This window comes from Oxyura jamaicensis, chromosome 6 (assembly GCF_011077185.1).
Source record: "Oxyura jamaicensis isolate SHBP4307 breed ruddy duck chromosome 6, BPBGC_Ojam_1.0, whole genome shotgun sequence".
NCBI lineage: Eukaryota > Metazoa > Chordata > Aves > Anseriformes > Anatidae > Oxyura > Oxyura jamaicensis.
The window spans coordinates 14392663-14464751 of NC_048898.1; the positions used below are offsets into that span (position 1 = coordinate 14392663).

The 72089-nt window shown below is 40.1% G+C and overlaps 3 long non-coding RNA genes across 4 annotated transcripts in view; all 3 read right to left on the reverse strand.

The window, feature by feature from the left end:
• Nucleotides 1–27276: 27276 nt before the first annotated feature.
• LOC118169444 lies at nt 27277–31386 on the reverse strand. Its single transcript, XR_004752105.1, has 3 exons — nt 29899–31386; nt 28570–28626; nt 27277–28492 (listed from the first exon to the last, which is right to left on the reverse strand). It is a non-coding gene; the product is annotated as an uncharacterized LOC118169444 (long non-coding RNA).
• A 6131-nt stretch (nt 31387–37517) lies between these two features.
• On the reverse strand, nt 37518–58457 carry LOC118169446. Of its 2 annotated transcripts, XR_004752107.1 has the most exons (6): nt 57834–58457; nt 57226–57315; nt 43040–43158; nt 42700–42926; nt 42261–42465; nt 37518–40531 (listed from the first exon to the last, which is right to left on the reverse strand). It is a non-coding gene; the product is annotated as an uncharacterized LOC118169446 (long non-coding RNA). The 2 variants fall into 2 exon arrangements; XR_004752106.1 differs by lacking the exons at nt 57226–57315; nt 57834–58457 and adding exons at nt 49907–50052; nt 51213–51444 and having other exon boundaries at nt 42261–42926.
• An 8180-nt stretch (nt 58458–66637) lies between these two features.
• The window catches only part of LOC118169447, an 8125-nt gene continuing 2673 nt past the window's right edge, over nt 66638–72089 (reverse strand). Inside the window, exons 2-3 of the long non-coding RNA XR_004752108.1 lie at nt 69204–69331; nt 66638–66777 (exon numbers count right to left, since the gene is read on the reverse strand). This is a non-coding gene — a long non-coding RNA (uncharacterized LOC118169447). The remainder of the gene's footprint in view (nt 66778–69203; nt 69332–72089) is intronic.

Genomic DNA, 72089 nt, shown 5'->3' on the forward strand with positions numbered 1-72089 from the left:
ACAGTTAGAGGAGGTACCTTAATGTGAAGGAGGCCCAGACTACTGACGACTAAAACGAATTCAATTTCAATGAAAAAAAAAAAAAATCAGATGTAAGGAAATTAGATATTAAGAAGAAATTCTTCACAGTTTCACAAGGGCGGTGAGGCACTGGCACAGGCTGCCCGGAGAAGCTGTGGATGCCCCATCCCTGGAAGTGTTCAAGGCCAGGCTGTATGAAGCTGCATGGGGCTTTGAGCAACCTGGTCTTACTGGAAGGGGAATTGGAAATATGTAATTTTTAAGGCCCCTTTCAACCCAAACCATAGAATATGATTCTATGAAAATCTCTGCCCCATTCACTTTCCTTATTCACTCACAGACTCCAAGGCAGGATGACTAGAGTGACCACTTTAGATAGGCATGTCGCCCTAGACATCTCTTTGTGATGCTAATGGTGAAGCATCTCAAAGGGACAAGGCAACAGGCCTATATATCCTCAGGCTGTGGTGTTTTGGGAAGCATCTGAGTGGAGGGATAATCTTGTGCACAACTGCAATGCTGTTCAACAGCTCTGTACGCATATACTCAATCTGCAGAACTCTCTAACTGATGCTGCATCCACAATACTTGCATGCATTCATATATTTGTAAGTGTGGGAGAAATATTTGATTTTACAATGGAAAGAGGATGCAATTTTTAGCTGTTGAAGGGAACTCTTCCTTTGTGAAGTGGGCTGAGGGGAAAAACCATAGAGCCATTTTCCAAGCACTGCTCAAGGAACTAGCGTGCAGTGACATTATAACATGCAGTGACATTAGCCCAGCTCCAGCTACAAGCATCAGGCGTAAATCGCTACGCTCATGTGCAATTCTGCTGAGAGGGCACTCTTTTGAGCATGACACAATAGTCTGCTAAAAGCATTTATCTTCAGACTTGCACATTTTTAAGTGTTGTCATTTTTTAATTAGAGTTCGGGGTTCTTGTTTTGATAGGCAACAGAAGATATGCATACCTTCAATAAATACACATCACAGAGGTCTACATGAAATATGCAAGCTCAGGCATGCCAAAGTGGAAGCTCATGAAGGCATCGGATATAAAACCTCAGTCTCAATTACAGTATGTGAAAGATTGGTATCAAAATTCAGACAGCTGTGTCATTTACTAACATGATCTTACTAAGGGCTTGTTGACTCAGATCTGTTTTATTATCTGCAGTTCTTTATTTTCGGTTAACATACATTCTGTAGAACTCATGAGCATGTTTCCAATAAGAGTGATACTTTTCTGTGAGCTCTCAAGGACTGCTAAAGCACTCACAGCCAGAGTGAGAAATCAAATTGATTCCTCCAGACTCCACTCTGTTGTAAGACATTTCATTTGTGTACTGCCATCTTAGTCTTGGAGACATCCTATTCAGAATTGTTGCTCAGACCTCCCAGGACCTCCTCAAATATGTTCAAATTGTCATTAACCTCACTGGCAGGCATTCTAACTTCTCTCAGCTGTATCCTGTAGGTAGTATGAGTCATGTGAGCTTATTTAAAAAGTGAAAGGTCTGTGGGAACTTCCCCAGGAATGTAGATAGATCCACCATGAACACTACAACACTATCAAATATGCTTGGATATTTTTTGAAAGGGAAAGTAAAAATGAATATTTCTTTAAACAAACATGGTTTCTTACAGCAATGCTATCTGTCCAACACTCCATATACTTTTATATGTACGCTCAGCATAATGTTACCATTTTTCCTTTCATTTCTTTCCCAGACTGACCCCATAGTGACAAAGCAGCGGAATAAGAGGAAGGCCACTTGGGAAACCATAAGTAAACTCAAAAATATCTTAACTCAGGCTTTATGAAAGTAGTAAATATAATAGTAGAAAAAATGTTTTGCTACAGTTGTTGGCAAAACTGATTCTTCTGCCCACAGATAAAGAAGAGTATTTTTTATTTTGACCTTGTTGCTGGGAGTAACAACATTCTGTGCTGCAGCAAAGGAAGAATGGGTGGCAGGGAAACATGGGTGGCAGGGAAACTCTGACCAAAGTGCAAGTGGAAAATTAGGATACAGGAAGATTTGGGGAACCTAGCAGAAAAAAAAAAAAAAAAAAAAAAGATACCCTTCCTTCTCTTGCCCTTCCACCACTGACCTAACTAGTCTTTTACCCACAATACCCGATTTAACTTGCCCTGACCTGATTTTGTAGCACTCCATACTATACTATAAGTAAACATACTGTTAACCTGGGCCCTGATCTGGCTGGTGAGGGGTATTTACTCTGCTCCTCCAGCCTACTGTCCTCAACCCCAACACTCCACAAAGACTTCCCTTCATTCTAGCATGCTAGCCCCTTGGTTCCAAAGCTGCACAGCAGTAATGAAGTACTATTAATATAAAGGTGAGACAGACTAAATTTATCACATCAGTGATTTTGGTTTGACTCAGGTGCCACTTTCAAAGGGAGGACTCAAAACACATGAAAACCTGGGCTGTCTCTGCCTTCTAATGTATTGCTTCTGTTCCATGGCTTGATTTTTGCTATCTGCTTTTCAAGTTTAAGTAAATTTTTCAGATTCAGACTTTAATTTTTATTTTTTTGGAGTTCATTAAGGTCCCTACACTTTGCAGTTTATTGTTCACCAAGACCTACTTTTCTTTCAGGAGGAGAGTTAATACAACATTTTGTCCTTCAGAGACAGCTTGAAGGAATAATGGAAAGATCAAGATGGCAGACAGGAGATTTTTTTATTATTACTTTTATTAGGGACATGTGGCTGTCATAGAATATGTAGCCTGGTTTCTAGTTTGCATCTACAGTTAAATTAATACATACCATCTCAATCTGTTAGACTATTTCATTTATCATTTTTAACTTTTTTTTCCCCTCATTAAAATCACCTCCAAAGTGATGGATCTAAATTCTCCCAAGCTTACTTGAACTTTTTTCAAGTGTTTTATGAATAAATTAAACTCCCCGCACATGAAGCCCTATTGCTTAAGAAATCTCAGTGTACTGCTAGATGGGAGGATGAAACTGATTATTTAACAGAAGTTTTCCAACTCTCCCAGTTCTTTACTCTGTGGGCACAATGCTTTGAACTGGACAACTTCAGAAGTTCAATGGAATTTCTCCTACTTACATCACAGATAGATCTAGCTCTGTGAGAAGAAAGTAGTTTGTTGTTCATGAGCAATGCCTTTCACCTTTAAGGGCTAGTCAAGATGTCACAAAGTCTTTCAAACAGGGCTTCAAGAGGCATTGGAAGTTATATGAAAAAGGGTGCAGTGCCAGGAGTAAATGAAAGAATAGCAATGTTCCAAAAGTTACTCTAATAAAATCAGAGCCAAAAGATATATTTTTCTAAGTTCTTAAAAAAGCAAAATTAACTTCAATATAAATGCAAGTTTTGCCTGCTTAGAAACAAACTGACTATGGTCTATGTATGGAGTTGAACAATCAACAGTTTCAATACTTAATGGTGTTTTTCACCACAAAAAACACAACTTAAAAAGACAGGTTTATCATTTGAGACATAAAACGGAAGGTTTTATAGGCAATTCTGTAAGAACAAACACTCATTATTGCATTAGTTAGTAAATAATAACGATAACAGCATCAGACTGGTGATTGCTGTCAATGAGTAATGAGCTGATGCTCTTTGTGTATTTATTATTAGATTCTCTGTGCTCATCAGAAATTGAGTGTAGTTTTGTTCACTGCATATATCTTCATATTGCAATCAATATAATGGTACACTTTTCATAGACAGACTTTAATATTAATTTGTTTTTATTTCTACACCATGGAAAGACAGAGAACATCTTCACTTCTATGATAAAGCCTTCATTCAAAATAAAGTATGGTTATATCATCACTAGGGTTAAGAAGATTTTATGTTTACTACTCAAAAGATTAATGGGTCACTCAAGCATTTACATTCTCATACATTTTTATGTCAGTGCTATGAAGTAAATTTGATGTATATTCAGAAGAGAATGATAGGTTTAAATGTCTAACAGCTGCTCTTTTGAATTTCAGCAATGTTTTAAGTGTTGCTACCATTTAGCACTTCCACTGCTCAGTTCAATTTACTGTTCTCCTGCATTAGTTATTTGTATTTGCACAGGAAGACAAAAGGGAAAGAATTAGGTGCAGAGTAGAAACAGTTTTACTTCCTTCAAGTCACCTGAATCTAATCAATCTTATGGTAGGCAGTGCTGGGAGAAAAAAAAAGTGTTTCAGAATGTGTATTGAAAGATTTCATTGGAAAAGTATTGTAGGTACAGAAACCATGTGCACAAATACACACCCTTTGCTGGACCTGGTTTGAAGATTATTTCACATTTTGAAATGCATTAGATGTCCTCTATATCACAAAAGCAGTTCTGATAAGCAAACAACCCAGAGGGGGGCTGATTTCAGCAAAACAAGCCATTGAAATGGCTTGGGGATGGGAGTGGCAGTAGCAGCAGGAAGTTCTGGTCTTTTAGCTCCAATCAACTGAAACAGCTTCAAATGCTGCTGCAGTCTTTTCCTGTGCGAAGTACACAACACTGGATGTTATGCACTTGGTACACGTCACTTAAGACAAGACTGTTTAACACAGCAGGGGAACGTGGTTCTCTAATCACCCCCTACTATGAGCCAGAGCCAACACAGAGGCAATTAAATGAGAAAGATCAGGATGTCACTATAGGCAAGCAAAGCTTGTTAGTGTTAGGGGACAGGGTAGTCACTAGCGACCACACAGACCTGCTTTTACATGTCACTGCAGCTCCTTATTCCATACATAGCACCAGTTGTTACAAGAGCACCTGTGGGCTTCAGCAGTCCTCACACTGTATGTAGCCAGGAGCTCGGGCTGCTGCCTGTAGCCCTTCTCCAGCACAGCCTGTGCAGCATACAGAGCCTCAGTTCTAGGATGAAGGAGCATGTGTGTGACCACACATTCCCATTTGTCCCCATTTTGGAGAGGGCTTAGTTCGCCCCTGAGTCAGGGTTTCACAACTGTCTCATTATGTGAATGAGCAAAAAGACGGCTACACTGAATTCCAAAAGCAGTCAATAAATCTTTCAGAAGCCTAATTTTATTTCAGGAATGGTGCCTCAGGCAAGACTTGTGTGGCTTAGAAAGGAAAATGTTTAAAACATTTGCAAAAGTTCTGTAAACCTGGTTTGCCCCGTTTCTGCTCTCTGTGTTATGCGACAATGAAGAGACGCAAAGTTTAACGGCTCCACTAAACTGGAGAATAGAAAGCACGCCCTGCCACTTATAGGAGGCAAGGCTGTTGTTAGTCTAGGGTTGTCATTGCAATACATATATTTCATGGCCAACTTTGTGACTGCCTGGAGAAATACAGTCAAACTTAATCAAAGAGGCACTCTGTTAGAGTTCTAGAGTTACGAGCCAGAGCTTTAACACCATTCTACTATCACTTGCTGGCCATGCAGAACAGACAACACAATCCCGGTAAACATCAACTATGTATCTTACTGGGTTGGTCTTATCCTTCAAAAATATATATATATATTTTCACTATTCCTAGAAGCATTACTCTGTGACATCCTCCAGTCTTAGAAAAGCTTGCAGAAATGTAAATGTAACAATTAGCCTTGGTCCCCAGCACCACTTGGCCCCTCTAGTCCTTCACCTTGCCCACCCTTAGGCACCTTCAAACCAAGAATCCGGTGCCTTCTGCAGAGGCAGTCTGTGACCACATACCATGTCCCTGTCTGAGGCACTGTGCCATATGGGAAGTGGGGTTGCTAGCTCCTCAGCAAGTCTTGCTACCTGAGAGAGACTAGAGTTAAAGAGGAGGAAGGGTACAATCAGTGACTATTTTTCATAATATGGAAACGAAAGGGGGGGGGGGGGGGGGACACATTATATTTATTGTTCTCTGAATGATGTGTATCTAAGACACTCAACCCTCCTACATTAGCAGCCATCCAAAATCTATAAAATTTGAAGGAAAGAACAAAAGAAGAACATCTTGTGAACTTTTCAATGCCTCAGAGAAGTGAGGCCAGCTGACTCAGGCATGCAGAGGGAAGTAACTCTGACTACAAAACAGAAGTAACACAATAGAGCCGCCCATCCCTAATCTGCATGCTGGCTAAGCAATGCTTTGAAATGATCCACAGACTGCAGAAAGACAAAAGAAACAGTTTATACATTTCCAGTACTGATAAGCTACTTCTTCAGACACTTCAAGTAAAGCATACAAAAATATGATCATTCAAATTATTGATCACTTTATCTAAACCCATTGTACCTTGTTTTTTCCAATGCCTGAGTTTTCTGCTGTATACAATGAGGCTCATAATAGTTTTCCACTTCTCTCATACGTTGATGAATGATTTTAAGTCACTTGGACCGAAGGAGATGTGTCAGCAGAAATACAAATTCTTAAATTATTTAGTGTGTGGCAATACATCTAAGAAATAACTCATTCCATTAGAAAACTGCAGAATTTGAACTTCCTAAGTTGGTAAAAATGCTTGAATCAAACTTTTTCTCCAAAAATATTTCCAGAAGAGATAAATTTCCATAATGAAGTATTATATAATTGTAAATTAAGTTGGCATTAATTTCCATAATGGGCAACTTTGGAACAAAAAAAACAAAACAATCAAGATCATTTCTGAACAGCTTCCAATGTCAGTCTTTTTTTTTCCCGTTTTAATATAAATTTGGACAGCTTTTCCTCAAATTAATATTTCAATATTTTAAGAACCCTAATCACAAATTTATGATATTTTTATTCCCATTCGGTAAACCAGAAAGTCTTATTCTTATAATGATATTGCCTAGCATTATTTTCCACTATACATAGATTAGTTGCCTGATCTCTCCAAACATACTTAATTATGACTAATAAAAAACAGATAAATAAGTGCAGATACACAAATTAGGACAAATATAATGTTATTAATGTTGCTTTAATTTATACTCACAGGAAAACTTAGAGCAAGGTATAAATTTACTAGCTGAAGAAAATAAATGAAAAGGTAATTAAACTCTAATTAAAATTACACTCTGATGTACAGCTGCAACGATGAGCAATTCTGGCTAGAGCATCATTAGCCATGCATTTGTTTGTACTTAGAGCTAGGCATGAATTTATTTGGAAAAAAAAAAAATCTATTTCAGCATCCAAGCACATCCTTAGTTCCCCTAAAGATGGTGTATTTAAGTCGCTCAAATGCAGTGCATTATCCATGTGCTTAAGATTAAGCCTGAATGAGCGCTTTGCTGCATTCAAGTCAAAATGACGCTTAGTCACAGGCTTCGTTTGTGCATCTGTGCTAACTGCTAGCAGGGTAAGAGGAAAGATGGTGTGGTTTGGTTGCACATCATGACTCTGTGTTAGGGATGTGTATTGGGTCTGTCCAAGCCCCAAAGAAGAACTGTGAGGATTCCATTCTGGAGAGCAGGCAGACACAGCCTGACCAAGATCCTGACCAGCAGAGCTGGCTAATCGGTGTGTGGTTAAGAGCAGAGGCTGGCTCCAGGTGCAAAGCGTAGCACCAAGTGAGATCAGTCTCAGTACTCTGCATGCAGACTTATAGGTAGTGCCTGCAACTGACAGCATATCATGCACAGCTGCAGCAATTCTGTGTGCATTTCTCTGGGAGAGCATACAACAGCCAAAATACCATGCCAATTGCCAAGGCAAGACAGATATGCAAGAATGAACGCATCTTTGCATATATGCGAGATGAAAGACATGGTGTCATACAGCTTTTTGAGCCACATAATGAGTCACTAAAGAACCATAAGTAGAAAGGGGTCCTCTGAAAGCGCACCTAGATACGCACATACCCTAATCTGTCTCATCTACTTGATACACAGCTGAATAGCATTAAACATCTACATTACACGTTGATGTCCTCAGACACCATAGGCAGTCCTTATATCCTACAGCATCCTGGCAAACTAGACTAGACCAAATAGTTTGGTTGTAGGTTTTTTTCCCTTCATTGCCCTTGTGCAAGCATATTTTTGTGCCATCATGTTTCATAGCACCCTCATTTTTGCAAAGACAAGTGATAGATCAGTTAAGAAATAACCTCTGTAAGCACGGAGAATGAGGAGTGAATGAGTAAACATACCCTTTGAAATCCAGAAGACGGGAAAAAGTATACTTCCAAACTTAGAAAACAATTCACTAATTTCCGTAACCAGAGCAATCTCCTGCTGGCTCCTAGCAGCTTGCCTGAATAATCTTGGCTGTAAGAAAGCTGTAGCTACATTCTGACTTGCTCCAAAGATTGTGCCACTTTTTGCAATTGCAAAGCAAACTGGATTTAAACTCCAGCAAGTCAAATTGATTTGGTTTTACACTCACTTTGCCTAGGCTGAGAGGAGGCAAAGATACTGAGCAATCAATAATTACTCACTAATTTCTATAGTCATCTGAATGGTCTTTTATAGAATTAGAAATGAAAGCAATTTAATCTAGTTGCAATGAATTCTTTGGTGTCAACAGCTGTTTATACACTTATGTTTTCCCCACTAACTACATAAAACATTTCCAGTCAAAATAAGAAAAGACAGCATTAATTTGGGCCTTTGGCTTTATTCTCCTTGTACCTTACTGACTATTCTGACCTGCCTTTAGGCTAGCAGGACCACACTTCTAGTTTTTCACCTTGGGAAAGGCCTCTCCTTTGTAGTTCAGGAAATAAACATCATGGGACAAAATACAAAGCACTCCAGACTTGAGCTCTCACACTGTGGTCAGCATTAAAGCCTGGATTATACAGCTAGAAAAATTACAAAGACAGAGGCATCTCTAACCGTCTTGAATTAATTTTTATGAAAGAAGAAAAATCTATGTTACAGTCCTTTCTTTAAAGGCCTCACAGGAAAGGAATAATTATGGATGTCTGTAGACAAAGCGTTTTAAAAATCCTATTGTACTTGCATTTAAGTTAATGGTAAAAACTCTGCTGACCTCAGGAGCATAACACTTTACATTTGTAACCAACACAACTGTAGGAAGTTATATAACATAATTGATGCCATTTTCCCTTTTAAATTATTCTCGTTGAATTAAATCTGTCCACACTGTGTTTTCAGGAAAGATTTTCTGCAGTAAGTTCTTCCTGCTGTACTATATAATTTCTATTCCATTTAGCATCCAGAAAGGTCTAGGCTCCTCCCAAACATTTAATTGTTTCAGGCAGGGAAGAATTCAGCATCCACAAACTCTGCTTTATACTCTTCTCCCTGTTGTTAAGGGTATCCTGATTTGCAAAGCTAGAGCATCAAGATTATAGCTTAAGAAAGCTGTTCTGAGCACTCACGCTGTGAAACACTCATAAAATGAGGCACAAGCAGAGCTAATGCACAGAACAGGGAGCAGATGCATCAAGTGCATGATGAGATGCCCCTGGTGAGAAGGGGCTATTTGAGAGGTGCCACTGCTCTCTGGCCCATGCCCTTTACATCTTACACTATTATGTTGCTGAGCTCACTCCAGCAGTATATCTGGCCATAGAAGAAGCAGACTTGATCAGACCCAGCACAGGCCCTTGTGCAAGGAGAGCAAAAGGCCAAGGCGTGCAGCACTTGGCAATGCTGTACTTTCCCAGGGAGGGCTGGGGGCAACACCGGTGCCTGTGAAGGCTTCTTGCACAACCCTACATCTGGAAGAGGGGACAGTGGCTCAAAGTACTTCGCAAGCCATGCCTTTCCTAACCTGTCTCTCTCTGTAAGCAGAGGGAGTTGGGCCCTGATATTTTGGTTTTAAGTTTTATAATTCTCATTCCTGACAGGCAAAAGCCTTTTCTGCTAGTTGCCTTAAAGTAAAATAAAAAGAAAGGAAAGAAGAGGCAAACATTTCTAGAATTATTTGTTAATATTTTTTGGCAGCTGTACACGTACTACTCTCTTGCTGTGACCATAATCGAAGCCTAATGTTGCTCCCAAGGAATTCTGTGGCAGTATTCCCACCAACTGTAGTGCAGGCAGATCTGTGGCCTTTGTTTGGTCAAAGCTGTTCCAGATGGAGGCCAAAGGATTCCCACCCGGCATTCCAGTTGTAAAGAATGATTCTGCCCTTCTCTTCCAGAAGCAATTTTCTGGCTCCAGCTACAGCTGACCTGTTGGGACCAACAGTGGAAATGTTCCACTGCCATGATGCAGCATGACCCACCCCATGGGAGAAAAGGGTAATGCTAGGTTTTATTAACTGCACAGCTGCCTCAGCAATGCTAAGATAGTTACAGTCGGTGCAATTCAGTTTAGAGTTGCATATAGCGAAAGGGTTTCAGATAGTCACAGAAATGTAGCTACAGCTGGGACAGAAATGCAATTATAGCACACCAATGAGACAGATTTTGAAGGATATCGACTGTCTAGTTAGCTTCACATGGAACAGTGAAATCCCAGTACCAGTATACCTACCCACATAGAACCACACTAGAAACATAATTCAGGAAAAACGTAAACTGTACTAAAAGGGAATCTGACAAAAGCCAAAATTCTTTAGTTTACCAGTGAGATTCCCCTGGGATCTTAGTGGCTAATAAATGGACAGAAAATTAAATTTGCATATTCATAACATACAAGCAGCTTAGCAGTAGCTCTGTACCGATGGAAGTGGGCCTTGTCCTCAGGAACACTAAACTCTTCAGTACTTTCAACGGAGCATCAAAATTGAAAGCTTTGAAAGCTCAGTCACATTTGAAAGCTTAGCCTGCTATCATCATTCATTGTGGATCATCTTCTGAGCAAGACGTTTCCTCCCTTGACTTTGTTAGTAACTCAATACTGATGTACAGCTCTGTAAGCAAACTGATTCTTGTTCATACAAGTAGGACTTCTGAGCAATGACCACAACTTTAGGCTGGTAGAAATGTAAAGTGATATCTCCCACGTTACCACAGTACCCAGCATGGTTTTTTTGCCCTAATATGCTCGATTTAATGGTACCATAAGAGGCTGACAAGCTCGCTGTTCAGATGGGAAGATGTGCCAAATCACACATCAAGTCTCTGCACATCTCCCAACATGCCTGCAACCAGTTATCAAGTTAAGCAAGTTATCAAATCCATACTTACTCAGAAAATCCAAGTATAGGAAATGAAACTTCTTCCCATATACTATGTGGCCGAGCTGAGCCCATGCAGGCTAAAAGCCTTGCACCTGGTTAGCATTCTAGCATGAAACCCTGCAACACCAATGAAGAACATGTGGGTTTAAGGCACCCGCATGCTTACATGGAAGACTTCCGTATTCCCAAGTGGGATGGGTGCTGTTACAGCACAGCAATACGCGTGTAATCACCAGCTTAAGAATTTGTTTCATAAATCAATGTTGCCTTGTCTTTCTGGTCAATTTAACCATAGAAACCAGACAGATCTCAAACACAAAAGGACATACAAACATTCTGTTAACATTTTCCAAGAACTAGTATGCTAAAATGTAACCCTTTTGTCAAGTTTCATTAAGGGATGGATTGAGAAACAAGGGAGCATACGAAGCAAGTTATTTAGGCACTCCTGTAACATATCTAACATTCCTGTATGTTGAATCAACAGAAAAACAGGAGTTCTGACCAATTGTTTTGCTTTTCTGCACAACTACTATATGGGCTTGACTTTTTTTAAACAATTGTAGATTGTACCTGCTTGCTAGAGGCACTTCATTGGCTCAGTTACGTTACAAGACAAGAGAATAAATACAAGTTTACAGAAGTTGACAGAAAGCAGAAACAGGAGGGTAGGGAACATGCTTATATATAAACTACTATTCACTGAAAAAATGCTTGTTTCTTACTGTCTTGGGAGGTGCTGATTTAAAAAAAAAAAAAAAACAAAAAAAACACACGACTCAACTCTATTTTTCCATAAGCAAATAGCTTTCCTTGACTTTACCAGACACCAAACCCAGCTTCGAGTCTGTATTAACATGAGTAAAGTTGGTGACTGTCTCCAGGATGACATACTAATGAAACAGACTTTGTAACTAAGAGGCAGAAATAACTGTAATGCTTTATAGGCTTCTGAAACCTGTCCAAAAGTTTTCCCTTTGCTACGTTTCAATCTGATGAAAGAAAGTCAAGGAGCAGGAAAAGCACACATGATAAGGTATGTGATGCTTTGTGTTCAGCAGGCAAATTTGTATGACATTTTCTCCCTTCTGTTTTCTCAGTGAGTGAAAGCTTATGCATGTTTGTCAGACTGGCCCTCCATTAAGTGTCTCTTCATGGAAATAAGGGGATATTTATGCACAGTGACTAATGAATGGATGCATTCCAGCATCTGCTATTGTGTATTTCCTGTAAAGTCATTTATTATTCTATCTAACAAACACAGTGTTCTTGGGTTGATGCTTAAGATTAATGAGGCATTTACTCCTATTCAAGAAACAAGTTCAGAAGACATTTTCTCCCATTCAGCTGGGCTGATAGTTTAATTAATGCCATTAATACATATAAGTTACCAAAAAACTGTTTTATGGTAACACTGAGGAAAGTTGGCAAAGCAGGGAGATTTCAGAGATAAAGCTACAGCATAACACTTCCCTTTGTTTCCAGGTAGTACAGGATTCTCCAGACAGAAGGGTGATCTTAGGGACTGTAAAAGTAACAAACAAACAAGATGTAATGAGCTGAGGTAATGACAGAATATCAGGCTTAACTTCGCTTGTGTGGGCTTAGCCAAACCCTTAATGTCACTTAATTGCATTTTTTTGTGTGTATGTGGATGCATGTCATATCTTCCCCAGTAATACAAAGAGAGGAAAAGAAAGAACGCGCCTTCTCACTGAAGTGTATGAATTAATACAATAAGCTATAACCAGTGCCATAGCCTATGGCTTAAAGCCATGTTAGGGGAACTTTTCAAAAAGTGTACTACTGCACTGATACGACAGGAGGAATGCAATGGCTCTTTCAGTGCTCCTAGAGTCATTGCTGAAGTTTCTGTATGGGGCCTTTTCTGTTAGGGATGCATGAACGCGTTTTACCTAATTGCCAGGCCCACTCAGGCCAGCACAGAAAGCTGGAGCAGGACTGTTGCTGGGTGCACATTCCAAAAGCTGAGAACTGCAAAGCAAGGAGTGAGCATGCAAGTGTGTATGAGGTGGGGACACACCAAAGAGCAGTGAAAGGGGGCATGTAGCTGGGCTTCTTAGCCCTTTTCTCAGGAGTAAACAATGCACCAAAACAAACATATACCATACTTCTATGATGAGGGTAACCTCCCTGCAGCAACCCATAGTGATCATCTGATGATCCCCACTCTCTTCTGAATGCTAGAATAAACAGAACATGTTAAACAGCTTGGAGACAGCATTCTTACTGAATTACGACAGTAGTCCAAGGACAACATCCATTGGTGATACAGACAAATAAATACAACATACACCCACATTACAAGTATAGATGTCTGCCTGCTGAGCTTCTGGAGGCAGAACACTGACTTCATTTGTTTTAGCCTCCTGATTATAATTTTTCTTTTCTCACTTTCACTGTCTTTATCTCAAAGACTGATTACAGGAAGGAAAAAAAAAAAAAAGAAGGCCAACAACCCCCCAGAAGCAAAGAGACTTTCAACATTAATTGTCTCTCCAAACAAGAGAAATAAGAAAAGTACAACTGGAACTGCTTATAGAGGAGCAGTAGATCACCGTATGCCTCAGTTGCTGGTAGTGCTGCACCGTGCTCTGTCACCACACAGCTTTGCTACCCCAGCTAACACCTGCTGAAAGCAATCCTCCTCATGCAGGGGATGACTCCAGGCACAGGGATGGATGTGGAGTTTGGTATAGTGCCTGCTGAAACAAGGAACTCCTGGACAACTGAATAGAGAAAGGCCATTAGCTTCTGTGTTACTCTAATTCCTGAAGTAAAATAACAAAGCCAACGCAGGCTAATATGATAGACATTCAAGACATTTAAAACCTGTCTTACAAAGAAACAGTTTTGCTTATAATGGAAAATCTTCAGTTAAAGGACTCTGTGAACATCTTGCTTGTTAGATCACCTTCTCTCCCTGACAGTCCCAGCCAGAAGCTCTAAATGGCTTTAAGACAGTGAGAATTTTCTTAGCCTGAAACAACTAATACTATCAACAGGTAAAGGGACATACTATGAACAACAGACCAAGACCTGCTAGAAATGCACAAACATACAGATTTTAGCCACACTACCCAGAAAAGGAAAATTAGAGTAAGGAAGACCCAGGAAGCAGTATTTCCTTCACAAAAAACATTTCAAAGAACATCTAGCTATTTTAGATGCTTATTCCTCTATTGTGGGAATAACATAGATATTTGAGGATAGGCAAAATAGAATGGAATATGATGTACAACCTAATTCTCAGTTCTATTTAAGAGATCAAACTTGATATTTAAATGTACTACTTCAAATTGTTTTGAAGAAGTTTGACCAATAGCCTCAAGAAACTATTTTTTTCCCCTTCCAAAGGTTTCCCAGTGCTTAGCCTGTGGCTGTTAGCATTAAGTTTCAAGACACACTGTACTAAAAACTGTATTAGGCATGTGAAAGGACTTTCATTCCTCATTAGCTGTGCATAAGAAAGGATTGTAACTTTTAAAAAGAACTAAGCAGCTTTGTAAAAAATTCAAACTTCCCTTTAACAAAAATCATACTTGTTAAAACTTTTTTTTACTCTGATCTGAACTATGCTTCAACTCAAAGCAAATAAAGTCATCAGTTGACTCCATTCTGTTAGAAGACAGCATTTAAAAAAGCAAGTCCAACAGGTCCTTGAACAGTGGTCCCTTGTCTGTCACATCAAGACATGGCTTATACTTCACACACTATTGACCATGAAAAGCAATCTTGCGACTTTTGAAGCCCTATCACAAAAAAAAAAAAAAGGCAAGAGAAAACTTCTTGAAATGTCGAGGATTGGGGGCTGACTGCTCTCATCTCCTGTGATTAATGACTTGTGGCCTTATTGTGTAGAGGCTGCTAATTAGCTTCAGACTGATTAAAACTGTAGAATGCAAAATTCAACTTGATAAACCTGGATGGCCCCACTTCCCACCCCAAGTAAGTCTGATGCAGAAACTGGCATCTACTTTCTTGAGAAAAACACTATACACATTCTCACGAGGAACTAATGTAATCCCAAGTGGCTCTGGAGTTCAGCTTCACCTAACCAGAAACTCAACCTGTAGCATTTTTATGCACAATGTGATGATTATTTGTCAGACCTATCCAGGTTTCCTGTTTTTTGTCTAAAAACAAGCTTACCACATTTCGTAAACAGATATCACATACTAGCAAGTCTTTGTCAAGACCCTTCTAAAATTCAGTTCAACGAGAGCCAGTAAATATTAATGTCATAAGCAGTTACACACAGCCTTACTGCCTAGCATTTTGACCACGTTCTTTACTGAAACTTTAGTTTGGTAAAAATGGCTTGCCATAGCTGTGGAGGTGGAGGTCTAGCACACCAAGTATCAATCCCTTCTACCCCCCTTCCTGACCTTCCCCCCACTCCCACGTCAGATTAGATCTGCTTGTTAAGTTGATCTTCTCATGGAAAGCAGTACATTCTGCTAACACAGGAAGGTCACAAATACTTATGCCAGATTTTTAACGCTATCCTCAAACTGATGCGCTACAGCATAAGGCTGATTAGCTTAATAACTGATTACTCGTCCTCTGGGCACCAGCAACCAACCTGAAAAACTTTAGCAGCTCATATAACAAAGTAATATGAGTCTGCTTTTACAGAGACCTACATTTCCAACAAGGAGGAAAACAACGTACATTTGCAGAACACCTCTGAAGAGGGAAAGTTTCTTGGTTTTGGAGGGATGGATTTAAATGCTGATAATTTTCCCCTACTGAGTAATACCTAGATAAAGAGACCACGTAAATATTTGTGCACAAAGGATAAATTAACCAGATTACCTTACTGGCATTATTTTTAATTTTAATTACATATACACTTCTGAATAACTTCAGCATGTAAACAGAATTCAAGAGGCTTCCTTTCATGCCCTGCATTTAGAATTAGAGTCACAGAATATCCTGAGTTGGAAGGGACCCATAAAGATCATAGAGTCCAACTCCTGGCTCCATACAGGACCACCCCAAAGTTTCCCAAGATATCATCCACTTGTGTCTCCCTCGCCCTCCAACCAGCAGTCGGACCGATTGCTTTAAAGCCACAGGGCACCTGTTATACCAGATGCTGTGTGTTGTGTAGTAAAAAGACAGTCATACTCCAAAGAAACAAGGTCCAGTGCTGCAAAAATAATTCCATATAGGTTATTACTACAAGTAACTGTAGCAGGCCTCCCCAGGGGGCAAGTTTCCAGGGGTGGTGCTAAGTTTGTGATGAAAGGCAACAGATGGTCATTGGAAATAGTAACCTCAGGTAATGTGAGATGACTATGATAGGCAATGCAAATAGAAGGGCATCACTCACAGCCTCTTTCACGCCCTCAACAAGAAGCCTAAGCATATGCCTATCCTGAAACATTTCAGCAATCCCTTTAAAGTCAGTAGTAATCAGTTTTAAGTACTTCTGCACTTACAAGCTTATTTTTACTTTAAAGTGTATACACTGCACAGTATAAACATTCATAGACCAAGTTCAGCACTGCTATAAGGTGGCACAGTTCCTCTGACAGCAATGTCTCACTCAAGATCTGGGATTTAACTTTATAAGCATTTTCTAGACCTTACCCTGTTTCTCTTTCACCTTATTTTGCTTTCAGCAAAGCTCCTTGTAACATAACTACTCGCCATCTTTCTAGTCTGACTTTGTTTATAAAACCTTTATTCTTCAGGAACAATATGGTTGTGACCTGTTAGAAGGACGGACTGCAATTGGGGCCCTCTCCATACTTTCTCAGGGCACACTTTGGGATGGAGTGAATGGAACACACAGCCCTATTGATGTCAGCCAGAAGAGGCAAAATAGACTCCCCCAATAAATCTAAACATAAATCTTTTTGCTCTATCTCACCATCTGTATGACTGCACCTAAAGCACAAAATTACTAAGTAGAGCAAGTATCCCCAAGCCTACAAAGCTGAAATGCTGCTTGCAGACCATAATGAATTTGGTTTATATTTAGGAAGTTTTGGAGGACTTTATAGCCATAAAAAGCAACAGGTGGAAACATAGCTTGGGCCAAGACAAAGTGAATGAGACTGACTCTAACGTCATGACTTTTGCTTCAGTTCCCTCTGACCCCTTACAAATTTATTTAGGGACGATATTTGGGACTTCTTATTGTTTCTTAATTTCAGGGCTTTTAGGGCAAACATTGCAGTGAACTTGAATGGGGAAGCAATTGATTTTTGACACCACAACTTTCTTCTGCACTATGAGTGCAGATTCAACTTAAACGATCCAAGGCCAAATCAAATACATTGTCCTAATACCTGAGTGGCATCTGGGGCCTTAGCTGGTAGCAAGCAACTCAATTTCATTGAAACCAATGAGCCACGCTGGCTTACACCAGCTGTTCAACTGCCCCTTCTGCCTTCGTTTGGTCCTTTGGCATCACACAACCCATTATAGTACTTATTGCTGTTTTTTCAAGCAAGTGTAAATCAAAGTCATCACTTCCTTTTTCCTAGTCTGTAGGCACCCTCAAGCCTCATCTGCTAATTTTCAGCTCAGTATTTATCAATGCTGCTCTCACAGACACATATGTAATTAAGAGAGGAGCGGATCATAAAGCAACAGCAGTAAGTAGCATTAACTCCTTTTCCTTCCCCTATTGTCATCTTTGTAGTGCAAGTTCCTCAGGGCAGAGCACATACTGTTTTGCCTCTATGACTCCATGCACAGATGTGATACTTACTGTATCAGATATTCAACCAACTGGAACCAACTACACTACAACTGTAATACAATCAACAAGACTAATATTAATTTTCCTCATTCATCTTCTGATTCATTAAATTTTTTCATCCTCCCCACTCCAAGCTCCCACCCTGATGCTTCATTTTCTGTGCCTTCTTTGCATGCTTAGGGCCACTACAGCTACTTACAAGATACTAAACCCCAACCATTTTAATTACAAAAGACTGAGGGGCTAGCAGAGGCCTTTATGACTATCTAGACGTGTCCTGGTGGCTAACAGGGTAGGTAAAAGCTTTACTATATTCATGGGGGGGAGTGGGAACAATCAAGTAGAAGTGAGTGCAAAATACTATTAGGAGATTGAAAAAAGTATCTAGACCTGGGTAATTTTCAGTTCATAAAGGAAATACAGCATCACCAATGAAATGTATACCTTTGGCCAATAGAGATTGGTTCAGTGGAATTCATTTTCTGAAATCACTGATCTACAACACAGAATAATTAGTGCTAAATATGTACTTAAAGAAATTTACTCAATTACTTTGGCAGCATTTAAAACTATAATGAGATAAGTTCAAGTGTACATCTTAGACACCTTTGCTATTTAGATTCTGAAAAAGAGAAAAAAGTTCAGAAGTCTTAAATTGTTTAGATTTTATCTCATTCATTACATAAGATATACCTGCAAACAAGTGTTTCTCTCATTTATGCATTATGGAAAAATCCTGGGGGATTTACATTAACATCTATACACTGATCAAATTAATTGCAGCTATACTCAAAGTTACAATTTAAGCTTCACTACTACATGCATGCACATACCACACATGTATGTGTAGACGCACTCATACACTTCCTTTTCTGAATCCCACAGGCCTTGACTAAATCAGTGTTGCTACACATAAAAACACATTAAAGTGTTTTAAGTTTATTAGTCAGCTACAGAGTTTAAATATAATTCATACCAAGTATTTGGACAAGGAACGCAGTCCTCCTTCTGGGCAAAGGAAGGTCTTAAATCATTTAAAACCCAATTCTACCCCAAGGTGAATAAAAAAAAACAACTATCAGCTCCAGACCTTAAATGACCTTCAGATCATGACAAGCAGATGAGTGCTGGGAACACAGTGTATTTGTGAGGCTGAACGGTACCAGTACAATAGGCTCAGTCACTTGTGGAATACCACCAATGACTTGGGTTTTCTAATTTTGCCTCCAATGCCACAGAGCAACTGTGCCACAGGCTAAGTTTGTGGCTGTTTCATTGCAGCCACAACTTCGTATGTTATTTGAGAAGCCTACATTTTGTCATTCCAGTTTTCGAGGTCAGGCTATGTCCGTTCAAAAGTATAGTTCCTCTAGTTGCTGGCCAATAGCACTTGCCATCATTCCGATTAACAGTGTCTTTTGAAGATGTTTAAGAACACAAAGGAAGACAGCCAAAGAATAGAGAGCTTGCTTCAAAACAGAGCAGAGAAGTAAAGGGAAGAGTTTTCTGCAACTTCAGTGGATGAGGCCTTCCGATAATAACATCTAAGTATGTACTAAGTGATTAATACATGTGCATTCAACATACATTTTCATTATCATTCAAAAAAAAAAAAAAAAGAAAATAAAAGAAGCCAGAGCAAGCATCAAAACAAGCAAACAAATTGAACCTCCAACTTGACTGGTTAAAGGTTTGTGGAAAAACTGAACATACTTCAGTGCAGTGGCTACCTTTTTGTCCAGTGCCACTGCAGCTTCAAGCACAGTAGGGTTCCAGTTTGTTAGACTTTCAAACACACTGCATTGAACAACAACAATACAAATCCTGATTCAGTGAAATTGTTTCTATATTTGCATTATTACTTATGTTTTTCTAGCTTTCATTCAATTCTGACAACAACAGAATTTTTCTATTACATCTTCCATCTGAGCAGAGCATATGAAAGTGCTTTGCAACAAGTAATTACTGCTCGAGATATGAAAAAAAAAAAAAAACACACACAAAATAAATATTTAATTATTGCAATGAAAGGCAAAGGATCCCATCTTAATCAAGCTATGCTAGAGGGAAACATTAGTGTAAATGCATCAAAACTAAAAACATGACAGTAACTGATTTTGTAAAATAACAGCTCCGCTGAATCAATGCATATTCATCACATAACCTTATATAGCAAACTCTAGGCAACTTAGTTTAAATTCCTGCTTAGAAAATACTTTGATGCAATATAATTATTCAGATGGCTTAAGTAAGTTGCATACCTATTGCTAATACAAGTTACTCATATTTGATCAACATTCTCTGCTTTGTATCAACCAACCTGGATGTAGCTATTCAAAGGCTAACTGCTAATGACAGGAAAAAAGGAGGAAAAAAAGCCCTGTAGGGAAAAAAAAAAAAAAAAAAAAACACTCTTACCTTACACAGTCTCAAAAAGAAGTAGGAGGGTATGAATCAAACAGAGCTGCTCCTTACTCGTGAGACAAACAAAAGGAACCATACTACGATGTGAAGCAAGAGAGGGAATCCCCTGCGGTTCCTCCAGGAATTGCAAAGTTGTTGTCCATCCAGCAATTTTCACAAAGAATTCATTCTGTTCTCTGTTTTGAAAATTCAGAAAAAAAAAAAAAAAGTTAAAAAATAACTCTGCTATAATACTCCTTTCCCACTTCCAAATGGACAGACCAATTCACAACAGCCACAGCCTATCCCTTCAGTAGTACTAAAGGCATTTAGCAACATGCAGAAGAATGTTTAAAAGTTTAATTGCATATATATATATATATATATATATATTTTAAACCCTACTTCTAACAAGGGTAGAATATCTATGTTTTGTTCCAGCATAAAGCACTTTATGAGGAATCATACAGCCACCCTACCCTCCACAGGCAGTACCCTTGCTCTTCAGTGTTGAGCAAAATATCTTGCTAATCTGCCTCACCGCTTTTATAGTCTAGTGATTGATTCAACAGCTGAAAAATCACCACTCACCCAGTTCAGATGTCCTCATTAGTGCCTGCTAATGCTCATATCTGCAACCCCTGCTGTCAGCAGGGACCTGTGGGAGACGGTAATGACAACCAGAGTTCAGGGGATGCTGTGGTACCACAGGAGAGGGTGGGGTGGTTAGAAGTACAGTTTGGCCAGGCACTCCTTATTCTATCAAGGTACTGGGTGCAAAGTTAGTCATGGTAATGCAGAAGTGAAAATGCTCATTTCTGCTTGAGAGCCAGTGTGTCTCAAGCACAGCAGTCAGGTAGACAAGACACGAGAAGCAAGAACCTGAGAGATATTAGAGTGCTGAGGTGCACTAGGAGGGCACAAGGGAAGACAAGCAGAGCACAGATTTGGGACGTGAAGTCTTGTGGCAACAACCCACAAACATGCAGGTTATGCATCTGCTTAATAAATGAAGTTGTCTAAAAACCAGATTGTCTGCATATTGTGTACTAGGTCTCATGATTGGAGGTCTACAAGATAGTAGTAGGGGCACACTGGTTAACACCAGGAATAACAGTGAGACCATCTTAATTTGCAGACATCTTTGAGGCAATATGCGTATTTAGGCCAATTTAACACAAGAGGTGTAAGGAGAGAGAAGGACGGGAGGCTTTTGAGCATGCACATACTTTTTTTTGATGGCAGAAAGGACATAAAATCAGTAGAAGGGGAAAACCTGCTTTCTTGGCTTTTTGGTTGCGATGCAGAAAACTGTGGAGAAATAAAATTTTTATTGCTCAATATAAACCAGCTCTCCCAAGCCAGGTCATAACAGATTAAGGGGCAGCCAGAGTGTCTATTTCCACTTAGCAACTAGGAAATTAACTTTATTTTCAATTGTTTATTTTGTACTACAAAGCTACCCAGAACAAAAACACTTAGCATACTTTAGATGCCTTATAAAAAATGTGCCTTGTGATGTGGGGGGGAAATCACCAGTACTTAAAGTTGGTAATTAAAATTATTAATTATAATGAAAATAATACATCCATTCTCCAAGCAAGCCATCATAATGCTTAATAATTAATTGTAATTTCCTGTAATAAATACTAATGAATTCATTTACAAAGTAATGTAGCTTTATATGTTTATTCACTTTTCTATGAAATATTTGTATTTGTGTTATGTCAACAATTTAATATGCTAAAGCCATTTATAAATATTTATGTTAGTTTCAACACTTCTTAATAAAAAGCAGTTGTTTCACATAAATACCGAACCAATCTTCAGAGCACATCTGTGTCCACAGCAAGCACTCAGGCCTGGCTTGTGAGTCCTTTTACCATCTGTGAGCCTGCATGTTGACAGTGCACCAGCCAGATTAATGTCCCAAAGAGCAGACTGAGCAAGCCTGCGGGGACCTTGCCCTAACCTGGGCTTTACCAGCATCCAGCCTGCCTCTCTCCAGAGCCCAGCCTTTCTGTGGGGAAGAGATTCAGTCACTCCTGGGAGAGAAGAGCCCCAAACCACTGAGTTTAGCAGCTCTGAGTAACTTCTCCCACCCCTGTACAATTTCCCATCTTCCTTGAAGTCTTTGTCCATGCTTCTACCACATCATCTTCTAAGCATTCCTCTTCCCACACACAGTCTGCTAGGACAGCAAATATTTATGACAGCTTTTTCTACTCAGCTGTTTGATTCATCTGTGAATGTTATTAGGCGCTGTGTTAACCTCTGCTGCGCCACGTGGGATGTGTACCTCCTGCTGCACTTGTGCTCCTGCCTCAGAGGGCCTCAGCAAGCACAGCAGCAGCACGCGCGGCACTGCCCTCCACAGAGCTCAAGGGACGTGATCGTGGGCGGCTCCTGCAGGGCGAGGAGGTGCGAGCCTCCTGCCAAGGTGGGCCCACACTAATGCTGAGACCGCCTGCCACCTGTGTCACTTAGCTGGCTGTGAGGGCAACCGCCCCACGTGTTAACATGAATCTGCAACCCCTGACTGCTTATGTGATCATCACCACTCTGCCTTGTGCTTGGGACTGAAGCCGGATCGAACCCGGTGTTGTACTTGTGGTCATGGAAGATCACGTCTTTTAGAGCAATGGCACAGCAGTGGTGGTGAGGCGTGAGGTAAAACAGGACACATCAAAACCTTCTCCTTATATACCTGTCACACCTGGGCCCCAACTTGTGTCCCTTGGGTACAGCACTTATGGCCAGCTGACTCTGCCTTTCTGGTGCTATTTCACCTGATTCATCTCCCACATGCTCATCCTCCTCATCTATGCCATCAGCACCAAAGTCTTAAAGCAAACAGGACTGAAGAAAGGGGATTCACACTGCCCTTCTAAAGTTTATGAGTGTCAGCACACCCTTCTCATTCCTCTGAACATGAAATCCTAGCACGTCCAGTACCTGCCCGCTTTCTCAGGCACTGCCATGGATTTTGCTTATAGCTAGCTGTCCTCTGATGTAGGAGGGAGTTACTGATCTGACTCAGAAGCAAAGGAACCAGCAGATGCAATACAGGTTGCTGTGAGTCAAGGGGTAGATCTTACTGCCGCCCAAATTATAAATGTGAAATGAGAACTTAAAAGGGCACCGATAGCTAACCTATTCTAGTCCCCAGCAAAAGAGAAAACAAAAATAACAACAACAAAAAACCCACCTCCCTTGCAGGCCACAAGCAAAGAACAGGTTCTCACAACCAGTTTCTTGTTCCTTTGCCACCATTAGAAGCAGTAAATGACACCGGACAAGGAGGAACTCCATCTTTTGTTCTGTTTGGGAATCCTCTGAAACAGAATGCTTCCTGAGGAGTCATGCTTCCATGATGAAAACTCCACAAAAAAACATGAAAAACAAACAAACAGAATAAGCCTGTCTAGTCACAGTCCTTCACAGAAACTTCTGGAATTAATTATACTCCTTCGTCCGTGTTTGGCCTTAGGCAGTCAAGAACCACACTAAAGGCGGTCTTGCTCTGATCTTCTGAGCTTGTCTCCAGATAGAGGCAGGAACTCGGGACTCAGGTATCTCACTGGGACAGAACATCACAAGGCAACCTTCCTCCAAAAGAGGAAAAAAACAAAAACCGAGCATCAAAACCAACCCTCCTTCACACCCTTGCGTGATCTCTTCTCTTGCTCCGCGGTCCCTCTCTTAGCCATAGGTCTGTGCATTCCAACCCCATCAATGCAGCAGGTTCCAGGCAGAAAAGCAGCAGCCATCAACTCTTAGCAGGACCCACGACACCCTCTTATTCCTTGGAGCCACCACCTCACAAAGCCAGGACTCTGATATGCTCATAATAACGATCCTTCCAAGTGAAAAGCCCATTTGGGATTCTGTCGTGGTGCAGAGGTGGGTCCTTCCTTGCAGGTGGGTTGCGGTGTCCCTGCTGTGGCAGGGGGCTAGCTCCACAGGTGAGGAAGCCTTTGGGCAGGCTTGCTGTGAGTGAGGCTACTGCAGTACAGCACTGCTCCCCTGCCCCGGGGACACCCGCTGAGGTGGCAGCAGCTGCACCTCTTCCTCCCAAAGGCCGCATGACAAGAGGTGGGCGCTACCCTTGTGCTTTGGCCTCTGTTCAAAGGCAGGTCTCGATACCCCCACCCAGACTGCGTGAGCAGCTGCAAAATCCAGCCTCCCCCTGGGCCTCCTGTAATGCAGCTGTTACCACAGGGAGGGAGCTGCTCCCAGGGAGCTCAGACCTGGGGCAAATTTTGGGAAATGTGAGGCTGCCATTCTGCTCGCACCTTTGCTGTCAATGTGAACCTCTGCAGTACAATGCTAAGACCTGGACTCTGTCAGAGTCATCCAGCAGACAGAGCTCCTGTGGTCTGCGCTCAGAGAGCAACACATAAGGAGTAAGGGAATTAGATTGTATTGTAGCTTGAGAGCCAGGTTTGGTAGAGTGTTAATCTCCAAGAGTATCATTGCCAAAGTCACTTCTTAATCTGGCAGTTCAAGAGAGACAGCTTCTGCCTTAGGACCTGGGGCTAACTTATTTGATGTCACACTATAAGCAGAGCAGGTGCTGGGTTTGCAATGTATATTTGATGTCTAGTGTTGAAAAGTGAATTGATTGAAATGCTGTCAGGCTGCATTTTGAATGATTGCACTACTAATGTCACCTACAGGCATCTTGATGGACATTCTGCCTTACATAGAATACAGTAGGCTGGAAATCATCATTTGCAAATCATCACCTTTGAAAGTACAACTACCAATTCAGCTGAAAAACAGAATTGGAAACATGTTGAAGAAACATTAACCTGAGGAAGTGAGCAAATCAGAAACACCAAATATTTAGGCTCATGGATTTGTCATTATGGGAATTTTCAACCTACTGTATTTCTTCTGTGGTGTTGCATTTCAAAAACTGTATTTTGTTTGATAAAATATTTCTACCACAGGAAATCTAATCAGGTTGTCCTTTTTTTTTTTTTTTTTTTTAACTGGCATTCATCAGTATGGCACTTCTGGGTCTGTTCATTTATGAAAGTAGTTTTACAAAATCTGTCACTATGTATGAACGTGACAAAATTAGTGGGAGAACACTGGCATATTTTTGAAAGGATATGAGGATTTAACTAAATAATTGTCATCGAGATTAACGGGAAGTTGGTGTTTAAATCCAATAGCTGATCATATAAATCACTATATTTCCTTACCCTTGACACCAACCTGGGTTAGAGTTAGTCTTTTATTAACATTCATGACAAAGGAGAGAGGCAAGCAAGGTTTCCTTATTTCCAATGGCTATTATTTTCTAAAGGTAGAATTCTGTGATTCATTTTACATCAATCTGGAGATTAATTTTAACACCGTAGCAAAACCAATGGCTAATAAGTTGGCTCTCAGAACCAACACTCCAGAAAGAGGAAGAGGCAGGACTAAGACAATGGCAGTATTTCACCAGTCATCTGCTATCGTCAGCCTAAGTTAGCTAGTTACCAGTAACAGTGAAGCCTTTAAGTCTCTCTGTCAAATTTTCTGAGATTTTATTTACTGCGAATGTATGCTTCTGAAAAACAATAAACAACAGCAGAAAGTGGGATACAGGCTATATGCTCAACTATCTCACTTAGAAGTAGTGTTTTCTCAGATGCCAGGGTATTTATATGTATCTATATCCCCAAAGACATTAGGCTCTCCTTGAGGATTACAGAACACTGCATCTCGTATAGAAGGAAGTTTCAAATTCTGTACAAATTTGGCACTGCACCAGGGAAACTCTACCCCTTCCACTGACAAATGGAGACAGGGAGGCCTTTCTGAATGTGCACAAATCCACACAGCAGGTGAAAGTGCTCTATGCCTAAACAAAACTAAAACATTAAGTTTTGAAGCAATCACTGCTTATGCAGGTGCAAAAACAAGTAGAATAAGCAATGGACTTGTTCCCAGTCCCTTGAGAGCCCATGCTCATGGACTTGAGGAGAAGCCTTCAACTTTTCTGCAAGAGCCTTGAGCAGGGTTGTACCACATGAGGTAGTGCAAATAGCAGCAAGATGTTCAAGCAGACCCCCTTTCTCTTGAGCAGGGAACACATGAGGGGGCTGGGGGGGGGGTGGATCCTGGGGAGAAAAAAAAAAAAAAAAAAAAAAAGCCAAGGCTGGCTGGGAGCTCTCCTGCTGTGTAGCACACTCATTAATGTTAAATACTAAAACAGCCCCCTTTCTGGGAGCAGCAAAAGCAGGGCTTCTCCAGAGGCGGAATAAGCTCGAAAATGAGGGTAACCCATGCGCAGCCACACATCATCTGAATTGGGCTGGGCTCATGGTTGTGATAGGGTCCGTCGATCATCCCAGACAAGGCGAGGTAAATTGGAAAGTGCAGGATCCACACAGGAAGCCTAACCAGGACAGGGGCAGAAGGCAAAGCTACCTTGCAGGGCAGGTCTGGAGTCCACCCACGCAAACCAGCCCAGAAGCCAGGGCAGCAGACAAATGGCACAGGAACCTCTACATCATGGCTTAGGGAACAGCAGAGTGCCCAAAGCTGGCCCAAAATGGGGCTCCTGGACCTGCAGGCAGGGGCTGTGAGTGGTGGTCCCAGCTGAGACTGGTCAGGGCCGTTAAAGCCCATCAGGACCCTGACACAACCCAACCTATACTTTGGGAGGAGATGAATGTCTAAAGCCCTATTTAAGCAAGAGATGCTGATGATCACTGACGACCTAGGTTTTACCTTTCAATACAAAACGTACACCCACTCTTATGCAGAAAGGCGGGCTTCTGGCCAACAGGAGATCAGGTGTTTCTTCAGTACCTGACATCACTTCTCACACCAGCACCTGGTGGGGCAAATGCAGTTCTGCCAAGAGAGTGCAGGGCAGTTTTTCCTCTTACTTGTCTACTGCTAAACTGATAAAATCAGTTTAACAAAGTAAAGCTTAAAAATATAAATATATACGAAATGGACAAAAAACAAGCCCGGTTTTACATTTCATGTTTTCATCAAAATAAGCCTTAAACCCTTAGCTACTATTAAAAATTGGGTAAAAGTCTTTCATGAGTAAGCAGTAGGCTCATTAGCTTGTGTGTCAGTTGAAATGTAAACAAAATTAATGGCTTCAAAAGGAATCTTTCAATATTGAGAAATTAGCTGGCTGTCTGATTACCAAGAATCTGTATGCACATTCTTTTCTTTCACTGATCTGCTCTTTCAACATCAGGAATGGTAACACTCTGGGAACTGTTTACCTAAGATCAGCGTGGTTCAAGTGTTACTTAGGATCTCAGTTAGGATTTCTTGGTTTTTAAATGTTTAGTCCTTGGGGGGAAGTGAAAATGACAGCAGGAAGAACCTGGAGGTACTAAACACTGCTGTAGCTGGCACTTGATGACAGGAGGGGAATGAACACACCAGGCACTACATTTTATGATACAGCAAACAGGGAAGTTTGTATTAGATTGTATCAACTCTTGCTGCGCCTTGAGCACATCTGAAAGGAAAGAAACAAACTGATGAAAGTTGCAGGGTACAAAAGCGAGAAAAGTGCAAGGAGGGAGGGAAGTTGGGAGCATGTGTAAAATGGAAATAAACATTCTGAAGAAAGAAGAGACTTGTCACCCCTCATGAAAACTATTGTAAGCAATGGTTTTGCAGTTCAGATAAGAGGGTGCTCCTTCCTTCTCCCTCGCCCCTGGCCCCACCAGAGGTAGTCAGTCTGCCCAGGCAGGAATGGCTTCGGAGTCTGATGAAATGAGCCTCAGGTCAGAGGGGTGAACCGAGTCATCTTCTCCAAAGGAAGGCAGGCAGCCAAAGAGGTGCATGAAGCTAGTATGCAAGAGCCTTCTACAGATGGCTTCTTTAGAAGGGGATCCATCACATGCATAGGCAATCTTCTCAAGAAATGCTAGGAGCCACAGATTCTTGCTTTCAGAAAGTTAACGTCATGCGGATTCAGAGCCATGAGGCTTACCTGGGCATACTGATTTGAAACCTAAGTACAAGCACTCCAATTCTGAGCACTCAGATGCAGGCCAGACATGTAGAAACTGATAAACAACTTACTGAGTCTGTTGTAGGTAACCTTTTCCAAACCTGGCTAGACGTTCTGTGTATTCAAGGTCCTGCCCTCCTGGGTAGCGTTACTGAGTGCTGAGAGCAGACCTTTATTTCCTGGTCCCATCATTTGCCATCAGTTGAAGTTACAGCAAAGCAGCATCCCATGGCAGATCAGAAAGGCTGTATGTGCTCTTCCAGAAAGACAAGGAGGCAGATAGCTACAGCACAGTCACCATCCATCCTTGCATTTGGAAGTAAGTTGGTTTTGTAAAAAATCAACAACAGAAGACACTTTGCTCTCCCTTTCCTATGCGTCACCCTCTTCTCCAGTGGGTCAAAGAACTCTGTTAAAGCTGCAGTCATCCCTGGGAAATCCTAACAGAGAAAGAGCAATGTCAGCCTTTCCTGTGTTACTTTAACGATAAAAGTGTAAAGCAGCAACACTGAGCGGGCCGTGAATTCCATAGGCCAAACTATAAACACTGCAGGAATTCAAGGTCCTTGACATTTCACGGAAAGCAAAACTGTGAGACTGAGGAAAACAAGCTAAAGGCTAAGTTAAGATATGTCTACCAGCTCCTAAGAAGGATCAGCTCAAATAAGGAACTGCAGTCACAATTTCCTGCTTGATTGTCACTTTCTTCCAGTGAAGAAATAGTCTGCTACTGGCCCTTGTCAGGAACAAATTACTTTCCCTTCACTGCCAGCTCAGCTCCACACGCCCTGCGTAGAGAAGCAACACTGCAAGAAGCCAGTTTTCCCCAGAGGATATGAACTCCACAGACTGGTAATCTGCACAGATAATTTAAAGGGGTAACTTGCTCCTCTGTAGCAATCTCAGTAAACACAGGGTAGTGGGAGTTTAAATTAATTGAAAAAAAAAAAGTCATGCAACTTTTTGCATAGGAATTCTCATCGATGAAATTTTTAATCCCTTGAGAGCAAGCTTTAAGGGTTGTTAAAACAGAGTCTAAATCCAGCTGTAACAGAAATGTGATGAAAGAGTCTTGGTATTTTAGCTTGTATTCTTGGACAGATCCAATCAGTACATATACAAAAAAAATACTTTTAAAAATTAACATTAATTACAAAGAAAAATGTTTTGAGGCATATTAATTTAAACCTTCCAATTTGTTTGCTGTCAGTGTGGGCAATATACACACTGAGAAAAAATGCATTCTGCTCAGAACATCCTCACCTTATCCTTTTCAAAAAAAAACAGGTATATGAGAAAAAGGAAAAATTGTCAACAGTGAGGATCCCAAATGCAAGGTACTCATGCTGGAGCATACTCAGAGCTTATTCTATGGTGCAATCCCAAAGTCCTTACTCAGCAGCAACATTAATGGTAGTTCTGCGGAGGAGGGAGTGCCCTGGAGAGCTCAGGATTTTAACTTTAAGAAATAAGTTTAATAAACTCAGAACAAAGTCATTAAAGCAATGATGTAAGCTTTAAATGCATTCTATTATCAAAAAGATATTCCTCTTCAAATGGAAAAATCCTTGTTACTTGATTAGGAGGTGCACTTTGGTGCCTTACTTTTCTTTATCAGGATTTGTTCAGCCTAACCGGCTCTCACATGTATAGCTTTGCTGTATCTATCACACTTTAGTAAGTCCAGATTTGGACAACTCTTGCCCGCTTACTCATGTTTCTGGACTTGTTCTCTCCTAGGCAGAGAGTAACTTGATCCATGCATCCTGTTGATTCTTTCAATGTCTAAAATTAGGTCTGTGCATACATGCTTCCTCTACCTGGCAGCATTCTCCCTGGCTGCAGGCACTCACGCACAGGCGGGATGCAACAACTGCCCGAGTGTCGCTTTTTGAAGGAGGAGAAAACAGAGATTTATACCTTTTATTTTATGTGCAGGGGTAAGAGCCCAATCCATTCTCACATTCAGCACACATGACAAGTATTATTTTGTTCAGCTAAATGCTTAAAATGATAACAGGCTTTCTGAGCCCAAGTGGTGGCATCCATCCTAACGTATGATTATCCATAACCATGACTCTAGCGAGCCCAGACTTGGTAGAAATTACTTGACAGTCACAGGACTACACAGTTGGAAAGGTTAAAGAGAATCCCCCAACCTCCCATTCCTCCCTTCCTTCACTCTTCTGTTCCCATGAGGATCGTCTGGGACACCCCTGCTAGAATAACATTTGTCAGAAAGCGGAAGGTAACCCAATGGGAAACATCAGTGAACCTGTGTTTACTCTATTTAGAAATGACACCCCATCCCTGTCCCCTGGGGCAAAACTTCTTTTCTAGACATGACCTCAGAGATGTGCTACACGCACCCTGCACAATTTATCACCATGCTGCCTATAATTAGGTTTGTTAACATACAGCCTAGTGCAGTCTTGTTGACTGGGAACTTAATCAAGTTACTATTGAGTTCTTGTATGCATTGCTTCGGGTGACTGTTTTACTTGTAGAATTATAGCTGCGACCAACGTGAGGAAATTAGCTCTGGACACAAGTTTTTTACTTTTTTCCCCCTACATGTGAAAATATTTAGCAAACAGTGACAATGATGGAAAACAGTAGGAAACAAAATGTTCTACATTAGTATAAAACATGAAAAATGCAGCAAGGACCCTCAGTGGTACAACATGTGTTATGCTGGCTGGCAGTCCATTAGGCTTGATAGACATTTCACTTACCTAAGTCAAATATAACAGTCTAGTATTCATTAATATAAGAAGGGGGTTGTGGAATCAAGCCTACCATCTGGTTAGAACGACAGAATAATCTACAACTCATGATTAGGTCTAAGGAGTGGAATTTCACTTTAATCTTTTTCATTGCTCGAAATTTCCATCTGCGCAGTACGGCACATCATTTTTCTTCAAGACAAATGTGCTGTTTTTCATGTTCCAAAATTAGATCAGAAGAAAACGATTAATCATGTCATGGCCTGGGAAAGGAAACAAAGCCCTGATATTTCTCTCTCTCCCCCTCTCTCTCACTAGCTCAGGCTGTTTGCAAGGTCCTTTCTTTCCCTGCCTTGATTTTCATCACAACTTTCAGAGATTCACATTGTGTTAGGCTAGGAACGTTCAGGAAACAGGAATCTGAAATAAAGACATGGCTTTGATTTGCATAGCCATTTTTATTTTTCCCCTGCATCTCCCTCCCCCCCAGTTTGCCACTTCATCTTTTCCTCGTCTCTGCATCGCTCCCTCCCTCTCCGCCCCCTACCATGTGCCCCCTGGCACAGGACGACAGATGGTGACCTGTTTGCATGTGACACCGTAACTGAATCTAAACTCAAGGAAACAAGTCACCGGGCTGCAAATTAGTGAGACCACACAACTGTCAGGTGGCAGTCCCCTTTGACAGTTGTAGGCCATTATAGGAACATTGATGTTTTCGCAGTGTGACAAAAAGGAATCCTTTTTGCAGCAGACCTGTCTGTCAGCTGGCTCTCAAGTCATAACAAATCCCTGGCACTCAGCTGAGGCTGAACATTCGCAGCGTCAGGAGGATGATAAATGACCTGCAGGGCTTTGAAGTGCCTTGGCAGTTCAGATGGGTCTGCAGTGCTGACAGAGAAATATACACAACAGCGTAACCAATAATGAGAACATTAAACATTCCTGCTTTGTGACAGGCTGACAGAAAAACCCAGCCTCACATCAATCATCTTTGGAGATATAACCTTGACAATTAGCCCCCTCTCTGATACTCAGAGTAACCTTTTTTTTTTTTTTCTCCCCACCCCCCTTCTTTTTCTTTTTTTTTCTTCTTTTGCCTGGCTTATCTTCCATATTTTTTTTTTCTGGTATGGCAGAAAGGGAAAAAACAGCAGAAGGGAAAAAAAAAAACACATCAAAAAGATCTTTTCCTTTTCCTCCATGCAAAAATAAAATATGCTAGGACAAAGTTTATTTGATGGACTTCCACCTATTTCCCTTTAGGAGAAAGGAATATATTTTTTGCCCTATCTACCAAAGCATCTGTCACTACAAATACTCCTAGTAGAATTTTGTTTACATTTTATGCTTATTTTGTTCCTTAGCTTTTTTTTTTTTTTTTTTTTTTTTTTCCCCCTTCACCAACTCTTACATTCGTATCAGCGCATTCTGTTGCCAGGCATCTTTTCCACTTGTAAGAGTGAGATGATTAAGCAGGCGACTGTCCCCCTGTTATTGTATTCTAGGATCATTCAATATAACAGATATAATCTCTCTTCTTTCCATAACCTTGTGTTTTCTTCTTTTTTTTTATGTGCCTGTGCATTGGTTTGCCATTTCTTAAATCCTTTTTACAGAGCAAAAATAATCTCCAAAGGACAAATGAAAGGTGCAGCTAATCCTCCTGAAAACTAAACACTGAACACCCCTCTGGAATCATTCTCACCAAAGTGCTGGAATGAATCCTGATGCTGAGGGTGCTCTCTCTGTTCACAGGCAATTCCTCTTGCTTTATTCAGCATAGGATCGGCAGGAACTTCTCCTGGTACACACTACTTCTTGCCAATACTCTCCTGATGGGTGATGACTTCAGGCAGTCAGGTCAACAGGAGCAGTCTGTGCTCTGTAAGAGGTGAATTAGGCTCCTGGGCACTTTCTCTGCTCCTTCCCTGGAGGCTTCAGTCTCCCAGGTCATTACTTGGAGCCCCACAAAGAGGTTTCAGAGGAGTTTAAGCACCTTTGTGAAATAGCCTCAAACAAAAATAAGTTTCAAAATGGTGTTTATTGCAGTGGTATTCATCTAGAGGAATGCTAAAAGCCTTCTGTCATTGAAATTAGTAGCAAATCCTCTAAGGTGTGCCATGTTCAGGTCTTTGTCTCCATATTCCCTAAGGTAGTTCTGCTTTGCTTATGCAATGACAAACATGCACTCTTGCTCCCAAGCACAGCACAGCTCAGATACTTTGATGTGAAGTTCAGGCAGCGAAACAGATTTACACACAACCAAGCACTTGTAAATTAAAAAAAGCTGGGTTTCTAACCCTGAGGTAAAGCCTGTCCCCAAGGCCAGTTTTCCTACACATACTTTAAGGTCCCTTTGCAATGCTGGTGTAGTGGAAAAAAGATGAAAAGGAGACAAAAACCTAGGCCTTCAACACAATTATAGAAGAGCCAGCTATAGACCCAGATGACACTGCTGGAATAATTCATTCCAGAGTCTGTCAGCTGAGTCCTGCTGCTGTCAAAGTATGTCCTGTGCGCGTGGCCACAGCTGCTGACTTCACTACTAGGAGAGGTCAGTGTGAAGGAGAAGAGAAAGGTATCAAGAAGAGGATCAACGGCAAGTGGCAAACACTGTTCAGCAATTGCATGGCCTCATATGCACTCTGATTATATTATCCTGATAAAGAGTCAAACTATGCTGTGCTGGTTTCATAAAATAGCAACAGAAGATTGGCCTTTGCAGGACTGGGAGGAGCCATTTCACTTTCAAGCAAGTACTTTTAAGAGACCAGGCTGACAGTGCTGGAAATAGAAAACTACTCTTTGCGTCTGTTATACCTGGCTAGTGGCTACTGACTGACTTTGTTACAGCACACGGATAACATATTGCGTTACCACATCGCACAGCCTACCTGGAGGGACTGGAGTCAGACATCGTGGCTGCTGAATCCTTGGAGAGAGCTGAGGATCTGGCAGAGCCAGGCAGTGGAGGACTGCAGGAGGCTCCTCTCTCTTTCCTCCAGGTCTGAGACCGGTTTCTTGCAACAAAAGGACATCACTCAAACTCTGGCTTGTCTGATGAGAGAATCATAAGTTAATTTGCACCACTGATTTTCCAAAGATGGATTCCTTAACTCATTAAAACTACTGCTCTGCTTGTTATGAGTCTGACTTACAGCTGGAGACCTTTTCTCACCATGATGGCCAGTACAAAGGCAAGAGCGCTTCCAGCCCGCACACTGCATCCGTGCAGTCTCTCAGGTACTTGTTTCACTTGTTTCACATACTTTAAAATAAGTGACCGTACCTCACTTCTTAAATTTCAAGGTACATCAGTTCCAGGCCTGCCAGCCAGGCTGGATGATACTGTCCCTTCTGCTGACAGGAGCACAAAGTGGGGAGCCAGAACCTGTGTGACACAGTCATAGAGCTACAGGCCTGCCACAGGCAGGCTCTGGTGAAAGCAGGTAAGATTTTCAATCCCTGATCACTGAAGTCTCAGAAAGTATATCCTCCCACCCTACTCCACTACGATGCTTTATGGCCTCTCCTGCAGCATCACCAGTAGCTGCGTTTGGTTACTGGGTGCTGATGATTGAATCTATAAAACATCTTGGGAAGAAAAACGCGCAGAGTAAATGAACACTTTCCTCCCAGCAGCTTTCTTCCACCTGCCAAACAGCAGAAGAAGACAGACCGCTTTCAGTACTTCTCAACAAAGAGAGGGATGAGAAGCTTCCCCTTTGTCACTGGCAGGGACCAGGCAGGGAGCCCGTGGTTTTTGCAGCTAATATTATGGAGTTTATACTGTAGAACACCAAGGCTTTGGGAGTTGATGGATGCATTCAGATCCCACCCTAAGAAGACTGCTGGTGGAAAGGGAAGATGACTTACACCATGTGCTGAGAAAGAAACTGAGGTAGAATGCAACTGTCTACTTGTTTTCTTCTGACCCTGTTGGAGGACCGAGCAAATATCTGGCATGCACAAACATCTGAGAGGCCCCGAAAGCAGACCAAGGCATAAACTAGTCCATCATCATGAAGGCTACAGAATGGATGAGTCTGGAGAAGCCATTTGGCTCCTCTGTTAGATGAGGAGGCCATCATTTTTTTGTCCTTTTGATGAAATCATTGAGAACCCAATCATGCTGGATTTATACAAAAGTAATCAGATCTCCTGGACCCCACAATTCTCACTCTGACATATTACTCGGTGTATGGCCTTAAGTTAATCACCACTCCCTGCCTCAGTTTCCGCACAAACAGGAATGGATGCATTCAAATTATACTCACCTGAGAGACGTGCTGTAAAACTTAATTAAGCCCTGAAAAGCACTCTGCAATTGTGAGATGAAAAGGTGCCATTAAAGGCTTCAAGTATTATATTTCACTAAGACTCTCAGAAATATTTTGGATGGAGTTAAAGAGAGAAAATAAAAGGGGAATAAATCATAAACATTGCAGCATAAATGCTGCCCGCCCCTTCTTATCTGTAACTCACAAGGCATATAGATTACATCTAAATAATCCTTTGTATGAGAAACTGTCCATACATTTGCACGCAAGATGTAAGGACAATGCTGGTTTTATATGAAAGGGAATATACATGTTTCCTTACACACACTCAGTGAAGTTAAAAGGGTTAATAAAATATAAGTTGAGATCAAAAGAAATCTGAGGTGACATTTTGGCCTTGAGGCCTTCTCTTGGCTGTGGGAAAACAGAACGAGGCTGCTCTGTAACCTACAACCAGAGTACAATTAGTCGTGTTTTCAGACTGCATGTATTTTTCTAGGTTAAATCTGTATAGATATGAGCATATGCACTGAAAGCACCATGAGTTTAGTTTTTCCAGCAGAAAATTATTAACAGTGTTAAACATGGAGACAAGCTGAGAAAAGTCGAAGTTATGTAATTAGAAGATTATACCCGCCCAGATCAGAACCAGATAAAACATTAAAATCATCATCATAAAATGCACTCAGAAGGGAAGGGCTTGGTGCACGTGTGTGCAGCTGCAGTGTCATGCACACATCCTGAGGACAACTGGAGGCACTTGGCTTTTCATCTTTTGACTGGAGACCTCTGCAAGACCTATGTGTTACAGCATGAAGAACCACACACTCTATCAAACCTTGTTATTTACATAACACATGGCAGGGAGCAGTTATAGAATAAATCAATACTCCGTGATATTTGTTACAAGCCACATGGCACAGCTGAGCATTTCTAAGGCTTTACCCAAGGTCTGGCTTAAAGGGAGCTTGTTACAGCTATATTAAAATTGCCTAATAAGTGAGGTTCTCAGACAACTGCACTGAACCTTTTTTTTTTTTTTTTTTTTTTTTTTTTAACTGGACTGTAGCCTAGTGAAGGTAGGGCTTTCATTTACAGTTGGGGTCCTGTTCTGTCCCTCTCCAACAAAAACTCTCTCTGTGTGAACTACAAGCTGATCTTTCCCTGCTGTCCTCCTCTCCAATAAGCCTGATTCCTAAGCATAGCTGTGGTTACAGCTGTGGGTGATCCCTCCAGATTCAGTGAGATGCTTAATAAAAAAAATCTAATTGTTCACTACTGAGACTGAGACTCTGCATATCCACACCCCTGCACAGCAGTGCAGCTGCCAAGTGGGACACTGATACAGTCTTTCCTGTAGGTCCCCGAGTTAGGAGGCTTTAAGTGAAAGTGGACCTTCCAGAGGATGAAGAAGAGAAGCATCTCACTCTCTTTGTTGAGAATATGAAGAACCTAGACACCTACCTCATACATGCAAGTTAGCTGCCTAAAGTTTGACAATATAAGAAAACTAATGCTGAATGCACTACACAAAAAGCTGTGGGCATGGGGAAAAATTCCCATACAGACTATCTGAGCTGATACTGATATGATCTAAGCATCACTTTCCTCTTTTCCAACACTTGGAAACTAGACTTTTGTTTAAAAACACCATCTGGGAACCCAAGCAACCTCTCCAGTTTCAGGGTGCTAAAGCATATTCATTAAAATGTCTAGTTTGGAGAAGGCGATGTTTTACAACACTAACAATGCTTAAAATGCAATGTTAACAGTTCTACAGGCCGGAATGGCTGAATGTGTGACAACACTCAACAAGCCTGAAATTCACTGGGATAAAGCCCATGCTTTCCCTTCATATTCGCTCGGCACCTAGCACCTGCTTCATGATTAGTCCTAATAAAGTATCTAAAATACAACATATCAGTAATTGATAAATATGATCCTTGATATGGGGATATAGTTGTTACATAATTGGAAAAATTATCTAAAAGCCACTGAGCAAAAACTCCTCTCAGAATACAAGACATAACTTGTGCAAAAAGAAAAGCAGTAAGCAAAGCGTCTTGTTCTGTTCTTTCTTACCTAATAAGCATGTAGGCAATCACAGACAGAGGGAGGAGCAAGCAATTCACGAAGACGTGTCAGGCCAGTAAGGAATCTCTGCTGCAGCCAAGTACAGCATGGAGTAACCTGCATGAACAGTGAGGTTGCAAGAAGTGGTAACAAACAAGTTGCATTAGGAACTTCCAAGAAAAACTCTTCTTAGTAAACTGTGAAAAAGCTAAATTTATAAAAAATGAATTGATGTACAATATTTACATGTTAGTAAATCATTTAATGGAAAGTCAACTGAAATATTCAACTATGTGCTTATTTAGATGCTTCCAGAAAACTAGGTCTAAAAACTTTAAAAATTCAGCCTTCTCTTTATTCCTTTACTCAGAGTTCATACATTAGTCATCTGCTGCCTCAGCTGTATCAATGATATTTTTTTTGTCTTGCAGCTTTCTTACTCCCTTTGTTTCAATGGACATTTTGATCATTCTTCTCTTTTCATACCCTTCCTTCTCAGCACCTTGATTTCCAGTTATTATAAATCAAATTCAAAACACCATTTCAGAGCACTGCAAAACACTGCCCTTGGACCTCTTTCTTTACTACTTTTTTTCTTTGGTCCCACTCCTTAAAAGAAATACCAGGCTTTTTTGGACCATCTGAGTATTCTTCTCCTGCCACAGTCTTTATTTTTCATCTATGCCATGAAATATGTTTATGACAACTTTGAATTCACTTTTGCTAGAGGCTTCCCACAGAAAACTCAAAACCACATACATTCAGTTGTACAGCCATGCCCCCACTCCATAACTATTTATGCTATTTCTCATGTTTGCGATGCCTGTAGACTAAGTTTTTCAGAGCAAATAAAACATGAATTAATGTCCGTAATTTCTATTGAGTGGTCCTGTATACTTCCAGAGTGTCATATACATTAAATATATAACCAACCCACTCACAAATAAATGCTTTTAGGGAACTGCCCATTGGGAAATTTGTAGGGACTGTGTTAAACTCTGGTTTTTAATATTTCATTAATATTTTAAAACCACTGATCAGGTGATACAAAGAGCTGAGACAATAATTAAATTTGCAGATGATACCAAATTAGGAAGTGTTGCAAACATAAGCGAAGACAGAGAAATAACACAGAGGACCTAAGAAAGCTTAGAAATAAGAGCAGGAAATAACAAAATGAAATTCATCCCAAAAACATGCAAAGGTACAGTACATCTGGGGGAAATATTTCAAAATTAAATACCAAAAGTAATCCGATCTTGTGGTTCAAGGTGTAAACTGATTGCCACAGCTGAAATAATCCTCTCGACCCTCCTGCTCAGCAATATGTAACTGGCAAGGTACATTACGAAGGGTTTTGAAATATCAGGCACAAGTTATTTTTGGAGGCAGGATGCTAAAGAGGAGGCCTGTCTCTTACAGAAAATCCTCTGCAACATGTTATTCAGGGAAATAGCCAGATACATTGATGGCACATTCCCGCCCTTGGGCAAGCAAAATATTTGCCTACTTCTCCTTTCACACCCAACAGCTACCTTCATCCTCCTGCTGTTATGCCTACTGACAATTTAGCACAGAAAGGCTGGGCAGAGACATGGTGGCAGTGGCACTAGTGGGTTAGAACAAGCTGATGAAAATGGGGGACAAGTACGGCAGGCTGGTTAGAGGGCGAGTTATCGGGGCTCTTAGCATTCCCAACCTCTGAGAAACTGCTGGAGCTACTTTTCAGTCTCCACGGCCACAGGGACTGCTAAACAAGACAAGCAGTAATGTTGTCAGAAACACAGAACCAGATATTCAGTTGATGTCAGTCACGGTTTTTCTGCTGACTTCAAAGAGAATAACAAATCTAATGCGAGTTTGCAGTGAAATAGGATATTGAAATGCTTCACTGCCGCTTGGTTTTCCATCCTCTGGCTCACCACAATCAGGAACTAGGGAAGAGATGAGGCTTTGTACAGCATTAATAAAACCACAGCAAATACATCACAAGGCTTTGGCCCTCGAATGCCATCAACTCATAGAGAAGCTGGAAGGAGTTGAATGGAAATCAATAACAAAGAAGGATCTCAGACAGATGGACTTCGAAGAAAGTCACTATGGTCTTTTGTTACACATGAAACAAAAGACAAGAAATGTCATTAAAATAAATAAATTAATGATATTCCTACAGCAAATCAGTCTCTCCCTCTCACTGCTTCAGAGCAGAGCTTCTACCTAGGAATTAGCTTCCTACTACACATTTAAATAAACAGCACATATATCCTTATACATTCTCTGCCCTTTTCTTCCTAGATAAACAATCTGAACAGGAATGAAATTAGACACTGAGATGAGTCATGGGTTTCACCACTCATTCAGATCTGTTCATTGTCTAACCTCCCCACCACGTTCAGTTGATTCCATTTATTATGAAATTCCAGAGGTGCAAATGGCTGGACCATAACTTAAGGACCCTTCACAGCTGGATTTCCTCCCATCACTGAAGCTGTGGTACAGTTCCACACAGGCCAAGAACAAGATTTCATAGAAATTAAATTGGGATTGGATATCTCTCCAAAAAGATTTGACGTACCTTAAACAACAAACCATACAATTTTTCAGGAACTTTTTTGAGTCAAATTTGCAGTTTGTGTCAAGCTAAGTTGACAGCCTTTTCTTCCATCTGATCAGTCTGAAGCAAGTATTCTCCCATGGTGCAGCTATCCTTAAAAAGTCATACTGACACACGTTGAAATGTCCATTCCATCCTGGTTTCATGGAAATGAGCTTTCTAATGGTATTTCTGATAGCAAATGGAAAGGAACAAAAAGGAAAAAAAAAAAAAAAAAGAATTATTTCATTACAACTGTTGTCATCTTGTCATACCAGAGTGGGTTGGAAGCTCCAGGGAGAATTTCTCAGTGGGACTGAAAGCATCTAATGAAGAGACTGTTAACAGGTAGGTAGAACAGGAGTAAGGATGGGCTCTGGTAAAGACCAATACTTGGACTTTAAGTTAGTTGGTCTATTCCTAACTGTGCCACATACTTCCTAAATAAACCCAAATAAATCACTTTATATATACCTTAATTCCAGATCTGTGAAGTTAGTACTTACTCAGCTATGCCTATTCATGCTGCAAGCTACGTACATAGACAGTGCATCTCACAATAGGAGACAGGCTTTGAATGGAGGAGAGAAGGGATTTCCAAAGCAGGCAAGACTATTGCAGGCAACTGGCACTGTCACGGCTCATTATACAAGTATGTCTACAAAATCTTCTCCAACCAGAAGAGGGAGAATATCTGTGCTTTGCAACCTCTGGACCAACAATTCGTTATGAATCACTTTGGGTGGGCTGAACTTGCATTCAATCATCAAAACCTATGCAGAGGTTATGGGTAGCACCATTATGCACAGTCAAATAGCTTTGGCTCTCTATGGCTTGCAGGTTTTCCAGCAGTCACGAACCCCCACCCTCCACAAGCTCTTTATAGCTGGGCATGAAGATGGAAATGCAATTGTGATATAATGGAGGGTGGTGCTTGATGCTATCAGGGCTTTTAATATTAGCCTCGTTGCTGCAGGGTCTGAGCACTTCCAGCTCCAGTTTGGTGCTGGCATAATCCAACTGTCTGATAAAGAGACCTGCAGGCAAAGTTGTGGTTATGAAACCTGAGATGAGCAGATCTTCTATCTGTATAATGAGCTAATTAAAAAATAATTTAAACATAGTCTGTATAAAGTGCTGAAGCATATGATGTGGGGTATAATCCTATGCTGGATTTGACAATCCACAACTGCTACTGTATATTCAGTGTCTATGGACAAAATTACACACTCCTTCTGCCAGACTTCATTGAAAACTTTGCCTGAGAACTTGAGGATCTGACTCAAGGATGCAGACTGAATGGTTAGTCCATGTGATGATGTGCAGAGATAAGAGCTCAGATCTAGAGGTCATTTCGCTGCATTTGCACAACCATGCTGCTCAGACTGAGCGATGTTCTCCAAAGTGAGCATGGATACATCTGCTGTCCTTCCCCGCCATTCCTGGTTCCCAGCTTGGGTCCCTCAGCACTTACAGTGTTGATATACCCCTGAGGTATTTTGTCTGCAAGGCATGGAGGCCTCTGGGAGCCATGTGGAAAGCTAAAGGCAAGCTCAGATTGCATTCCTCTGCCAGCAAGTCTCAGTTGCAGCACAGACATAGATGAGGTGTCTGGAGCAATGAAAGCAGAAATCACTGTGGTAGGCGTGCACTGAGGAAGCCATGCAAGTGCTTTTTGGACAGCCACCTACCACAAGGCACAATCGAGCCCTGCCCCAAATCAGGTACTAATTTTCTACTGCAGAGACATACAGACTAGAGAATTTTCCTATCTCTGGTCCTATAGCAGCCAGGCCAAAGCTATGACATGATTTTATGGCACTGCTTGAAGAACAAACTAGAGGTGTTCCTTTGCTTGTCTGTTTCTTAACAAGATATATTTAAATAGCCTAGATTAAACACATATGGCAATGGACTTGTGTTTTGGTTCGAGTGAGGACAACTGGGTGGTTGCCTGTGGCTTGGGCTTGGAGACTGAAAGGGATATGAGTTGAGCTATATGAAGTAAGATAGGAATAAAAGGATTGCTTCTGAATATACTTACTCGATGTTGTAATTTTTGAATGTGAAAACAAACACTGTAACTGATGTTTCACATAGCATAGGTATGTTGGTAATTTGTTTACTATATTAGTAAATAAACCATTTTCCCTGTTGCTCAATAAACAGGTTAATTAATTGTATAGAGATATATCTTAGAGACACAATTACGTAAAAATTACACATGGCTACACTTACTTTTGTGGTGTTACCAGCTACAGAATGCCTATGAGTCTTGATAGGAATAGCGTCAAACAGTCCGGGCAGAACAGAACAGCAATCATGGGAAATAACATCCTATGTTGTACATATTCAGGAAGCTTTCTCAAACAGCACAAACACATTTGGCCATCACTCACCATCTTCAGTCTGCCAGTGTTCCACAGCAGGAAAGACACGGAGGCACCGTGACACTCTCTGTGTTGCAGTGAAGGAGCCCAGGGATGGTAACTCTGACTCCTTTGGATCAAGAAAGTGAATCACAAACAAAAGGTACCATGCCCTGCCTGAGATGCACAGTATCTAATTGGAGAAATAGCCTTCCATTATCCTCTTGAAGACAAACTAGTACGAATCAACATAAAAGAAACCCACATTTAATTCACTGATTCTAGTCAGCTACTGTGTATTGCTCATGGAAGCTCACAAAGTGGCAAGCTGGTTCCCGTGAAAAGGAATGTCTGTGCAGTTCCTCAGTTGTACTGTCAGCAAGCTACCTTTGTTCTGTGTTACCTACAATGACTTTTCATAAAATTTCAAACCAGGTTCATTTTTATTTTCTCTTCCCAGCATACTTACACATAAAGAGAGGATGAGGATCACAGTCATCAGTTATGGCCCTCTGTCCCTGCAGGGCTCTCTATAACAAGGTTAGAGTTCATCTGTACAAGAGGTGGGATCTCCTGTGGGCTGTTCATGACTTCATTATGAAATGAAGAACAATCATCTGAAAGAGCTAAACAACACTGCAAAACTTAGCCTCTTCTGCTCTGTGCACATAGTGCATCTCTTTGACCTTGCTTGCTCTGACATAAAATGGAATGGCACGTAGATGATTAATTAGAGAGATGACCATATCACAGGAACATATGCAGAGCGGAATATATAAGAAGAGATTGAATAAAACAATCCTCCTCACCCCTTCCCCACACGTATATGCCAACGATTTGGTGGTTCCTGACAATGAGCTTAACATTTACCAGACAAGATCTGTTTGGTGCCTTCCCTGTTGGAGCTGACCAAATTTGTGATGGTTTCCTGCCACAAATGAGAAGCAATGTATTTACTGTTGAGCACATAAATGTAAGTCAAAAGAGAAAAAAATCCTTTTGGTCATACGAAGAAAGCAATCCTATCATGTCCTGCTCCTCACACATCAGACCTCTGTTTTGCTTTATTTTTCCTTATCACACATATCCTTGCTGCCACCTTTATACACGGAGAAAATTTACTTTAAAGTTTTTGAACATCTGAGTGAATTTTCAGACAACGCTGAATAATTCCCCAGGAGCTGTTTGGAGTTGCCCTACAGTCCAAACTGTTGAACACAGAGGCTTACCACAACTACTTCCCACAAGGAACGAACAGAACAAGGCTCCTGTGGCAGTGTAATCAACACATGCACAGAAATCATTTTGAAGATCCAACTGCTACGAATGGAATTATGGAATTTCCCTATATTCCTTTTTTTCATCTTCATTAGAAAGGGAAGAGTAAAGCTACCTCATGAGTGAAATATTTTAAAAGCAGCATTTTTTATATTTTATTATTTTTAATTTTAATTTGCTGTAGTTAGGTTCTCAGTAGCTGAATCCTGTATAGGGGTCCACGCAGCAAGGCTTTATTATGCTGCCTCTTTCCATGCACATCTATATAATTTTATTTTCACCTGCTGAAGAAGCCACCTAACAAACAAACTGAGCCCTAAACATAAAGTATGGATGCCACTACAGTAAGGATGTGCTTCCATGGCTAGCTTCATCTAGCTGAACTGTGAAATGCTGCTGAAGGGACAGATCCCTCCTTTCCACCCTTCCTCCCCCTTGCCTGCCTCTCCTGCACCCTTTGTGTCAGCACACGTGGTTGCACACCTCAGCAGCCCCCCAGATCCGTTCTCCATGCAGCTGCCCGCACAGCTGGAGGAGCACTGCTGCTGAGGACAGACACTCACCCTTTCACCACCTTTTCAGCAGTTTAGCAACAGATTAGCCTTCGGCTGATACAAAACTATCCCTGAGTATCACCCTTTTTTGTAACAGGTAAACAAAAAGCCAAGAGGTTCCTGTGTTATTTGCTGCGCAACAGATCACATTACTGATAAAGAGTAAGAATTATGGAAACCTGCCCTTATGATAACATGGTCATTCTTAATACAAACGGCAATGGACAGAAGTCAGACAAATGTTTGTTTCAAGAGATGGGACAATAAATAGGAAAATCAAACCAAGTGAAATGACAGCCTAAGAGCAGGTTTTGTGGACAGAGAACTGTAAGGCTTAAGCATTCATTTTTCATTACTTTCTCATCTTCATCTCAGAGAACACTACTTCCAAAACAATATTTAATATTGGTGTCATGCTAATTAGTACTACATGAGAAGCTGACTTAGGCAGCAGATCTAAACCAAATGGTGGCAAGGCAATACACTAGCAGCTTCAGCAGGATTTGGATTAAGCTTTTAACATTTGTTTCTTCCTGTTATGCGTCTCTCACTCTCTGCTAACTCCCGAGGGGAGACTGCAGAAAAACTCCAAGATGTGGAAAAAGAAAAATCTATAGAACTGCAGAATGAAAAGTGCCAAACCAACTTTTTTTAGAAACAGAAAATCTTATTATTGTGGGAAAAGAGTAATTAAAATCCTTTTCAGAGAAGGAATTAAATAATAGGAGGAAAAGGGACAGCTTCCTCTACAGCAGTTAGCACTATCCATTATCAGTGCCAAGATATCAGATTAGATAGATCACCACTCTGATCATGACTGGCGACTTCTATCTAACTCATTGCCCTACCCATCATCACGGGTAGGATGGTGCTTCAGCAAGAAAGGCTTGCAGGAAAGCAGGAACACAGTGCTCTGCTCTGCAGCAGGACATACAGGAGCAGTTCCCACCAGTGTCAGGAAGAGCTGCATGAATACCTGGTTCCAGGAAAGCTGGGGTGAGAGCATGTAGAATGCAACTACAGAAAGCTTAAGTCAACGGGTTTGTAAATTTGGCAAAGACATTGCAGACAGACAATCCAAGGTTTGCATGGCAGCTCCAGGACTAGTATAAATCAGATGAGCACCACTCAGCTCAAGGGAACCTGCCAATACACAACAGATGAACACCCACTCATTCGCAATACTCCTCTCAATCTTGATACCTGAACCACTTGGATCTCCATCAGCTTCCTAATGCTTCCTCCAGGCCAGGAAGAAGGTGAAAACAGTGTCTGCAAAACACTATGACATTCACAGCACAAAGAAAAATAAAATCACATTTGACCATGAAAGCTGGTCCTCCATTTTCATACAACACTGAAGACAGGAAGAGACAATCTAAGAATAAGAAACTTTGTCCTGTTCTTTCACACCCCCACACTCTGAGTGCTTTCCTACTGCTGACAGAAATGAAAATCAGGCCTGAATGAACCAAGTGCAGATACCCAGAGGCACCAGAGCAGTACTGGGCCCCTCCCAATACCACACTGCAGTTCAAAGCTGTGAAAGACTGCAGAACTCCCACCGTGCTGCAGTTCAGCTCCCCACCCAAAAAGCCATATACCTGGCAGCGTAATCTCCTCAACATGTCTCTGCTATGACAATAAGCTCAGATCTTCTCTGCCTTCTGCCAGTTTAGTCACATACTGCTATTACTGTGCACACACAATGAGCATCTCTGCTCCTCCTGCCCACTGTACCTCCAGATGCAGGTGTCAGCCAAAGCTCTTTTTTGCTGAGCTTTACTGACCGCTTCTGCCCCAGCTCCCCTTTACACGTTTACCCTGGTGGTTACCTTTCTAGACAACAAGGCTGTCTTAAGAATTTTTTGAGACAATGGGCTCAGTGGCAAATGGGGACCTTGATAATGCCAGGGAGATCAGACTTCATGTGGTGTCGCTCCATGCATGTGTAGCAAGTCCACTGTGCACATGAAAATCAAAAAAAAAAAAAAAAAGCCTTTTCAAAATGTAGCAGGATTTCATCCAAGGTTGGGAAGTTCATTCCTTACCATAGTAAGGTCTCAGATACCTAGAACATCGATTTAGCCAGTATATTACCAACAGCATAAGATAGGTCCAAGCAGTGAGACCTGACTCTATTAATAATCAGCATCCAAAACAAATGGAATTGCCAAACTGTTACAGAAAGTTAAGCAGATCCCATACTCTGTTTAGAGAGTTGAATTTTACAGTATTTCAGGGCTGATAGTGAGAGCGTTCAAATACAGAGTTCTAGGTTTCCCCTGACATCCTCAGTAAAACTGTCATGGTTCCCTAACCCCAGTGCTTTCCCAAGGTGCTTGCTCTGATGTGTGCTGAAGGGCTGGGAGGAGAAAGGAGTGGAGGAGGAGAAAGAATTTCCTCATACTTTCTTACTGCTCTTCCTGTTTTCATGACTGTGTATTCAGAAGATTGCCTTTCCACAAGCAAACAACCAGAGACAAGCTCACCCCAAATGTATGTTCTCTCATGTTTCAAGCACTTGCTCTCTGTTCTTGCTGAATGTTTAGTTACAGCATGAAAAATGGATATGTGGAATGAAGACATTTCCCCTTTGACTAGCACATTTGCAGAAGGTATGTCAAGGATCTGAGGCAAGGGGTATGGGCAAGCTTTCAAGAAAGTTTTTCCCCCCTTCTTTGCTTGCTTATTGGAAGAGCAATAAATATCAAGCAGACAGGCCCTTCTCACAGTTACAAAGCCTACCTGTAACTGAGCTGGATAATTAGCAGCCTTGAAGATGATATATGACTTTCATTACCCTTTGGGACTGGAGACTAAATGAGGACAGAGCTAATTGCCGTGCAAAGCAGTTTGGCATGAATGAGAAAAATGCAGGCGCTGTCTCCTGCCAAAAAAGGGCCCTATTGCTGCTCTGATCTCATGGCTGGTTTTTGCCGCAGGAGTTCACTTGGTGTCCATAAATCATGGTCTGCTTACAGCTGAAACTGCACTGAGTCATCAACATGCAATAAGCTGAGTGACAGATTCCAGCCTGACTACATTAGAACTTCAAACTTAGTCCTCCCCCCCCAACACTACCCATACTTAACAGAAAATTAAACCCAGACTACACAGACATGAAGGCTGTGAGAAACACAAGGCTTGTTTACTCGACAATAGTTTTTTAAGACTAATGTTTCCAGGAAATAGCATCATACATTTTGAAAGGGAGAGGGCCACAAGTACTGAATTTCTAAAGTGACCCACTGCTATAGCATTTGGTTTGTCCTTCCTCATATAATTGCTGATTAAAATGTATTACCCTCCTTTAATGATCTAAAGTGGCACTTCGTCATCTTAGTTCTCATGGAGATAGATTTAGTCAGCTATCTGAGAAAATATTTTGCTCTTCTTTAAAATTAGGCCAGAAGAACCTGAAATCTGATTGCAAATCTGCGTTCAAAGTGACCCGGGGCACATTAACATCCATCTTGTGCCCTTAAGAAATGTGGGCTTCTGGGGAATCTAAACCATCAGTGCAAAAGACAGTCCTTGAAGATACTCTTTTGCTCTCCCCATTCTGTTTCACATAAGATTTTTTTGCTTTTCCCTAAAGGTACCTTAGGTCTATTTTTTTTAATGGGAGAGATTGTGCTGAATTTGCAATATGGTATCCTGTCAGATCCTAATCAATTAGCCCACATCAGCTCAGTATAAGGCAGATACCAATTTAACTCACAGAGCTAAGCCTTCTGATTTTCTCTAAGGGCAGTCACATAATTCATTCTTTGTAGTGCCAAATTATATTTGACATTTAATTTAAAACTCAAGGTACCATAATGCAAAATCTCGCTAAAAATAATGGTGATAAAGCAGAGGAACATTTCATTTGACAGTGAGGATTTTTTCAGCTTATTTATGCACCCAAACTTTCCCTTCCTCCACCTTCCAAAGCCCCCAGACTCACCACTGCTGGTTATCCAGGCACTTGCAGATGACGTTAGGCTCTACAGGTGCTCACGTGTTGTAAAGGGGCACTTGAAGGTGAAGCAAGAAAGCTTCTGGTGAGTGAGCACTCCTCTCCACGAAGACAACTCGTGTACTATTGCTGCTGTTGCTAGTAGAAAGCATTATTTCAGTAGTGCGGCTGGGCTAACTGGAATAGTTGCTTGTTCCCTGGATCACGCAAGGGGCAGTCGGCCTGAAAAGGCTGTGTTTTCTTTTCTTTTTGTTTTGTTTTTGTTTTACTTTAGAAGATTCAATGAAAAAAATGCCCATTTAATGGCTTCATTTGCATTCTCTGATATGACATGCAGCAACTCCATTCACAGCCACCTGGCAGAATGGAAGCCTGTTGGTCCATAAAGCATGTCCATGCTGTGATAATACAATTTTATGCATGGATAATAATAATAATAAAAAAACAAACGAGTTCTCCTCCTTTCTTGAAATAACGCGCAATGCACTGCAAACCATTGGGAGTTCTATCCATAGGCTCAGTCAGCACATTCAGCAGGTGAACAGTCAAACTCTAATATAAACACTCATTTGATAAAAAATGCACCCATCTCTGTCAAGGTGAGCTGGTCACAAGGAACAACTGTTGCTGCTGGCAGTGTGTAAAATGCTAAGAAGTGAGCGACTTGGCTGGCTAATCCAGACCAGCTCTGTGGGAAGAGAAAGTAATGGATTGGCTCTGCTTTGTTGAGCCAATACCATATAGCAATATGCAAAATAGGTTGGTAGCACAATCTTTCGGAGAGCAACTCAACTTTTGTCTTGTTGAAGACTAGATACTACTTTGCAATAAAAAGAAACAAATGTGTAATACTCTCATCCTTTATCGGCCAGATTAGCTCTTGGGGGGAAAAAATAATCACTGGTCCAATAATGCTTCTCAACATAAAATGGCTGACTTGAATTCAGGGACTTTGGGCCTTCTCGTGGTTTTCAGTCCCTTATTAAGATGGATACAGTCTCGGGCTGGTATTTTTGGAGTGAGTATGTAGGCCTCAGGATAGGCATTCTTGCCTTATTTTCACATTTGCATGTAGGTGAATGCTTATGCTACTGGGAGTTAAGTTCAAAATCTTTCACATTTGATCAGGTTTTGCTCCATTTATTTTAGCACTTGCTGCATTATTATATTATTATAGAATTATACAGGGTACTATCTGGCGTATGAAATGTTAACAGGAAATAAAGTTGCTGTGTACCAGAGAGAGAGAGTACACTATCAGCATATTTGGAAATGAAAGAAGGTATATTTGATGTTGATGCAGTGTGCCTCTGTGATAAGTTTAAATTAGTAAAGTGATTGTGATGGCATTACGCCACTGTAGATTTTCATACATTCCATGAAATCTCGTTGTAAAATACAAAACACAAAACCAAAAACTTCTGCAAAAGCAATGCTTCAGCATTACATAACACAGAGGACTTTTTTTTTTTTTATATGTCCTACAAGACCTCCTGAGCTGAGGCTGTATCAATAACTTTGTTGCCAGTAGTAAGGATTCTGTTTTTTAATTACAAAGGACAAGCTTACCATTCATGAATCCAGATAATTGCTTTCTAAATCTATTTATACTTTGGCTTTTGTGGCATCCTGTGGCAGTGTGTTCCACAGGTTACTAATGCTTTTAAGTATGTGCGTGTGAAAGCACTAACACTTGCTTAAGTACTCTTACTATAAGAAATAGAGAATAGTCATTTCCTATTACTTCTTCATACAATTTAAAGTTCTACCATCACGAATTATGCAGCCATCAGACCTCTTTTCTAAGCCCATTCTACTTAGCCTCTTTTCATATGGAAACCATTCCAGAAATTGGCTCACTGCTATTGGCATTTCCTTACCTTTTTTAAATCTTGTAGGGTCTTTTTGAGTTGAGGACAAGAGACACACATCATTTTCAAGATGTGAACATGTCAGAGATTTGTGTCATGCACTTCACAGTTGGCATTGTCCCATAGGCTTTTTTTTTTTTTTTTCAATTGTGAATCTAGGAAGATATACAAAAGTGAAAAATCTATAGCTGCTCACCAACTTATCATCTGTATTTCGACACACAAAAACATACATGCACAAAATCTTCAGAGCATTTCCAGAAACTGAAGATTTTGCATCATCTTCTTAAGAAAATTCACCTCGGTAAATATTGTTTCAGGATAGTTTGAATGTTTTTAGAACGGAAATTACGAAAGTACTAATGTAACTATTAAACTAAAGGAAACTGGATTAGCTGAATGGCCATTTAGGTAGCCTATTTACATCAGCAAGGTTTTACTGTTGCATAGACAGAAGCTTTAAAAACACTGAATAGTTTAACACAGTACTAAAAGATACAGTGAGTAAATACACAGATTGAAAAAACAACACGTTTTACCATGAAGAATCTTTAAATGGAAGTAAAGAGATAAATGCATTGACTGAGATCTCAGACCCTCAGTACCTAGCTCAAACTGCTGAGAACTTTGGCGTTTCCACTGAAATATATGTAAATATGAACTTAAGTTTAACATTTAAATGTTTCTTCTTTTTGAAGGCCTTATCCTTAATCTCTTTTCATATATAGGATTTATCATACTGCTTTAATAAGGGATGTATTAAATATCAGGAACTGACTCACAGCCCTTGCATTCAGTAAGGAAGCTGCTTTTTAATTACACTGTGCACAAACATCAGCAATAAACTCCCCCTTATAAATACAAACAGAAAACTAAATCATGGTGGGAAGCCAGAAGGTCTGGAATGCACAGAGCGATTGAAAGAGAGAGAAGATAGAAATGATCTCAAGGCACTTAAACAGTCTAATTTCTGAAGAAAATTCTTCTTCAATTTACACTGATGTAAAGGAGCTCAGAAATTAGCTTGTTTACTCCCCATTTAAAATACTGCCAAACAAATAGATTATGTTGTGGGTTTGTTTTTTCTTTTCTTTTTTTTTTTTTTTTTTTGAATCCTTTGTGATATGGGATTCTACAATTAATAGCACAGACACATTTGTCACTGCCCTTAATCACAGATATTTGTGCAAAGATTTCAGCAACTCTATGCTGCTCTAATTTAAACTCATTTAAATCCTACACAGCTCTGTTGTAGAATTAACTCTCTACAGAATTTAAGCCTGTGTTTGACCACAACTGTGGGTTGTTTTCATACCTGTATCAAGAAGCATTTTCCAAAGCATAAGCAGCAAATGCTTAGAACCATTTGAATTCACTGGTTAGTCACTGTCCATCCAATCTGAAGAACCGTAGCATCTATCATTCCTCAACATGGATTGATCAAAATACTTCTGGAATTCCAGCACCACCATATTCCAAGCCCCACAGGAAGCTATAACTCGCTTTTCAAAATGGATAGCAGGAGTTGCTGCTGGGTCCACATGCAGTAAAAAATCAATCCCCTCACCAAAAATATCAGAATCTAAATTTACAAACAAAATATGAAAAAAGGAAAAAAAATATTACTATCACTTTATAGTTTAGGAAACAAAAGCTAAAAGAGAACAATTTTTACCCAAGGTTGGGCAAAATGAAAAAAAAACTGAATCCAAATTTATCCAGACTCACTATGGAACTTGTATCACAAAACCATTTTGCTCAGTGAATAGTAAATACAGCCTGACCAGCAGCCTACTGAATTCAACAGGAAAAGCTCTTGCTATTTTCATGAGGGATTTTGATCAGTCTGTTGGGTTTCTCAATGAATTTAGCTAAAAGAAACCTGCAGCTAAAATAAAGGTTATAACTGAGGCACCACTGCAGCAGACTAGATATTTTGTTTTTAGGGCATCTCTAATTCAATAGCCATGAATAATATAATATTCATGGAGGCCCATCTGCTGTTCAGTTCTGTGTATAGAAATATTTTGCATCATTGGTCCAATAATTCTGACTAAAACTGGTAAAGTGACATACAGACCCCTGAAAACAGTAGTGGAATAAAAATAATGATAAATTGAATACAGGAGAAAAAATAAGCTTGTTTTAGTTTGAAGGGAATAAAATTGAAGCCTTTTAACCTTACACATAAGTTCCACAACACTGCTTTTTAAAATCAGTTGAAAATCATTTAAAATCAAATTGATTTTGGCTTTTACATTCAGACGCACTTCATCCTTTCACTTACTCGTCTATACAAGTAATGTCTTCAGCCAACCTGTGTTTAAAGTAGGTTGAAAATCAGTTTGTATGTTCACATGCTTATTGGAATTTTCTCATTTCCATTTCACTCAGGGCCAATCACAATCAGATTAACTTGCTGGGGAGTATGTCAAGAGGCTGATTTCATGGATGTTTTAGCAAAGAAATGGTTCCTAATGTAGTGAAACATTTTTTTGCTTATAGCATGTAGCCTATTGCCCATTTGTGTCAATAAGTGGGAAGATGTATAATCAGAACTGTTCATATTTATTCCGAAAAGCTCTCTTCTCCATCATGCATAGGCTCATAATCAATCATGAAAGAACTATAAAATCACAGGAAAATATTTCCTGGTTTCTATCTGCTTCTTTCCGTTACCAAGACCTGGAATATCTGCAGCCTTCTATGTGTGGAGTGCTAGGGTAGGCTCCTGCACTGGACACTCCTCCGTTCACCTGCTGCCATCCAACTGTGGATCATTTGGACTGGATATTTGCTATCTGAACTGACATTTAGTCATCCAGTCTGAAAGCAAGTGTGCTGAAATGATGCAACGTAACTCACTATCAGGGCCGTAATAGGATGTAGAACACCTGCCATTGACTTGGATAGAAAGGATAAAACCCTCTGAATTGCTTTGTTTTCAACATTCTTTTGCCCATATCTCTCAAATGTCCACTTGTACTTAATTTGTCACTGATGGACAAATTTAAGGAGGGGGGAATAGCATAGCAGGAGAACAAGAAAATGTGAAGCAGATGCCCAAGTTCTATTACTGACTCTGTTGGTGACTGGGTAAGCTGTTTATAACATTCTATCATGTTCATTGATTTAGATGGCTCAGTTTTAGGTTTCCAAACTGAGAAGATGCATATGGTCTGCTTTTCACTGTGAGTCAGTACTTCCACACTTCTCATCTTCAAAAAAGAGTTTGTATGAGTCTGCAAGTAAGGTGGTAAATGTCTCAAGCTGTGCATATAAAAGCTGAACACTTGCAATTAAATGGCATCAAGAAAATATTGACTGTAAGCTCTCGGTAAGTCAGTTTACTTGCTTGCAAATGAGAAATTAAAAATGCATCACGAGGAGAGTTGTTGTGGGTTCAAACAATGTTTTAAAGACCACTCCAAATCGCAAATGAGAAGTCAAAATTCCACGTGCAAATATTACATTTCAGAGATGATTAGTGGGAATGGAGTGGGAGGTTATATAACCTGATAATATCAAGGATCAGAAAGAGATTAAGCTATTTAACTATTCAGCAGTGAAAAGAAGTCAAGAAGGATCAACACAGACAAGGAATGGAAAGACTATAGAAACTGACTTGCGCAGGCTGACATTCTGCTTCAAAGGGTATTAGTGCTAGGGAGTAGTTACAAAACTGTAAGTCTTAAAAAAACAAGTCTGATTTAATAAATATTTACTAAATTGTATAAGAATTGCCTGGCATCAAGCTATAAATATTAAATTCTAATGTAAATATTAAAAGAATGATGGGTTTTCAAATAATCAATTTAAGATTCTAAGAATTTTTGGATTAAACATGAAAAATAATAATAATAAAAAAACAGAGTCAAACAAAAGCCCTGACAGTTAGATTCCAAAAGAACAATCCACTCGGAGTTCCTTTCATGTGCCAACAACTATTATTTATATTGTTTATGCACTTTCATCATGACAGCCCTAACACTGAACAGAGCAGATAGAGTCTAACAGTTACCACATTTGAAAAAATGCTCTCAGAAGGTAAATAAAGCAAAGTGAGGCTATATTTTTGGATCTAGGGAGATGCAAGACCATTCTGATACTCTATTTATATTGATTATTTTATATTGTTTAATGAATTTCTGCACTCTCTCTACAAAATAAATGTTGGCTCAATGAATAGAGCCTGCATTTAAAGGAACCACCCTATTAAAACTGGTTTTGTTTGTGCCTGGAGAATCAGAACTGTTCCATGCTTGTTTCAGATTTTACTTGAAAGCTCCCATTCCATTAGTATGACATTGTTTCTGAGACAAAGCTTAACCATAGTGTCTTTTCCCTTTAAAAGGTAATGACACCATCTAAGCAAAAATAATGGTGGGGGAAAAGAAAAGACCCCCATTACAGCAAACCATGCTATTAATGAAATTCTGTTTGTATTAAAATTTTCTTTCAACCCCAGTCTTCCTGTTCAGGGGGATAGTGTCAACCTGTCAAACATTTAATCAAGAGCAGTTCATTGATGCTTCCATTATGTCAAAAAGCCTCACCTAGGTGACTTCAAGGGGAGACAGCAGGTCTGACTCTTTGTCAAAATCCCAGACTGAATTTTTCAGTTCTCACCCTCAGCTTATAATTTCTAGTGTACGTGTATGAATATAGATGACAGTGGTGTTTGTGTTCTTTTTTTTTAATTACAGCAAACTTATAATTAGTGTAAATTGAAGTTGTAAAGCCAGGAGAAAAAAAAAAAAAAAAAAAAAAAGTCCATATATGAAAAAGTATTTTCTTAATTTTTAGGTTGGTAGAAATGGGCTTGTTAGAGGGCCAAAATCTGCATTCAGAATGCCTCTCACACAACAGCAGCTTTAGCCAAAATTTCACAATACAGTTTCATGATTCACAATCCAGACTATCCCTAGAAGCAACCTCACTGATTTGTTCCATTTGAAGACATGCTGCTGTTAATGCTGATATTAATATTAAAACTAAAGAATCCTCACTCCGTTGCATACAACTCAAATTTGGGGCCAGATGCTGACCTCCTCCTGTAGCTTCTTTTCAGCAATTAGCTAGAATCAATTTCACCAAGTACCTGTGCTGTCAGGAGAATGCTGGATTTGAAAAAACAAACAAAACCAACAACAAAAAAGACCTTGTGTGATAGCTTTACGATGCTTTCCACTAACAATGTATCATTTACTAATCCACTAAAGGTGAACTTATAAGGGAACTGGTTAGGAACATCTGTCTCTCTCTGATCCTAGGGAACTGAAATCATTTCTTGGAGACTTTAAGAAGGTGATGGTAACCAGGAGCAGCCTTAAGACAGCTCTGAATTCCATCTCAATATTGGCTTGGTATGTGGATGACCCAGTGCAAAAGTCAGGAATATTTTCACACCCTATGCTACTGGCAGAAGAAAAATCGCAAGGAAAACTCTAGTCCTCCTAGCTTCTGAAAGAAGTCGTGCAAGAATTTGACTGAATTTCTGTTAAAGAATTTCTACTTCTACAGTTTCTACCATAAGCAGGAACAAAGCCATCTTTTTCCATTCACAGTAATGCCCATTATTTATCAGTTAGATGTATGGTGAGATGAGTTTTGACTTAAAATAGCGTTGCTTCAGTGTTCAGGAAGTGAAGTCAGGGAGAATTATGATATCCTGAAAATATGGTTAAAGGAGCCCCTAGACCTTGGGCTTTTAAATAAGTTTGCAAAGACTTATTAATGGAGAATGAACTACATAATCCATCTAAATAATTTACTGTTAACTATTCTGCCAAAGGAAAGATTCTTATTCAAATACATTTTTTTTGTATGTGTGTGCATGTGTGTGTGTGTTTTGGGTTTTGGTGTTTAGTGTTTTTTTTTTTTTTTTTTTTTTTTTGTTTTGTTTTGTTTTGTTTTTTTCAGTATCATATATAATTAACAGATGACTATATGGGTCATTTGTAAAGCCAAACAACAAGACCAAAACTCTAGCAATGTGAAATGACGAGCTAATTACAACACTGGTTTAAATTATGTTTCTAGGTATTACTTGTTCTTTCCAAAGTGGGCTGGATATCTGTACTATTTATTCAGCCCCAAAGACCAATTCATTCTTGCAAACATATTGCTCCTTTAAAATGTAGCAAGGTTTAAATCATCCAAGCTTATTGTTTTAACTTCCAGCATTTCATTATTCTATTTAATGGTTTGCACATTGTTTTACACAAGGAGAATATAATTTTATTGTATGATGTCAAAAAAAAAAAATCCATCCATGCCCCATTTGCTTCTAAAGAAGATGTGAAGTGATGGGACAGGAGACCTAAACTACGGGGATGTTTTGCCTATAGACAGGAAAAGCCCAACATTCCTCAGCATATATTTAATTGGGAAGAAAACAATCAAAATATTAGCAACATATACACATCTGAATTAGTCCACCCCTCAAGACTGGACTAGCGGAAATATAAAGAAACTAGGCTGGCCCAATCTTTCTCCCATCGGATTCAACTGGAATGCTTGACAGCTTTAACTTAGCCAAGAGAAGGTCCTGATTTAGATCCTATGGATTCTGCATTGGAGCAGGGTTTGTGGCTGGGGATCATGGCTTTAAGAGACATCCAGGGATAAAGTACAAAAAGAAACGGTGCCAGGTGGTCCCTGAAAATTTAGCAGAACTGAAGCTAGCGCTTGCTGTTGCCTTCCTCCTCCAAGAAACCTCTGTTGGCAGAGCCTGGGCATCAAGAGCCACGCAGGAGTATTTTATTTCATGTCTAGGGCTGAAGGTACCACTGGTTAGTGAGATGGAAACAACAACGACAGCAGAGTGTTCTGCTGGATTGTCCCTACGAAGTGCAGATATTTGCCTTTAGCATAAAGAACTATACTAGGAATTTAAAAACATATTTCAAATTGTTCTTTTGGGTGAAATGCAAAAGCTGCTTTTTCACAAGAAATATTTTTACCTAATACCTCCAACAAAGCATATCTAACGTAAAAGAAGCACTGTATCTGCAAAACTGTTTAAGGATGGATACTTCCCAAGTGCCCTCAATTGCTCCTGCTCTACTTGCCTTGACCTGTTGCATCATGTTATGAGATATCAAACTGCCATCATATTCCATTTTAGAAGTGATTACGCTTCATTGGTGGGCAAAGTTGCTGCTTGCTGAGTGTTTGTGAGGTTTGATTAATTAGTGCTTATGAAGTGCTTTGAAATTCTTGCATGAATGATGTTACAGAAACACTGAATATTGCCACTGCTATGCAGGCAGATACATGATTAAAGATTTGATGTTGCAAGGTGTGGCTGGGCCTTACCTTCTTACCTTCTCCTTGGGAAAATGTTCTGGTTTCCTTCGCTTTCCCTCTGGCAAGCTAGTTCAGTTTTCCAACCAAACCAAAACACTTCAGTCTTTCTAGGGCAGGGAAAAATAATAATAATAATAAAAAGATTAGATGAAGGGTATTTCTCAGAACTTGTTGCTTGTCTAGGATATTGCACCTCTAGGTGGTCTGATAAACTTCAAGGACACCTTGTTGATTAAGCTCATTCTCAGACTAACTCTATTTTCTTCAAGTCTTTTTTTTTTTTTTTAAATCAACTACAGTTGTTTTAATTGCTTTCTCTTCTGGGTATTTTACATAGACACCTCGTTGCCTGCTAAAGCATCTTTCTAAAGCATCTTTATCTCTGATATCCTCTCTTTGGCTGGAGAGATCCACCTGTCTCCCTTGATCTCTCCTGCCCAGAGGGAGCTGTTACACACTATCCCTTTCCAACACTTCTGAATGGGAACCTGACAGCTCCCATCTGTTCTGGGAATTACAACTCCCCACAGGAGACTGACTCTTGGCCAAAGTAAGAATCTGCAGGACTGGGCCCACAGCTGGCCTTGAAAAGCCAAAGCTGAAGATAATTATTGCAGAGACTTACCCATTTAAAGATTTCTTCAGCTTACCCACTGCTGCCACGCTGGGCTGTGGCCACTACCACACTGTTGTGGCCCTTCAAGAGCATGATGCTTCATAAGGCAAGTGACAGGATTCCTCTGGTCATGCTCAATGCCCAGTGCCATTTGAGAGGTCTTAAGGTATCCAAGACATCTGTACGGGAATAGCAGGTATGACGCACAACCTAAAGCAGACTGACACTCCACCAGGGTGGCAAATGGATGCCAGACAGGCTATGCTGTAATAGCTAAAACAACACTGGATGCCAGTGATGAAGCAACCAAGTTCTTTCCACACTGTTTAACTTCCCTGATTTTGGTCATTATTGAGGGCCCGTGAGAGGATCAGTTGTATTGATCTCCTGTGCGGATCACAGACTTCACATGCTTTTTGTCTTGGCCACATTAGTCTAACAGACTATGATCATTTGCTGCTGTCTTTGATTCCAGTCACAGTGCAGTGTCTCAGGTTTCACTATTCCTTCATGTTTTACTCCTCTCATGCCCTGCACCCAATGACTTATTTTGGTGCTGTTATGTTTCATAGTAACTTCAGGGTTAATTTCATACACACCTGCCTTCATACAGTAGCTGCTGCTTTTTAGGTTCTTTGTGTTTGGTTTTCCAATAGCTGTAAATATATATTTTTTTTTTCTTCAGCAGACATACTTTCTTAGACTCTGAGCACGTCACTATCTAAACCATGGAAGTATTTAGCATTTATGAGGTTCAAACCAAACAGGACAACCCCCCTTATCTCTCTAACATTGCCACCTTTTGTTTGGCTGCCTTTAAGACAGATGCCATCTTCCTATTCTGTTTTGTATTTAAGGGGACATAAATTCAGAAGTTTATAAATGCACTGAAATATTCAAATTCCTAAATGAGAGGTATCAGGACCCTCTCACTTGTTCCCAGTGAGTGAGGTATATCATATCTTGAAACCTGTGCCTTCCATTTTCTGATCACTGTTCTTGTCTGTGCGTCTTCCAAAAACTGGGTTAGTAATCTACTGTGGCCATAAAGTTTCTTTCATTAGAAACAAGTCTGTTCTGACCTTTTCCAGGGCTGGGCTGGGATTTCATGAGGCGTTTCTTGTCAATCACTTTATTCTTTACACAGCTTTCACTGTTCCATGTATGCTTTCAACTGGGTATTCATGCCTGGCCTGTAGATACATTTCCTGGCTCATCTCAGGCATGTCTCTATCCCCAGGTGTGAAATATGTATCCATTGCATGATCTCAGCACTTAAATCTCCCGGGATTACTGTTCAGTTCCATTTAAAACAAGATGCATGCAGTTCTTCATTCACTTCCTAGTGAGGCTGGGGGTAGGCACAAGCTCCTGTGGCACTTAGTCCCTGCTCTCTTGCGGGCTATTGGTTGCAAATCACCTTACTGCCCGTCACACACCCTGCTGTTCTTTTGGACTGCCTTCAGCAGCTCCATTTGAAAGAGCAAAGACAGTAATTTTTTGCCTCCCTCTGCATCTTTGCACCAGAGTTGTTTCTATACCCCGTTCTCAAGCACCCCTACATCAGTTCTTCAGATGCTCTGCAGGCATGTAGTACTTCAGAGACTTGTGCTCCACTTCCAATCTTCTTCTTTAAAGGCCTGTATTTCCCAAACTTTGAGCATTCTCACAAGATAATGTTTACAGTAGTATTTCCTTACAGGACTGTGCCAGGTATATGCATTACATTAAAAAGTACTGAACATCCTACACATGCTTTGGCTGGGGCATTTCCACACTGTTCTCAGTAGTCAAGAAATCACCAACATAACAGATCCATAGCTCACTTAAAGTTTGTCTCCATTCAGCCTAATGTTTTGTCTCTAGCACCCACCCAGAAGAGTCATCACAGTTAAGTATCATAAGCTTTAATTGCCTATTACTTGACACCTCTTTCCCACAATCAAGATGTCTTCAGCTACAGCACTGGTGGCTAGAGGCCCAGTATACAGGTAACATTAAATATCCTGATTTCAGAACTGACACTGATAGGCATTTGTGCTCATCAATACCTGCTAGAAGGTGTGGCTCTGGTTGTCAAGCAGCTGAATGGTTGTCAAGCTCTTCCTCTTCAGCAAGCCACAGTAATTGAATCCCTGATTTCCTGCTTAAGCCTTTAACCAACTATTCCATCATGACTGGATAAATCCACAGAAAATAATCCATGTAAAAAAGACATACGGGAGTGGACAGAATTAAGGTGTATACCCAGTCCAAGCCAGGTGATTACTCCTACTCTGCCAATTAAAATCACATATCCATTTTGCTAGTTTAACAGTAAGTATCTATTTCACATTCAGCTCTTTGTTTCTGAGCAGATGTGTTCATTCTTACTTTTTCAACTATGTCACCTTTCCTTCAACGTGGGCTTAGGTTAATAAACTGTACATCAAGCACTGCTTAAAAGCTGGCTTTGCAGGATGATAACTGATGAGGGAATTGCTTTTAATTACTGTACAAGTGAGTAGATAAAAATCACAGCCCTAATAATCAGTTCCAGAAACTGACAGCAGCAAAGTCTCACATTTCAAATGTGGATTATTTTTTCTTTCAGCATTCAGCTACAGAAGGCAAATGTTAGTGGTTGGATCATCTTCTGTAAGCAAGCCAAAGTTATGTGTAACATTTTTGGATGCTAATAGGACACAGTTCTGGCAGAACAGAAATAAGGGTAACGTTAAAGATTAGTGCAAGCCTGGAAAGGAAGAGAAGTGCATTTTCTCAATCCAGATTTTCAGAAGAACAATCACCTCACCTACATCTGCTGCTAGAACTTTTAAAGTCCAAGGACAGCGAAAACAAACAACTTACTTACACAGCTATCAAGTCAGAGAGAGCATGAGGCTTCCCAGATTGCCTTCAAAACCAGCAGCATTTGGCCCATTACCATCTACACCAGGCTAATGTATTTTTAATAGTTCACCTCCTAAAGAGATACTGCAGGCCATGAGATGCAAATTAGCCAGCCAGAATTGACTGAGTTTGTGCTGTGAGAAATTTCAGGGGAGGATGAAATAACTGAATGTAGGATTACCAGCTGAGTTTGGTGCTCTGGTGAGAGGAGAAAAATGTGCTCACGAAGCCCAGTAAAACTTTCTTTTTCTGGTTTATTAGGTGTTTGCAAAAAAGTCTCAGTTGCAAAGTACGACATGTTCTTTTTCTGAAGACTCATCTACAGCACAGAGGCTCTGATAAATCAGCTGCTTTCTTTCTTAGCCAACTATGCAGTGTATGGGAAGCTGAGGCTTGTATTATGACTTTGTTAAAACATTAGATGTTGCATGAAAGCTGCCATGTGAACTCCATTTTGAATGTATTTCAATGCAGGTTTTTACAATAGGAAAATAAACACTTAGCAGCTCAGGAAACCAGAATCTAAAATACTGTAGACATGGATTTGTTTATTTGTTGCTTTCCTGCTATAGATCAGCCTGTCAGGAGACCTCCTTCATGTAAATATTTAAAATCTACAACAAAACAATTCATATAGAAAAAAAAATTAAACTCTGAAAAGCAGAGAAGAAAGGGAGGATGCAGACTTATTTATCAAAAAACCAACACAGATGTGTCTCTCTTTGAATCTATCAAGTATATTCTTTGATGAAAAGGGGAAATACTCTGATTGTAAAGGTGTTATATGTAGTGAACGACATTTAGCTCCTTGAAACCACATGTTCTATAGATTCAAAGTTATCCTATTCCTTTTTTTTTTTTTTTTTTTTTTAATGGAGCAATAATTTTAGCTCTCAAAAGTCCACATGAAAAACTGAAAATCCAGGATTTGAGAACCAAAGAAGTTTAGAATAGTAGTCATCTGGAAGTCTCCTCTTTTCATGTCGGTAAAGTATAATGTTACTTCACGCCGTTTGGCTGCAAATGTAAATTACACCTTTTTTCAGTTGTTAGGACAGGATAGAAAACCACATAATTCTAATGAGTCATAAATGTTTCACCATTTTTTTCTTCATTTAATTCATATGGTGCCAACACCTGTGAAAACAATCAGCATCATAGCTGTGTGCTCTACTTAAATTTGCTTTAGGGTATGCTTGAGTAAAAGCTTTTATATCTCATTTCTCTGCATTATTAACAACATGATGCCCTGAATCATTCTATAATTTAAGTATGCTCATTTCATTCTCAGCTATTTTATTAGGACTAGAAAAGATGCTCAAAGACTCTGACAGTCTTAAAACAGACACAGACACACACATACCCATGCTTGATTCTTACTGTAACAAAATATCTATAACAAGATCTTCACATTATTTTTTATGTGTTCTGGCAGTTTTGCACCTTGAATTACAAATCTAAACTGTTAGTACAAGAGCCATACTACAAAGCTTTCTCCCAAAAGACTTTGCAACCATTGCTCTAAGGTGAGTTAATTTCATGAGAGCAACATCTGCACTGAACTGAATTTTAAGCTGTTGCCAAAGGAAAACACATCTTGTTTTCTAATGGGAACAGAGCAGTGGTTGGAAGCCCAGTTCTGGAGTCACTAGATGGTGCCGGAGAGGGATACACATTGGTAACACCTCAGTTTTGCTTAAGTTGTCACTAGGCAATGGGGTGGCAATGTTAATGTGTAGTAGAAGCACACCAGCTAAAGGTAGGGCTTTCATGAATACCAAGGAATGAGATTTACATATACACGCCAGTGTCCAAAAAATCAGTGTAGTGACTTGAGGGGACAAAAAAGAGCCTCAATCCTATTGACTTTCAGTGGACATCAGCTCTGACCATCTTGAGAATTCTTGCAAATTCCCCTGGCATCTATGTAGCCTTAAATGGCTATAAGCTGAGCAATTTGCGAAGGGCTGTTACCTACAATTTTAAAATAAACATAAGGTAAGGAGGTACAGAGCTCTCCCCTGCATTACAACTAGATTGTGGCTCCAACTTCCTCTATAAAATTCCCCATCTAAAACCATATAACATAAGAAAAATACATGAGTGAGCATAGTCATTAAGCTGGAAGGTACAGAGACCAGGGTCTGTCCCAAAGAGATCTTTTCCCTAAACTTGTCCAGAAAGTACATTCCAGTGTTAAATAGTTTATTACACATAACCATCCAGGGCCAATTTGTGATCAGGAAACAGGCCAAAGCTCAGCTGATAAATGCTTCAAGCAACCTGTTTGCAGTTGTGATTCACTGCAATAACTTCCACTGTAATCCAGAGGTGGAAACATACTCTGAGCAGCTTAAATGAACCAACTCAAATATGAGAGCAGTACAGCCTTCAGCAAGATCTTGGGTGAGGAGTCACTGTCACAGCTTAACAACTTATGTCAACCAAACTAGCTAGTTTAAAGCTTGTGAACAGCAGGCTTCTCTCTACACTGTAGCTTGGTCCTGCCTGCACAGACACAGACAACGTGAGGGATGAGCTCCCTACTACGTCTAAAGATCTTCAACGCTGATTTGAGGTGACTAAAAATAAGTGGTCTGATAGCCATTTCAAATGTAGTCATTCCAGTAATCTGTACATTTTTACATGGAGTGTCACATTAAATAAAAAAAGAAAAGTCACAGTCAGTTTCTTGTGTAAGAATTTAGGATTTAACACCAATGCCCCTAGTGGGAGCTTATGCAGAAGATATCACCTAGTGCTTGTTGATAGGATTAACTTGCCTTTTTCCTTTCTTCCCCTCAGGCTTTTTCTTAAGAGGTCTTCCACACACATCAGACTTGGGGGGGGGGGGGAGTGGAGAGGAAGCATGGAAACCAATCCTACTCACAGAACATCTCGGTTTTTAGACATACAAATGGGTATATTTATTTACAGCAGTATGCTCCAGATTCAGTGCCAAAATGGAACACACAGCAATGCAACTAGGTTGTACAGAATTTCATCTAACCCCATCTCTATGTATTCCAATGCCCTCCATTTACAGGGACCAAAAAAATCCTACATCTTCCAATTTCACATCTTTCTAATTTTATTCCTCTTAGTCAACCAGATCTCACTTTGAAAGCCCAAATGAAAACCCATGTGATTTAGACAGAAATGATCTTGACCTTTATAGGAAAGAGACTGCCCTTGCAGAATTCATTCTAAAGGACTCACATAGCAGGACTGTGCTTGCTTTACATTGTTGTAAATCTGTCTCAGGTATAAAATTTTGTCTGTAAAATTGTCTCAGTTGTTTATTCAGTCGAAGGTCTGTTTGATTTGAATTGCTGCTATGATGATTAAAAATATGATTTTTTTTAAATCACTGAAACAATTCTCTACATTCTTGAAGACAATCAGATTTCCTGACCAATACAGTACCCATAAGAAGGCATCATTTTCCACGGTGTTATACATTAACTCTTAACTTTGAAGAGGAAGAGGAAGGGAACCTTTTCACTTGCTATAACTTCATTTAATTAAATGAATTAATTAAAATACAAAAGCTTTCTGAAGTTAGGGGGTGCTGAAGCAAAGAACAGAAGAGAATGATCTCTACCTTTCTGAATACAATTTCTTTTATTGAAATACGTAAAAATTCAGTTTTTACTTATGGGGAAAATCATTTTCCTGACTGTAAGCTGCAAATCTGTCTTAGTTTCAATTCTTCCACTGTGAAGGCAGCTTCTGTACTAAGAACTTTAGGAGGACAGTCTAGAAACATTATTAATGAGTACTGTACACTTCATATTTGATGTAGGTGCACTCTGCCTCCTAATGGAAGTCGCATGTGTTTTTTTCCCCAAGTATGCACTAGTAAGTAATGACCCATCATCAAGCACTGACTGATGACAATTGATCATATGGCCATCTACAGCAGCAAAAAATTAGAGTAATCTCTCAAGAGAATAATCAGAGAACAATTTTCCAGGGTCACTACTAGCAAAGAAGCTTGCTGAAGAAGAAAACAGACTCAGGCTTCACCCTGGATTTTCTTTTCTCTCCTGGATTTCATTTTATACACAAGGTTTAGATTTGTTTTTAAAAAGTTTTATAAGGCAGACTGAAATGTTAAGGGGATTAAGGAATGGGAGACAGTCTTTCACCTCCAAACCTTCAGTTCAAATCCGGCTTGGGTTAGTAATGAACAAGAAGTATTTACCATTGCTGTTCAGTGTCTATGCAAAATGGATTGGTGGTTCTGGCTCACATCCCAGCAATAAATGTGCATGCCACAACTGGCAACTCCGTTGCCATTCTCAGCAGACAGAGCCAAGAATTAAATGAAGCATGGGAAGCAGAGTTACCTCTCCTCCACTACAGGCCAGGGTGGAGTCACATTGGCAGAAGCCGCCTTCTCTGCTGCTGCCTGAGCAGGGCTGCGCCATGGATGAGCACAAAGACATCAGTATTACAGACTGTCAAACTAACACCTTTTTTAGGCAGTTTAAAATAATAATAATTAAAGAAAAATCAGATGCTGTTTAGTGTGGGATTGAATGGTGACACAGAATGGGTCACGTTCTTCCTTATGCTCAAGTGTAGATTAACCTGCCATTGTAAATAAAGTGAAACGATGTAAATGCAATATATTCCCAACTACATAAGGCTTCTTTGTCCTGCCAGGGGCATGGCTATAGGGCAGAAAAAGTCAGGGCCTTTTTCTTCCCAGCAATCACATAACAAATCATTCCTCAGGCTAGGAGACTTTGACTTATTGACACCACAAGCCACTAGACCAGGAAGTTTGCTTTTCCTTTTACCATAAACTTAGAGTAATTCTACTGAAATAAATGGAGTCAACCGCCCACACAGAGAAGCATAAAAGGGAGCAGAACATACCCCATTCTTTACATGGCTGATACTGGAATGAAAAAGTGACTGGTACTGTTAACACCAGAATTATAATATGCCACTGCACTGCTGTTCTGAGGTCATCAGCACTATCACCAGGAAGGGCACCAAACATCCTTGCATGTCTAGAGCAAGCAAGGACTGCAACCTAGGTCTTTAGCCTTGAAGTGGTTTTATCATTGAACAATGCTGAATAAAAAATATATGAAATTTATTCTAAAAATAGCAAGATGGGTCAAGAGAATAATGATTTCAATCTATTCAGCTAGGTGAATTTATGGTGATGCTCTTTTATATTTCATAAGGTATTCGCTGTGGACCCTAAAAATTCCATGGGTTTCAACACTTTATTTATCCATATTTTATTACCACTGTAAACATAATTATCACAGCATCTTCATGCTGAAAATGATAGATAGATTTTGTTACTGGCTTGTCAAGATGCTCATGTTCACTGTATTCAGCCATCACACCAACCCAGAGACTGATGACTGTGCTAGCCTATTAATAAAAGTCTATTACAGTACATTGATGCTACTCCTCTCAAACAATATTAATGCAAGCCCAGCGGCAAGAGGCATATTTTTAACTTGCAACAACACAATAAGGTCTATTTCATTACAATGATTAACCCTTCTACAATTTATTCAGACTGTCCATTCTTTGCCATACAGAACAACCACAAAGTCTTTTCACTTGCTATTTTTCATTCTTGTAAAAAGGTGTTGATCATCTGGCCCAAGTTTTCAAAAGCAATTGGTGATTTTCAGTACCTACACTTGAGGCTGATTAAACTGCAACAATATAAAGTGCAGATGATTTCATGAAATGCTGAGTAGCTACCTCATGAAAACAAAAATATCACAGGTTAACAACTCAGAAACAGAGAGACCTCAAACCAGTCACTGATTGTGAAAATCTTGTCTGTTAAAGCTCAATCATCAGTAGGCAACACATGAAAGATATTTCTCCAAATAATAGAAGATAGAAAAGTAAAAATAAATTTTAAAAAATACCTTAAACGTGCCCAAACTTCTAAAAGCAATATGCTGGTGGCAGTGCAATCTTTCAATATATGCTCTTCTAGGACAAGCTTTTTGTCTTCTGTCACTGGAGTTTTAGCCTAATTCAAAGATGTTCAAACGAAAATGTGATGGTCCTGCTAAAGAAGCCAAATTATTAACAGTTGAGATACACTTGACATGGGAGGAAAACAAGCAAACAAAACCAGCCTGCAAGCAAGATACAAAACAAATGGATAAAAGGCATTGATCTTCTAATGCCAACCATCTTATTTTTTAAGCCCTTGAATAAGCAAATAATAATAGAAACTGCACATAGTGACTTCATTAATTGTATTTTTAAAAGACCACCCCCAAAAATGACAAATCTTCTCTGTCCAGCAAAACACGTACAAAGCATGTAACTTTAAGCATGGAAGTGATACCTTTTAGTTTTCTTTGATGAAGACACTCACCTCTTAGCAATTAAGCAAGAGCTTAATTGTTTCACTGTGTCAACATCCTTATAAAAACCTACAATGTAACATAAAAATCAGTTATTTCATTTTAAAAATAACTTATATTTTCCAGGAAATCTAGGTTCAGCAATCACAACGTGAATTACTGTGCTCAAATTCTCAGCTTGCATAAATCAATGGTACTCCACTGATTTTAACTGTGCCTACAACCCATTGAAGATGCGGCCTCGGGACCCCAAACATTGCTGTTAGTCCTAACAGCTCTCAAAGACTGATGACTTTGAGCTGAATCAGAAAGGTCATGCTGGATTTAGTGGTAATGGCTTAAGAGGTTACCTCTCCCATCTGTCTGCAGCAGTCCCTCTCCAGAAGCTGAAACAGAGCCATTAGAAAGCAACATGGTCCAGCCCTCATCTATACAGCTCACAGCCAGTATTTTTAACTGCCAACGGTCTGCGAACTATGACAGCTGATAAACTGGCACTTGCTTGCATATGCTGCCTCTGCTAGTAGGGTGAAAGCCCCTGGTAAAGTGGCAGGGTAGGTATGAGGAAGGCAGAGGAAGCAGCAACCCCTTCCTCCACCCCAACAAAAATCCATCACACTTGTGTGCCAAAGCTCTAATCTGGTCAAAGGGGAACTATACTCTGAAAGAAGTAACTCCATTTAACTTCTTTTGGGGGAATGGAGAGAGAAGATTTTGTACATTTCATGAGGCAGTGAATGGAAAAGAAATAGTGTATGTACAGTACCCCTTGTAATTTTAATTCACATTGCCCCTTCTCAGTGAATAAATCTTGTTAAACTTATCCTCTTGAAGACCATCTGGATGAAAACCATTCAGGAAACATCACCATTGGTACAAGAACTTAAATCTCACCATAAATCTGAGCATGTCAAAGCCAAGCACGTATGCCTTAAAGAAACTCTGCAGCTGTGACTTGCTCGGTTACAGACATCTATGTGCAAATGGTGCCTCCCAAGAAACACATTGCTACGTTTCAGTCACTCTTAAAAACAAATGAAAGCAAACTCAAGGATTTTCTCATTTTCAGATAGCTTTGACCTTTTTTATGTAAAGGAAATGAAATCCTTTAATAAAATCCACATAAAATTTACTAGCTTTTTGGAACAGTACTGTCTCAAATGATCTCCACCCTTGTCCTTATCTTTCTCTGATTACTTCTCCCTCTCTTCCAAAGTACATGTGCTAATGTGGCAAGCTATGCTCACAATCGGAAATCATGATTACTTTGCTCTGTAATCTGATTGCCTGTATAGTTAGACACCTGCCTTCCTGGCAAATTTCTTTATGGTAACAGGGTATGAGCAGGTTGCCTTTTCAATGCCAGACACAGTCAAAACAGCTTTGATCTAAGCTCAGTGAGAACACTACTCTTATCCAACAGCAGATACTCTCCCCTTTCTCCACCCCTAAACCTAGTATAATTGTTTTTATTGAAAAGAATTACATATTTAACTCACCAATTTCGAAAAATGGCAAAGCATAATGTAAAACTTACAAGTCAATCCATTCAGCAAGTGAAATGTAAAAATAAAAATAAAAATAAAAAAGGAACTAGGAGCTAACACAGGCTCAATATTTTGACCAAAAAATTACGGGGATAAACGGAGATTTGGTGAAACTATAGGTACTGTAAATTTGCTTCATTTTCACTCACTCATTTCCCTAGAGAAAGCAAAATCTAAAATCTTTGAAAAGGGACTGAAATGATATTTTTAAAAAGAGATTTCTAAAAAATTCAAAAGGAGCTTGTTTAGAAATATTTTTGGAGTAAAAAACAAACAAACAAAAAAAAAACTTAAGTAAATCACAAGAACAGCATTTCATTTTCATTAAAAGATTTTTGAACAAAATTAATTTTTCAGTTTTCAGAATTCTGAAAAAAAATAACCTCAGATCAACTCAAAATTACAGTAACATATACATATTTACTTTTAGAACTGCCAGACAACTTAACCAGCTACTTTTACATAATAAAAGTAACTTATGAGCCTAGGAATTGATTTATTGATCTGCTACCAAAATTACAAGAAACAAGTTTCATTGCCTCAAGCAATGAGGTATTTGAGATATATCAATGTACCGCAGCTGATGAACTTTCTCCAATAGCTCTGAAGGTTTTCTGATGTTTCAGCTAAGGTCACTGGACCTCATTCTTGAATTAAGTACAGGTGATCCTGGTTTATTTTTGCAAATTTCAGTTCTGTAAAGCTGAAAATCACCACAGCAAAGTGTTTTAGCTGCCCTCACAACAGCAGACATGACACTGGTTTGCTAATGCAGGTTTTTGCTTGATCATCTACAGAAAAGATCAATTACCCTCAGCAGTAATTGGTGCTATCCAGAACTGCAAAGACTGCCCTAGTAGCTCACTGTGATTGCAAAGTAATCCATTTCTTCCCTACACTAGAAGAGATACTTGCTACGAACTATCAGCCTCCCACCAGAGAAACAATCTTGTGTGGATCACAGAAAATGGGCTACAGCATATGATTGTCTAAGGACTAAAGAATGAACTAGTCATATCCCCTGTGAAGGCAACAGTTGCTAGCTCAGCATGAAAGATGATCAGCAATGTTTTGTTGTCATGCAAGGTGTACTGTTTCTTCTTTTTAAAGCTATATCCCATGCTGGGCGCTAATTCCTCCCACATGACTTTCTACACCAAACTGGGGAGCTAAGGAAGGGGGTACTGTTTTAAGTCTGTCTGCAGTCAACAGATGGAGACATGTGGGCTGAACTGCCCTCTGGAGGTGCACATCACTTTCCTGACATCGACAGGGGAGCCTTGGGTGATCAGATACTTACGTTCCTCAATTATGTGCTTGAAGTCAGACCACTTGAATCCAGGAGCAACTGTGCTTCTCCTGTCCTAAACGCGTTTGTTGCACAGTTATGTGTTACAAAACAAATGGCATATACTAATAGTTTTGGTGGAAGTGGTAACAGCTAGTATAAAGTTGGTACTTTGGTCTAAACATGAGATACTCTTATTGCAGAAATCCTGATGGTTTGGTATATCTTTTAACTTCACTCCTTCAAGTATGCAGTGCTGCAAAACTGGACAGATTGTGTGAGATTACTTGCACTTTTCAGCAAAGCTTCACCCAGAGTTAGCAGCTACTGGAAGCAAGATAGCAAATTTGACAGGCCAATTTGCTCCTATACAGTAAATCAGTTGTTCCTATGGTAAGTAATGTATATACATTTTTTTTTCAATGCACGGTACAAGGAAAGGATGACTCAAGCTGAATTCACAGGTGAAGTTCAGATGAGTTCAGATCTATTCAGGCCCCTCTCAATATTCCCACATGCTTGACTCAAGTCCAAACATTTAATTGTCAGCTCTAAACAAAATCTACCAATGAAAAAGCAGAGGAGGGGATTGTGAACTCTCCAGCACTAAGGACTTGAGCACTTTTTTTTTTTTTTATAATCTGTCATTTGTACTTTTTCATACTAAAGGTGACAGTCTAATTCACATATGACCAACACCCATAAATCATGCTGGGGGGAGGAAATATTCATAAATCCATATCAAACAGCACCCAAATTATGACAAATGACATGGCAGTCATAAAATTGCACAAGCACAACTCACCAAGTCATTAATTTCATGGCCGTGGAAAATAAACAGACACATTTTTTTCGCAGCCCTAATAAATTTTAAAAAACTCAAAGAATGGTCCATCTGCTTCGAATAATTTTTAATTTCCTATTCTGTCTCGTTCCCATTAGCTATTCCACTGAGATATTTGCTAAATTCTTTCATTTGCCTCCTCCCATCTGTATTCAATTACTCTATTCCCAAATAGAGTTAGTTTTTCTTTCTCCTAAGCACAGTACAAAATATCCCCACCTGTACCTTAAAGCAAATGTTATGTGTGTTTTATTATCTGTTAGACTCTATGAGTCATTCTAACTCGATTGCCTGTGCTGAAAGACTTGGAGGGCAATCTGATTTTGATGTTTTCTGGCTTTGGTGAAAAACACCTGCCTGATTCTCATAGCTAATCTATTAACTTGGTAAATGCCTCAACAGATGTTCTAGAATCAGCTAGGGATCAGGGTCTGTCCTCGTGACAGCGTCCGCTTGTAAGCTTGAAATATTTAAATGTTCAGAGATCAGAGGCCAATGATGTGTTTTGGGTACAAGCTTTCACTAAATCATATTTTTTCAGTCAGTCCCTGGAGTGCAATCCACCTACAATAAGTGGCTGGAGCATTCTGACTGAGCAGGCCAACAATACAGGCCTCCTTGAACTTTGAAGGGACATGAATTTCAAGGCAGGATTGGCTTCTTTTATTGAAAAATTGAACAAATTTTTGACTGCGCGGCAGTCGTTCCCTTTTAAGCTACATGTTTTTTTCCAGTTCCTTTCCTTTCTTCCTAATGAAACCCATTAAGAAAGTATAAACCTTGGCTTTGAGACCTGCCTTTCCAAGGATAACTTAATGTCTCTGAGGAACCTGTTCTAAGCCGTCATCCTCTGTTTGGGTCAATGCTGCTCTGCATGATTCACTCACTGTGTGCCTGATTCTCCACCTTGTTACATTGATTTTAAGCCAGGGTTGCTCCACTGACTCTAAGCCATTCCACTCCATAATAGCCCCTCAGGCTCCACAGACTGGCTGGGATGACTGGAGCAGACCAATCCCTTGAGAAGGCTTTATTCCTCCCATAGGAAGGGTGGGATAGATGCATGACATCAGAGTCAAGCCCACGTGAATTCCCATTTTGCAGGTCAAAGCAGTTTTCTATCCAGCTAGTATCACCAGAGAAAAGCAATGAGAAAAAGGCTTAGTACAAGGCCACTGCTCCCCGCTCTGCTTTCAGAAATGGTCCCTTCTCAGTCAAAGCTGGACCTGAGAGCTGAAAGTGTTTGTTAGTTTTGCAAGCTTTTGTACCATCTTGATTCTTGTAAGAAATGCTCAGGCTTGTTACAAAATGCCTTAGAATATTTAATTT